Source organism: Apodemus sylvaticus, chromosome 14 (assembly GCF_947179515.1).
Source record: "Apodemus sylvaticus chromosome 14, mApoSyl1.1, whole genome shotgun sequence".
NCBI lineage: Eukaryota > Metazoa > Chordata > Mammalia > Rodentia > Muridae > Apodemus > Apodemus sylvaticus.
Window position 1 is genome coordinate 57,408,804 of NC_067485.1, and position 70,075 is coordinate 57,478,878.

At 42.4% G+C, this 70,075-nt stretch overlaps 1 protein-coding gene across 1 annotated transcript; it reads right to left on the bottom strand.

The window, feature by feature from the left end:
* Positions 1-40,403: 40,403 nt before the first annotated feature.
* Mtpap (mitochondrial poly(A) polymerase) lies at positions 40,404-60,441 on the bottom strand. The gene is made up of 9 exons (XM_052157015.1): positions 60,267-60,441; positions 56,244-56,416; positions 55,351-55,584; positions 53,569-53,793; positions 50,842-51,053; positions 50,052-50,278; positions 42,627-42,719; positions 42,466-42,539; positions 40,404-41,643 (listed from the first exon to the last, which is right to left on the bottom strand). Exons 1-9 carry the CDS (start codon positions 60,421-60,423, stop codon positions 41,287-41,289), a joined length of 1,752 nt encoding a protein of 583 aa, XP_052012975.1. The 5' UTR covers positions 60,424-60,441; the 3' UTR covers positions 40,404-41,286.
* Positions 60,442-70,075: the final 9,634 nt, after the last annotated feature.

Sequence of the window (70,075 nt, forward strand, 5' to 3'; positions counted from 1 at the left end):
TATGGAAGACCTAAAGCTCTCAGGGGAGATAAAACCTGCCTTCTCCAAGTGGCTTTTGGTTGTAGTGTTTATCACAGCAATAGAAACCTAACTAAGACACTCAGTAAGATGGACTGTTGGGGGGAGAGGGGACTGCCTAGCGTGGTTGGTTATTAGGCACAAAGTTACAAGGCAGCTCAGTGCCAAAGCTTCCATTCCATCCACATTGGGCAGACTGTGAGTACTTCCAACTCCCACACACAGGACACGCAGGTTCAGAATGAAGGCTTGCAATGGGGTGTGGGCAGCTGGGAAAGCACTATGTGGTGGGAAGGGACCTTTCAAGGCCATAGGCAAAAACAGAGTTCCTCCTTCAGCAGAGCTACCCACAAGACTCACATCCCAAATCTACCACAGTCTACCACCAAGCTGACATCTGTGGGTGGTCCCACCAGGGAGGGGGACCTTGGGAAGAGAAGAGAGGCCAGTAACAAATAATCCAGTGCTCTAGCAATATTTAACAGACCTTGAACTTCATGTCTGCACTGTATTGGGAGAAAATAATTTGTCTACTGGATTCAAACCTAAAACCCTTAGAGAAACAACGAGGGTTAGAGCACTGCCTGCTCAGCAGAGCTAGCCAGCAGCCCACGGGAGTCTGAGGCCTTCCTCCAGGACTCCAAGTGCAGGCTGGAATCTCTTTGAAGTGGCAAGCCTAGCCTTTGAAATTCATCCAGTTTTGCACTCTGCCCATTAATATTTATTTTATTATGAAAATATTGTTCTTTCTTCTGCACATTGAATCCAATGTTCCAAGAAGGCGTGACATGGAAATGCGCAGCCTAGGTTCAGCTGTCTTGGATTTGAAGACCCGGGTATTGAGCACTATTGGAGGCATTTAGACAAATGCTGACTGACTCTGAGGCTGCTGTGGAGGACAGGGATACACAACAAAGATCCCTGGGCTACAGCCAGAGACAATGCAGATGTGTGTTCATAGTTACACTAAGAAAAACAACTCTATCTGGGTCATACTGGTGTCTCTTGGCTGATAATTCCCTCCCTGTCCCTCACACACCCTCCATTGGTTCTGGGGCTCAGCTATATTACCAAAATAACCTACATGTGCGGTGGCTTGCACTGCACAGTGAATGGATACTCAGGAAGGTGGCTGTTCTCTAGGCCCATGGTTCCTCTGCTCTCTTCAGCATGCATTCCCCTAGGCTGCACAGAAGCCTTCCTAATCAGGAGAGGAAAGGAGCTTGTCAGAGCATGTGTGTTACATTTTTATAGGCCAGGTCTGAAAGTGGGGCGTGCACAGTGCTCACATTCTGTTCATAGGCCCTCAGTGACATGGGCCTCCCAGACTGACAGAAGTCTGGGACAGGAAGTCTAGCTGTGTGCTCGGGAAAGGACACGGCAGTGCTAAGCATCAGTCTGTTTGCAATAATAACCAAGGCCAGAAAATCCCACAGAACTGTATGTGTGACTCTAAGATTAACTCACTCAGGGGAAAGCCTCTGCTTTGGGCTCTTGTGGGGTATCCTCAAGAGAAGACTATTTGGACGTAGGTTCAAGTTAATAGTCAGTCTTCATCAGCTGGCTGCAGGCTCTGCTGGGTGTTCAGGACGCCAGGGCGGTCCAAGTCCTCCTTCTCAGGATGGGGTTCTAAGCACAAACAACACATCCTGGGCGGACACACCTCAGTTGAACAGTTAGCCAGAAGTGGAATTGTAGAAGACAGAAAGCAAGGTTAGAACATTTGCATTTGATAGACTCACTCTTTGTTCTCATTTTGCCAGGTGGTGCTGCCTGCCTGCTGGCCTAGATGGTATGTCTGTAATGTTGTCAGTCATACTAAGGTCTGGGAACCTGTCCCGGCCACCAGCCTGTTCCTAGGGGGTAGGGATGCTCAGTCCTTGACAAGAGTCAAATTATATAATAGATTCCTACAATGGACTGTGGAAAGTTTGTTGGAACAACTCCTGAGCAACCCTCTCTTACGTTTCCAGACCTTGTGCACTAGACTTAATAAAAAAAAAGTATGTGCCCGTCTTTGGAGTTTACAAAATAGAATGAATAAGTGGTCTAGAGGTCTCCATTTTCTCCCCAAAACTTTATTTTAACAACTGTCTTCACTCCAACTTTTTACGATGAAGTGCTTGTATCTCCTAGTAGAGTGGAAACAGTCTGCTGTGTTGTTTAGATTTGAGCTAGCTCATGCTGTGTGTCTGGATTTGAGCTAGCTCATGCTGTGTGTCTTTTGCTGGTCTGGACTGGACTGAAGAAAACATCAACATGGAATAGCAAGAAGAAAATTAGATAAAGACCATTTATCTAACAGTTAGTACTTCTCTGGAACAGAGGGTGTGTGAAATCACTGCTTCAAAGTAATCAACAGTGCAACAGTCTTTAGCCTGTGAGCTTTCTCCTGCAGTTCAGCTTCCTATCTTCGTGTAAAGATGAGTTAGTACTTTTGTGAGTCTGAAGAATCGCCTTTTGCCATCTAGAATGCTGTATTCTTATGACTGGTCTTCTAAACCAAGACATTTTCTGCTCAGACACAAAGCCAGGATTATTGCCTTAGTTTGGTTCTGTCACTGTGATAAACACCAGGACCAAGACAACACAGAGAAGAAGGATTTGCTTGGGATTACAGTTCTAGAGGGATGACAGCCCATCTTTGGGAGTGGAGTTGGGGGAGGACAAGCCTGGTAGCAGGTGCAGGAAGCTGAGAGATCACATAGGTAACTTCAAACACAAAGCAGATCGAGGAAACTAAAGTCGGGCAAGGCTCTAAGACTCCACCAGCATATCTTCCTCCAGCAAGGCCACACCCCCTAGAAAGAGTGCCTCCTCAAATAGTGCCACCCGCTGGGAAGCAAATGTCCAAGTACTGAAGCCAATGGGGGAAATTTGTCATTCAAACCATGACAGATACTAGAACCATTTTCCTGGTAGCTTCTCACCGGCCGCTAAAAGACCCATTGGCATCTTTCAGCAAGTATCAACAGACAAGTGGGTCACAGAGTGGCTAACTGCCCTTCTGAAGGCTACAATCCACCAGGGATGCATTTCTGTCTGCAGCAGAGTAAGACTTACAAAGCATGGAGTCAGCTGAGTCTGCCTGACATAGCTTTTTCCTTCCTTTACCCAACTTGTCAGTACCATGTGGAGTCCATGTGTGTTTTTCTTTCAGAGTTCCCCTTTTCGCCTTCACCTAAGGCCACTGTGCTATGCAACCCTCACTGTGCTAGGAGAAGGCCCTCCAACCACTAGTAGAACTAAGGAAACTAAGCAATCATTATCTAGTTATATTCAATAATTTCCAGGGGCAACTGAAAAAACTGAGTTCCCATTTGTGTGTGTGTGTGTGTGTGTGTGTGTGTGTGTGTGTGTGTGTGTGTGTGTGTGTGGTGTGTGTAAAGGTTTGGGAACACAACCACTATAAACATATGGCAAAGGCAGATGATATCAGTCTGGTTTCAGATGCAACTTGCCGGAAAGTAAAGAGAATCCCACAGTCCAAGGCAAAGAGAGAGCTGGAAAAGAAGCAAGAGAATAGGTGGGCTGCTGCTGACCCAGTCATGGTACAGTTCTCCATGGCACTGGGGGCTGCATCGAAGGGGTCTTAGCATACACTGAGCATGCAGTTCTGTATGCCTGAACTACACCCCCAGGCTAAGCCCAGTTTTTTTTTTTATTTTAATTTTACTTATTTTACCTTCTAGTTGTAGTTTCTCTTTCCTCCTCACCTCCCAAATAAAGGGCCAGCTTCAACAAACATCAACCAGCCCTAGTATGTCAAGTTGCAGTAAGATTAGGCACCTCCCCTCCTATTAAGGCTAGAGGAGGCAGACCAGTAGGAGAAAAGGGTCCCAAAGCAGGCAAGAGAGTCAGATTCCACTCCTGTTCCCATTGTTAGCAGCCCCACAAGAAGATCAAGCTACATAACAGTGACCTGTGTGCGGAGGGTCAGTCCCATACAGGCTCCCTGGTTGGTGTGTCAGTCTCCATGAGTCCCTGTGAGCCCAGGTTGACTGAATCTGTGGGTTTTCTTGTAGTATCCTTGACCCCTCTGGCTTCTACAATCCTTCCTCCCCATCTTCCTAGGGATTTGCCAAGCTTTGCCTAATGCTTGGCTGTGGGTCTCCTCATGTGTTTCCATCAGCTGCTGTGTGAAGCTTCTCTGATGACAAATGGACCAGATGCCAAGCTATGAGTATAGCAGAATATCATTAGGAATCATTTCATTGACTTTTCGTTTTGTTTGCTTTGTTTTCTGCCATTCCTCTTTGGCTCTATTGTGGGTTGTCTAGCCTCTGGCTCTTGGCTCTCCAGGCCGTGTCAGGGTGGACCCCCTCTCACGTATGCGTCTCAAGTTGGAACGGTATTGTTGGCCATTCCCTCCATTTCTGCCCTACCTTTACTTTAGCACATCTTGTAGTCAGAGCAAAGTCTAAATCAAATGTTTTCTAGTTTGGCTTGTGTCCCAGTCCTTCCGTGGGAAGTCTTGCTTGGTTACAGGATATAGGCAGTTCAGATTCTGTGTCTCCCATTGCTAGGGTCACCCCCATGGGTTTCTGGGAGTTTTCATTGCCCTAGGTTTCTAGAGCATCCCAGAGATGACCCTGATTCCAGTTGTCTCTCCCAGTACTCTCTCCCTCTACTCTCTCCACACTTGATCTCTCCTGTTCTTATCCCCACACCCACCCCAGTCTAGTCCTCTCACTCCATCTGTCATGATGTCTATTCTTTTCCCCTTCTCTGTGAGGTTCACATGTGCCCCCCCACCCCGCCTTGGGTCTTCTTTATTACTTAGATTCTCCGGGTCTGTGGATTGTAGCATGGTTATCCTGTCCTTTACAGCTCATATCCACTTATAAGTAAGTACATATCATACTTGTCTTTCTGGGTTTAGGTTATCTCACTCAGGATAATCTTTTCTAGTTCCATACATTTACCAAATTTCACGTCGTCATTGTGCTGACGGGCTGCCGAGGTCAAAGACTCACCTTACCGGAAAGTCCTGGGCTATGTGTAAAATGGCAGATTCCCTTTGTCAGTGAGGGCTCCTCTTCTCAACCTGAGAGGTCCCAGACCCCACACCCTATTCCCGTAGAATGCCATGTAGCCTTAGTTAAGCTTACAGGTTCAGCTTCCTTTCTCCTGATAAGAACTAGTTCTGCTAGCTCCTGAGATTCCGGAAATGCCTCCCCATGCTAATGAGGCAGTCCTACCTTAGCTTTCTGCAAAAGACCTGGGCCTACCCTGGATATTCTCACTCCCCTTCCCCAAAATTATGTAATTCTTGATTCACCCCAAGTAAAGCTAATCTGTCTCGCTGAGGCTGGTCCCAGTACGTCATTATTACCATCTGTACTCATGGGCCTTCTGAAACCCTGTTTGTCAACTCTGCTACCTTTGCTCTTGTGGCCAGTGGCCAATGACCCCATGGAGAAGGAAGGCCCTACATCATTGATTTTAATGCTGAGTAAGCGTACATTATTCTGTTGAGCAACATCTAGGATGTTTTTAGTTTCTGGCTATTACAAATAAAGCTCCTATGAACACACTTGAGCAAGTGACATTGTGGTATGATGGAGTGTGCTTTGGGTATATGCCCAGGAGTAGGTGGGTCTTGAGGTAGATGGATTCCTGATTTTCTGAGAAATCACTATATTGCTTTCCAAAGTAGTTACGTAAGTTTGCACTCCCACCAGCAATGGAGGAGTTAGTCCCCTCCACATCACTGCCAGCATGAGCTGTCACTTGTATCTTTGATCTTAGCCACTTTGACAGGCGTAAGATGGAATCTGAGTCATTTTGATTTGCATTTCCCTGATAGCTATAAATGTTGAACATTTCTTTAAGTGCATCTCAGCTATTAGAGATTCCTCTGTCAAGAATTTGCTGTTTAGATTTGTTCTCCATTTTTAATTGGGTCATTTGGCTTATTGATGTCTGATTTCTTGAGTTCTTTATATATTTTGGATATCAGCCTTCTGTCAGATGTATGGTTGGTGAAGATCTTTTCCCATTCTATAGGCTACCATTTTGTTCTTTGGATGATATCCTTTGCCTTACAGAAGCTTTTCAGTTTCATGAGGTCCAGTTTATTAAATATTTTTATCTTAATGCTTGCTTGATTTGTATTCAGTTCAGGAAGTTGTCTTCTGTACCAGTATGTTCAAGACTATTCCCCTCTTTCTCTTCTATTAGATTTAGTGTTTCTGATTTTACATTGAGATTTTTGATTCACTTGGGCTTGAGTTTTGTTTAAGGTGATAGACGTGAATCTATTTGCATTCTTCTACATGCAGACATTCAATTTGACCAGCACCATTTATTGAACATGCTTTTTTCCCCATTGTATATTTCTGGCTTCTTTATCAAATTCAAGTGTCCATATGGAAACCTGTCAATGAGGCAGGAAGATCAATGGAATAGAATTGAAGACCCAGAAAAGAACCCACACACGTACAGTCACTTGATATTTGACAAAGGAGCTAAAAACATCCAGTGGAAAAAAGACAGCATTTTTAACAAATGGTGCTGGATCAACTGGTGGTCTGCATGCAGAAAAATGCAAACAACCTATTCTTATCTCCTTGTACAAAGCTCAAGTCCAAGTAAATCACAGATCTACACATAAAATCAGACACACTGAAGCTTATAGAGGAAAAAGTGGGGACAAACCTTGAACACATGGGCACAGGGGAAAGTTTCTGAACAGAACACCAATGGCTTGTGCTCTAAGAACAAGAATCGACAAATGGGACCTCATAAAACTGCAAAGCTTCTGTAAAGAAAAGGACATAGTCAACAGAACAAAATGGCAACCAACAAATTGGGAAAAGATCTTTACCAACCCTACATCTGATAGAGGGCTAATATCCAACATATAGAAAGAACTCAAGAAGTTAGTCTCCAGAGAATCAAATAGCCCTATTAAAAAATGGGGTAGAGAGCTAAACAGGGAATTCTCAACTGAGGAAACTCAAATGGCTCCAAAGCACCTAAAGAAATGTTCAGCATCCTTAGTCATCAGGGAAATGTAAATCAAAACAACACTGAGATTCCACCTTATACCAGTCAGAATGGCTAAGATGAAAAACTCAGGGGACAGCAGATGCTGGAGAGGATGTGGGGAAAGAGGACTACTTCTCCATTGTTGGTGGGATTACAAACTGGTAAAACCACCCTGGAAATCAGTTTGGTGATTCCTCAAAAAATTAGACATAGTACTACCTATGGACCCAGCTATACCACTCCTGGGCATATGCCCAGAAGGTGCTCCTACATGTAATAAGGACACATGCTCCACTATGTTCATAGCTGCCTTATTTATAATAGCCAGAAGCTGGAAAGAACCCAGATGTCCCTCAACAGAGGAATGGATATAGAAACTGTGGTATATATACACAATGGAGTACTCTTCAGCTATTAAAAACAATGAATTCATAAAATTCTTAGGCAAATGGATGGAACTAGAAAGTGTCATCCTGAGCGAGGTAACCCAGTCACAAAAGAACGTACATGGTATGCACTCACTAATAAGCAGATGCTAGTCCAAAAGCTCAAAATAAACAATTTACAATTCACCCAGCACAGGAAGCCCAAGAAGAAGGAGGACTTAAGTGAGGGTGCTTTGGTTCCTCTGAGAAAGGGAACATAATACTTACAGAAGCAATAAGGGAGGCAATGTGTGGAGCAGAGTCTGAAGTAAAGGCCACCCAGGGACTGCCCTACCTGGGGATTCATTCTATAAACAGTCACCAAACCCCGACACTATGACAAGAAGCATGTACCAAAAGGAGCATGCCATGGCTGTCTCCAGAGGGGCCCTGCCAGAGCCTTACAAATACAGAGGCAGAAACTAGAAACCAACTATTGGACTGGGCTTGGGATCCCCAACGGAGGATCTGGAGGGTGGTCCCAAGGAACTGAAGGGGTTTATAGCCCCATGGGAATAACAATGACTTCGGACGCCCAGATACTCCAAGACTCCCAGGGACTGAAATGGTTCCAGCCAAAAATGTGGCAGAGGAATGTCTTGTTGGGCATCAGTGGGAGGAGTGGTCTTTGGTCAGGTAAAGGCTCAATAGAGGCCCCCAAAAAGGGAAATGGATAGGGGTGGGGGTGGAGGGAAGGTGGGAGTATGTCGGGTAGAGGGGCATATACATGGAGGCAGGGGGTGGGAGGAGAGGTAGGGAATCTTTGGGGAGAGGGGCTTTTGGGAGGGGGGAAATTGGGAAAGGTTTTACCATTGGCAATGTAAATGAAGAAGATATTCAATAAAAAAAAAAAGAAAAAGAAAGAAAAAAAACTGTCAATGTAATCCACCATATAAACCACATGATCATCTCATTAAATGCTGAAAAAGCTTTTGACAAAATTCAACACCCTTTCATGATAGAAGTCTTGGAGAGATCAGGGATACAAGGTACATATAAACACACAATAAAGGCAATGTACATCAAGGTGATAGCCAACATAAAATTAAATGAAGGGAAAATTAAAGCAATTCTCCTAAAATCACGGACAAGGGAAGACTGTCCACTCTCTCTGCATCTATTCAATATAATACTTGAAGTCTTAGCTAGAGTAAAGACAACTAAAGGAGATCAAGGGGATACAAAACAGAAAGGAAGAATCTAAATTTGCAAATGATTCAATAGTATAAAAAGCAACCCCAAAAATTCTACCAGAGAATTCTACAGCTGATAAGCACCTTCAGTGAAATAGCTGAATAAAAAATTAAAAACCACCACCACAACAACAAAAATAGAAGCCCTCCTATATAAAAACAATAAACGGCCTGAGAAAGAAATCAGGGTAACAACATCCTTCACAATGGCCACAAATAATATAAAATATCTTGGTATAACTCTAACCAAGCAAGTGAAAGACCTGTATGGCAAATGTATCTTCAGATACATGTTGAAGTCTCTGAAGAAAGAAATTGAAGATGATATCAGAAGATGGAAAGATCTCCTAAGCTCATGAATCGGTAGGATAAACACAGTGAAAATGGACATCTTACTAATAGCAACCTACAGATTCAATGCAATCCTCATCAAAATTGCAACACAATTATTTACAGACCTTGAAAGAATAATACTCAATTTCATATGGAAAAGCAAAAAGCCCAAGATAGCGAAAATAACCCAGCCCAAAAAGAACTTCTGGAGGAATCACCCTCCATAATTTCAAGCTGTACTACAGAGTAATAGTAATAAAAACCATATGGAACTGGTATAAAAACAGACAGGTTGATCAGTGGAATCCAACCAAAGGCCTAGAAGTAAATACAACCTCATTAATTCTGAGGATTAGGTTTAATAATCCTGCTAAAGCAGAGGCAGAATTGGAGTCTTGCAAAAGAAAGGAAGTGTAGACCTTCTAGCAAATAGTAATCCTTCAATGACAAAGATTAAACTAGAATAGATGAGCGCTCACTCTCCCCCAGACACATGACAGGAAAGCACATGCGAACTCGCTGTGGTGCATGTCTGTTGTCCTACCACTGGGGAAGTAGGGTCAAGGGATCAGGAGTTCAAGGTCTCCTTTGGCTATGTAGTGAGTTTGAGAGGCCAGCCTAGGATACATGATGCTTGACTCCCTCCCTCAAAAGCAAAAGGAGATAAAGCATCTATTATTCTTTTTACTGTACTAAAACTCAGGGAAAAGTTTTTCTGGGAATTTATAGTTGCATCTCATCACAATTTCTACTTCAAATGCCGACTTTCATCATGGTACGGGAAAACATACCTCAAGAAAAGAATAATGGCCAGTGAGATAGCCCAAAGGGTAAAGGTGCTTCCCACCAAGCTTGACAACCTGCGTGTGATCTGTCCTCAGAACCCTTGGAGTGGAAATTGTCTTCTGACTTCCAAATGTGTATCATACCATTCATGTGTTCATGTAAGTATGCATGCATATCATGCAATCATGCACAGGTACCACACGGGCATGAACACACACACATGCTCATGCTCACATGCACACACACACACACACACACACAGAGAGAACCAACAGATAAAAAAAATCAATGGCACTGTAAGTCAATGTAATGCCAAGAATGGCATTGTAACCCAGAAAACTAATTAGTTTTATAGATAATAAAATAAGAATATTTGACGTGACTAATGCCAGAAAGGGAAATATCCAACCAACAAACAATGTAACATTATAAAAATAAAATCAGAAAAAAAATCCAAAATTTTTTTAGAAAAACTACTATGTGATTGAAATTAAAAACGTACTGAAGAACACTTAGGTGGGAGTCTTCTGGGTTCTGTCTGCTGCTAGGGACCAGCCTCAGCCACGGGGCTGCATATCCAGGTGGCATGGGAAGATAGCTATCCTCCCAGGAGAGTGTACAGGACTGAGAGTGCAGGTAGGGCCTCCCCACCCCCCCCCCACTGCTCAGAGGAACTGGCCCAAAACTCTCAGGACACAAGAACCCAGGGGGAGCTGGGGACAAGAGTCTTCTGCTTTCCATCTGCACCCAGAGCTGATCCTGGGCCACAGAGCTACATACATATATCGCCATGAAGGGACTGGTCTCCCAAGAATACCTACAAACCTGCATACACAGAGAAAACTGATCTCTAAGGAGTACTTATACACAGGATGAAGAAGACACAGTTAGAGACAGCAAGACCAGCTAACACTAGAGATAACCAGATGGTGAAAGGCAAACCTAAGAACATTACCAAGAGAAACCAAGGTGACACAGCAGCATCTGAACCCAATTCTCCCACAACAGCAAATCTTAGATACCTCAACACACCAGAAAAGCAAGATTTGGATTTAAAAATCACAGCTCATGAAGCTGATAGAGGGCTTCAAGAAGGACATAAATAACTCCCTTAAAGAAATACAGAAGAATGCAGGTAAACAGGGAGAAGTCCTTAGATAATTACAGGAAAGCACAACAAAATAGGTGAAGGAATTGAACAAAACCATCTAGGATCTAAAAGCAGAAATAGAAATGATAAAGAAATTACAAAGGAAAACAACTCTAGACATAGAAAACCTAGAAAAAAAAGTCAGGAGACATAGATGCAAGCATCAACAACACAATACAAGAGTTAGAAGAGCCAGGTCCGGAGAAGCATCTTAAAAAATGCTCAACTTCATTAGTCATTAGGGAAATGCAAATCAAAACAACCCTGAGATTTCATCTTTCACCAGTCAGAATGGCTAAGATTAAAAATTCAGGAGACAGCAGGTGTTGGAGAGGGTGTGGAGAAAGAGGAACACTCCTCCACTGCTGGTGGGGTTGCAAATTGGTACAACCACTCTGGAAATCAGTCTGGCGGTTCCTCCAAAAACAGGGCACCTCACTTCCAGAAGATCCTGCTATGCCACTCCAGGGCATATACTCAGAGGATTCCCCACCATGTAATAAGGATACATGCTCTACTATGTTCATAGCAGCCCTATTTATAATTGCCAGATGCTGGAAAGAACCCAGGTATCCCTCAACAGAAGAGTGGATACAAAAAAATGTGGTATATCTACACAATGGAGTACTATTCAGCCATTAGAAACAATGAATTCATGAAATTCTTAGGCAAATGGATGGAGCTAGAGAACATCATACTAAGTGAGGTAACCCAGACTCAAAAGGTGAATCATGGTATGCACTCACTAATAAGTGGATATTAACCTAGAAAACTGGAATACTCAAAACATAATCCACACATCAAATGAGGTACAAGAAGAAAGGAGGAGTGGCCCCTTGTTCTGGAAAGACAGTGAAGCAGTATTCGGCAAAACCAGAACGGGGAAGTGGGAAGGGGTGGGTGGGAGGACAGGGAAAGAGAAGGGGGCTTACGGGACTTCCGGGGAGTGGGGGGCTAGAAAAGGGGAAATCATTTGAAATGTAAATAAATTATATCAAATAAAAAAAATTAAAAAAAAAAAGAAGAGCCAGGTCTACACAGAGAAACCCTGTGTCGAGAAAAAATAAGAAACAAGCAAACAAACAAACAAAACCCAAAAAAACAAAAACAAAAAAAAGTGAATGTCTTCAGGCTGGAGAGGTGGCTCAGCAGTTAAGAGCACCAACTGCTCTTCCTCAGGTCCTGAGTACAAATCCCAGAAACCACATGGTTCACAACCATCCATAAAGAGATCTGATGCCCTCTTCTGGAGTGTCTGAAGACAGCGACAGTGTATTTATATATAATAAATACATCTTTAAAAAAAATAGCCGGGCAGTGGTGGCACATGCCTTTTGTCCCAGCACTTGGGCGGCAGAGGGAGGGGATTTCTGAGTTTGAGGCCAGCCTGGTTTACAGAGTGAGTTCCAGGACAGCCAGGGCTGCACAGAGAAACCCTGTCTCAAAAAACCAGAGAGAGAGAGAGAGAGAGAGTTAGAAGAGAAAATCTCGGGTGGTGTAGAAGATTCCATATAAAACATTTCTCCTAACCTAAAACATCCAGAAAATCCAAGGCAAAATGAGAAGACGAAACCTAAGGATTGTAGGTATAGAAGAGACTAGAGATTTCCAGCTTAAAGGGCTAGTAAATGTCTTCAACAAAATTATAGAAGACAGACCCTACCCTAATCTAAAGAAAGAGATGCCCCTGGACATACAAAAAGCCTACAGAACTCCAAATAGATTGGACCAGAAAAGAAATTCCTCCTGTCACATAATAATTAAAACACCAAATGCAGACAAAACAATTAGACAACAAAAGGAGGTCAAAGGGATACAAATTGGAAAGGAAGAAGTCAAAGTATCACTATTTGCAGATGATAGTATACTTAAGTGACTCCAAAAATTCCACCAGAGAACTCCTAATCCTGATAAACAACTTCAGCAAAGTGGTTGGAAATAAAACTAACTCAAACAAATCAATAGCCTTCCTATACTCAAAGGTTAAAGAGGCTGAGAAAGAAATTATGGAAGCACACCCTTTACAATAGTCACAAATAATATAAAATACCTTGGTCTGACTCCAACCAAGCAAGTGAAAGATCTGTATGACAAGAACTTCAAGCCTCTGAAGAAAGAAACTGAAGATCTCAGAAGATGGAAAGATGTCCCATGCTCATGGATTGACAGTGTTAACATAGTAAAAATGGCCATCTAGCCAAAAGCAATATGCAGATTCAATGCAATCCCCATCAAAATTCCAACTCAATTCTTCACAGAGTTAGATAGAGCAAGTTTCAATTTATATGGAATAACAAAAAACCCAGGATAGCAAAAACTATTTTCAACAATGAAAGAACCTCTGGCAGAATCACCATCCCTAACATCAAAGTATACTACTGAGCAACAGTGATAAAAAACTGCATGGTATTGGTACAATGACAGGCAGGTAGATCAACGGAATAGAATTGAAGACCCAGAAATGAACCCACACACTTATGGTCACTTGATCTTTGACAAAGGAGCTAAAACCATTCAGTGGAAAAAAAGATAGCCTCTTCAACAAACAGTGCTAGTTCAACTGGCAGTCAGCATGCAAAAGAATGCAAATCAATCCATTCTTATCTCCTTGTACAAAGCTCAACCTCAAGTGAATCAAGGACCTCCAGATAAAACCAGACACACTGAAACTAATAAAAAAAAATGGGGAAGAGCTTCGAGCACATAGGCACAGGGAAAAAAATTCCTGAACAGACAGAACACCAATAGCTTACGCTCTAAGATCAAGCATTGACAAATGGGACCTCATAAAACTACAAAGTTTCTATAAGGCAAAGGGCACGTCAATAGGGCAAAATGGTAACCAACAAATTGGGAAAAGATCTTTACCAATCCTACATCACATAGAGTGCTAATATCCAATATATACAAAGAACTCAAGAAGTTAGACTCCAGAGAATCAAATAACCCTATTAAAAATGGGGTACAGAGCTAAACAAAGAATTCTCAACTGAGGAATACCAGATGGCTGAGAAGCATCTAAATAAATGTTCAACATCCTTAGTCATCAGGTAAATGCAAATCAAAACAACCCTGAGATTCCACCTCATACCAGTCAGAATGGCTAAGATAAAAAACTCAGGCAATAGCAGGTGCTGGTGAGGATGTAGAGAAAGAAGAACATTCCTCCACTGTTGGTGGGATTGCAAGCTGGTACAATCACTTTGGCAGTTCCTCAGAAAATTGGACATTGTACAACTGGAGGATCCAGTTATACCTCTTCTGGGCATATACCCAGAAGATTCTCCAACATGCAATAAGGACACATGCTCCACTATGTTCATAGCAGCCTTATTTATAATAGCCAAAAGCTGGAAAGAACCCAGATGTCCCTCATCAGAGTAATGGATACAGAAAATGTGGTATATTTACACAATGGAATACTACTCAGCTATTAAAAACAATGAATTCATGAAATTCTTAGGCAAATGGATGGAGCTAGAAAATATCATCCTGAGTGAGGTAAACCAATCACAAAAGAAAACACATGGTATGCACTCACTGATAAGTGGATATTAACTCAGAAGCTTGGAATACCCAGGATGTAATTCAAAGATCAATGAAGCTCAAGCAGAGAATGACTTTGTTGGTCATGAAAGGGAGGAGAGGCCCTTGGATCTGAAAAGGCTGGATTCCACAGTATAAGGGAATGCCCAGACAGGGTAGAGGGAGTGGATGGGTTGGTGAGTTGGAGGAGGGGAGAACGGGATATGGTATTTTGGGAGGGGAAACCAGGAAAGGGGATAACATTTGAAATGTAAACAATGAAAATATCTAATAAAAACAGAAAAATAAACTTAGTGGATAGGTTTTAATAACTAATTATTCATAGATGATCAGAAAAGCAATGATCTGAAAGCAGAGATGAGGAAATTCTCTAGGAAGCATCACAAAGTTCAAAGAGAACATACCAAAGAGAAGTTGCAGATGCACAGGTATTTAGATCAAATGAGAACATCCAGATAGAGCTAGTCACAAAGAAAGGAAAAGAAGAGTGGAAAGAATGAGGAAATCAATAGTCAAAGAGAGGGAGAAATTATAGATACTATTAATTATAATAATTATTAAATATTGTTAATAATTATAGATGTTGTCAATAGTCATAGAAAAGGCTTTCTAGAACTTCTCAAAGGCATGTGTCTGTAGACTCAGTATGTATAGCACACCTTTTAAAGGCCCACAGGAAACATATCATGCATGACTGGAAAACCAAGGCAAGAAGAAGACCATAGAGGCAGACAAGAGCATAGAGAGCACACTCTGCAATATAGCAGCAGACTACCTCTATCCGTCACAAGACGATCAAAGAGTGGCTGAGACACTGGCCTGCTAGTATCCTCAGGCACCTATGCCCGTTTACTCTTGAAGACCACCGAGGAACAAATTAAATGTTTTCAGACAAATCAAGGCCAAGGACATTTCACCCACTGACTTTCTTGGGAGTGGCAGGGATGAGGGTGGGTGAGGGGTGGGGTTATCTATCTATCTATCTATCTATCTATCTATCTATCTAATCTATCTATCTATCTATTTTTGTTGTTGTTTTTACTATCAAAAATACCTGCAATTGCTGGGAGGAAATCCTGAGGTCTGCTTATGTCTGTGATGGTGAGAAAGGCGTGGCAGAGTTCATCGTGGCAGACCGAGGCATTGAAGTTCCTTACCTTGTAATAGACCAGAAACAGATGACCTGGGGAAGAGGAATGGCCTGGAGCTCTCAGGTCCCAAGCCTGGTAGTTACATCACCCCCTAGCCAGGCTCTAGGCCCAGGGATTCTACACTCCACCCCCCACTTCCCCCACCCCAGTCAGTACCACCATGTAGGGGCCACGTCCAAATCCAGGAGCCTGCGGAACACTTCCCAGTCAAACACAGCAGGACACATAAAAGGAGGTTTTAAGTGGAGAGAGGGATAGAAAGTAAAGCACTGGTGGGTCTGTGTACTGTGTAAGAGGGCAGGAAGGATGCCCAAGGAGAAACTTCCCTAACTCAGAAGGTAGCCTCTGAAAGAATAGAAGGAGAATATGAAACCTCCCAGGCAGTAGCCACAGAAGAGCCAAATCACCCCAGCAGAGAGCTGAAGATAACAGATGAGGAAGGTTGTATTGAATAGGTAGATGTATTTATGATGAGTATATAGGTATAAATACAATGCAGATAAATCTCTGCAGTCAAACGCTCTACCACCGAGCTATACCACCGCACAGCAGACATATCTCATAAGGACAAGCTACAATGGTAAGAATAATATTTTAAATCATATGAATAGAGAATATATAAAATGTATTAAACATAAATGGTTACATCTACTTTAGATTTAATGTCATTCCAGAAAAAGGACAGGACACGCACAAGATTGGATACAAGTAAATATAAACTTGAGAGATTTCTTGTCTCCCCTTCTAGTATAAGACGGTGAGGACTGAGCTGTGGCAGAGGCTGAGCAGCATGGGAGGGGCCTGGATTCATCCCCAGAGCTACAAACAAATCAAAAGATAATAAGAAAATATTAATGATTTCCCACTGAGACCTTTAAATGGCGAGCCTTGGTGCTGAAGAGAGTGGAATGAACAGGCATTCCTTTCAAATGTTGATTTAAAAGCTAATTTGTATACATTTTCTGGGGTACAGTTTGGAAAAGAGATCACAAGGACTGGAAGGGTCAGCAGGTAAAAACACTTGCCGGCACACCTGGAGACTGGGACAATGGATGGAGAGAGCTGATTCCTCTGACCTTCACATGCACAGAGCACATGTGCACACATGCCCACACACAAAGTAAATAAATACATGGTTGGAAATGAAAATAAAATGGATAATAAATATTTAAAATATGTATAGGAAACAAATACAATCTGAGAAAATAACAAAAGACATACACAAAAATGTATCTATATGATTATGTATTAAATGTATTAAATTATAGTAGAAAGAAACTTGATATCTAAGTGTCTAATTATTATTAGTACTTTTACTAATATTTACAACAATAATAAAACATGTCAATCAAATCTATTATGTGCTGACACTGTCCCAGAGATTTTACAAACTAGCATACTTTCCTTTAGTAGTGTAGAAGGTTATAGTAGCCTCTTGGTTTGAGTGCACAGAATTTATTAACTTGCCTAAAGCTCTACAGAGCACAGAGGGCAGACAACAGTAAGATCTACAACAGAGAAATGCAAAACCCTCTCAAGGATGAGGGTGGGCTATGTGGCCAGAGGGACCGTGAGGGAGAATCCACAGTGGGAGCACACACACTTGGGCAGGCTTTGTGCTACTTCTTGTTCTCTAGAACAGACTGCTTTCCTGAGTGGTGCTCTCCTGAGTGGCGCTTTCCTGAGTGGTGCTTTCCTGCCCTGGCACCTGGCAAGCTCCTGGTCTCCTGGTCACTTCAGAATTCACGGTTTCCTCAGGCTCAGATCCTGTTCTTTTTTTCTCTTTCTTTGTTTCTTTGTTTGCTTCTTTCTGTCTTTCTTTCTTTCTTTCTTTCTTTCTTTCTTTCTTTCTTTCTTTCTTTCTTTCTTTCTTCCTTCCTTCCTTCCTTCCTTCCTTCCTTCCTCCCTCCCTCTCTCTCTCTCTCTCTCTCTCTCTCTCTCTCTTTCTTTCTTTCTTTCTTTCTTTCTTTCTTTCTTTCTTTCTTTCTTTCTTTAACCAACAACCAAATCCTGGAGTTTCAGCATTTTTACAGGTCCATTTCTTCTTGATAAAATGTTTGCTGCTTAGTTAGGCAAGGTCTCTCTTGCATATCAACAGCTAGGTGGAAAGAACTCAATAGATAAAATCCAAAAACCCATTTTAAGAGTGGCATTTTAACTCAAGGTGCACAGCCATGTAAGTATGTTCTGGATACCTGCTATCCTACATGCTGTTTTAGTGAGAGGTGTTGAGGAGCCCTGGAATATCTCAAGGTAGAAAGAAGGAGATCACTCTGAAGAAACCCCTCAGATGCGCATGCAAACAGGCCCAGGTATTTTCTGAAGGTGCTTCAAAGGACACAGATCCTCTACCCTGCCCACCAACCCAGAACTGAAGTTTCTGAGCTAGACAATTAGAAAAAAGTCATCTCAGCAGGACACACAGAGAACTTACTCAAGACATGTCCTGTCAGTGAAGAGTCCACCTACTGAGACAAGAGGATTGCTCTAAGTTCAAGGCTAGCCTGGGCTACATAGTGAGTTCTTAACTATAAAAAGTTAAAAAAAAATAAATATGAGTTGAGGCATTCAATGAAGGCCCCAGTTAAGTTGCAGTGAAGAAATTCCTTTGAATCAGTGCTTGTAGCTAGATGGTGAACTTGCATACGCAGGGTGTTTATGATCTAATTAGAAGATGGGGTGATGACTTTTGGTCTATGTCAAGGCAGCTATAACATTAACATCTTTATAAACAAATGAAAACACTAGGGAGGTATAAGGAAGAGGTGGTGAACTGTCTGAGTTAATATCCTTGAATTAAAGATTGCTTGACCTAACTGTGCAGCCTATCTGTCGTGCGGTAGTCACTCGGTAAACATTTGCTGAATCCATTTAGGAAAAAGCATTGTCTTTCCCTGTGGACAGCACACCTGGCCTCATTTCCTCGGATGACATAGTGGAAACACCTATAAAAATACTCCGTAAATAGTTTCACATCTTCTGGGACTGAACAGAGAGAACAACTTGTATGCAGACTCCCTCACCCCCACCCCAACCCAGTGGCTTCCAAAGCAGCTGAAGGGACTCAGTTGAGAGAAAGACCTGGGCAGGCTTCCATTCTGGAGAAATGTGGCTCCCTGCTGTGCTGCCCACCATCACCCTTTTCACTTCTTTTAAAAATTAATCCCTTAGAGTTATTGAGCTTTAATTAACAATGTATGTATACTTAAGATGTATATGGTAGTATTTAGAGAGATACATTGTGACATGATTAAATGGAACTATGGTTGATTTAGGAGTGTGTGTGTGTGTGTGTGTGTGGTCACCATGCTATGGAGTTCTCCTTCTGTATCTCACAGAGACTGTGTGTGCTCTGAAGACATCTCCATATACCCTTCCATCTTCTCTCCCACCTTGACTCTCAACTCCCCTTACCCAGACTCCCTCCCTCCCTCCCTTCCTTTTTCTTTTTGACAATGCTGGGGATTGAACCTGTGGCATCACACATGTGAAACAAACATGTTCAGATCTCCATTCCTTACTTTTGAAGTCACCTGTTCTTTGACATTGAATTGGGAACATCCCCATATGTATTCCTGGGTAGAAACAGGAAGACACAGCCAGCAGAAGTGCTGTCCTTGATGGTGTTTCTGTTAACAGCCGTGCATCATCATGTCTCAAGCACTGACTTTCACAGCAGTCTTCCCACCCTTACATTCTTCCTGCCCTTTTTTCCAGGGTGTTTCTTGAGCCCGGCAGAGCCTCCTCCTGTCCAGGGCTGAGTTCTCTACTTACTTCCTTGCCCTGGCTTCACATTTAATTTTAAAACTTTATTTGCGTATTTCTACTTAGTTATCTTGCTTTTATTTAATTTAGAAATAATGTAGGTTGTCCTTAGGACCCATACTCCTGTCTAAAGTAAATTAACTAAATTCTGGGTCAGACTACTTACCAGACCTCTATATTCATTAATGATTTATATCAAATAGTTTCAATTTTTAAAAGAATTAATAAAAAATTAATATTTTTCTTATACAAAAATGAGTGAGAAAAATAAAAGTCCCATATAGTACTTAACTGGATCAAATCATTAAAGGGCAGGACACAAGTTTGCAGAATACTAGAGAGAGAACCTGGGTTTTCATCTTTAACTGGGCCACACTCCCAACCCTCAGGGTTTAGAGACACTTTCTATGTATCAGCTATCCTGTGATGGAATGTAGCTTTGGGTTCTTCCACATTAGCCAAAAGTCCACCAGACCCGGAGGGGGGGGGGGGTGGGGGGAACCTAAAAAACAAAAAACAAAAGGCAAAAAAAAAAAGCAAAACCTAAAAGCCACTGAGCTTCCTCCCGTTTGTCACCTTTCCAGTCTTATCCTTCTTGAAGACTTCCAAGACTTTAATTAAAGCCACAATTATTTAAAAATAAAATGAAATATACCATGGCAAACGAGGGAAAAAAATCCACCCTGGTGTATGTTCTATGAGAGCAGAGCACAATGCAGAATTTTGAACAACTATGTAAAACAGACATGGTCCTTGTGATTTCAGCTTCCTCTAGAGAGTCAGCAGAAGAGGGGAGCAAAATACTACTATAGATTAGAAAGGAAAGCTCTGGGGGCTGGGAATGGAGATAGAGGCAGAATATGTGCTTGTGTACAGCGCCCTGGGTTCATTCCCCAACACTGAAAAAGAGCCAGGCAAGGGTTGTTTCCGCTTCCAGTGTAGAAAGCCTTCCTCCTGTTCTTCAGGTTTTTCAAAAGGAACCTCATGAATTCTTGGGAAGCAGTAAAAAAATTTTAGAAGTGTTGATATAAGGAATAGTTCCCTGACTAACAAGATCAAATGAACCTAAGACTTTAAAAGGTACTGAGTTCCACTCTGGCAAAGAGCAAAGCAGAACTAGGACACTATTTAAAGTTTATATTAGCAAAGAAAAAGAAGGAAAACGCCCTCTTGGTGAGAGTCTAAGATTACAGATAACATGCTACCCTGAGGGGAGTCTGGATGAACTCCCAACCTTTCAAAGGACTGAGGAAGTCTACTTCTGGGAATTATCCTACAGATACATTAACACAGAGACAGATGATAATGCTATAAAGACATGGGTTACAACATTTTCTACAATTGTAAAAGACTACAGGCAACAGCTGTAATGGGAAGTTAGTTAAACAAGTGATAGTTGATTCTCTCAAAGGAGATGTGTGGTTCAAGAAAAAATGAGGAAAAGCTTGTCTGACTGTCTTTGCTTCTTTCCCTGTAGCTGTGATAAAATACTCTGACAAAAGCAATTTAAGGGAGAAAGAATTTATTCTGGCTCGTGTTTCAAAGGTACAGTCCATCATGGTGGGGAAGTCAAGACTGCAGGAACTAGAATGCATGCGGGTGATCAGATCCTTTTTCCACTCACACAATTCATGATCTCAGGCAAGGAATGTGGTAGCCATCTACCGTGAGAGAACCTGCTCACCTCAATTAGTAGAACCAAGATAATTCTCACAGCCGTGCCTAGAAGCCTATCTCCCATATGACTCTAGACTGTCAAGTTGATAACACCAACCACCACAATCCTACCTTTTCTCATCCTGACACACAAATACATCATCTTTAAGATACAAATTCCACCCCTTGTCCCCAAAGGCTCATGATAGTGTTATAATATAAAATGCATTCTATTCCAAACCAAAGGTTCCTATAATGGTCCCAAAACTTTACAGATCAATTGTATCTTAACTGTAGGCCCCTATAAAATCAAAACCAAGTTATATACTTCCAACATATAATGGCCAGAGTAAATGTTCTCATTCTAAAATGGAAGAACTGGGGTGCCGGAAGGAACAATCACACCAAAGCAAAACCAAAGCCAAGCAGGAAAAACACCATATACTACATCATGTAGTCAACTGGTCTCCAAAAGGCTTGGGTAATCTCCTGGCTTCTGGCATTACTGACTGCAGGACTCATACATTCTATCGTGGGTAGGGTGTGTTCCATGGCTGCAACATTCCTTAGTAGAATTCCTTGGTCTCATTTGCTTTCTGAAACTGTGGAGCAATACTCCATGACCCATTAAACCTTACATTTTTCATGCCTGTGAAATAGGCAGTAGTATATAGGCAAGTAGTACATAGACAATTGTCCTGACCCGCAGGACAGTCAACAGGGTCCCTGGAACCACCTAGGGAAAGGTGAAAGACAAGAGACACGAGAAAACAGACAGCAAGTCTGTATTCTGATCAAGCTGTCAATCTTTATTTTTTACACAAGGCAATATAAAGGCAAGCAAGCAGGTGTGGGGAGGGGTGAAGGGGGGGAAAGTCATTGTATTCTGGGAACAATCTCAGGGCTAGCATCATTCCTCAGGAACAGTTTCTCAGAATTGTCTCTCAGAATCTCAGGGAAGATTTGGCAGGTGCAGTAGGAACTTGGCATCATATTTCGATCATGAGGAGGTGAGGTGGAAAAGAGTTGCTATGGTAACCTAACCACAGGTGAGCTTCGTTTGTTTGAGCCCACTTGGGTGAGCTCTGTATGTACTGACCATCTAGCTTACTTGGCTAATCTTTAAACTAGTACTTCTAAAAGCAGCCTAGAGAAAGCAGTCTAGAAATGGCTGAGAGGAGGGGGTTTTGAGCTCTCTGTGAGAATGACTCCTGGCAGATTATGCTCTAAGTTCTGCTGTCATGCCTCCTTGACCTACAGATGGATCAGCTACTGTGAGCTGACTTTGGAAAATACTTTCTTATGGAGATGCCTTCAGGAAGCAGAAAATCTCTTCATTTATGTACTTCTGTCAATTTTAGATTTAATCTGTGTAATGCCTCTAAAGAGTTCAATTTTATTACAAGGGTATACATATACCAGCAAACTGATTCAGGAGAGGGGTTAGCAGTGATTACGTGATACACAGATTACACACCGGAAGCGGTCTACAGTGAGTTATTGCTCAGTGAGTGAGCACCGCCCTCCGGAAGGAGGATCCTGTGTCTTGTGGCAGCACCATGGCTCAGCATCACTCAGACACTCACCTGGCCTGGCCCCATCACTCTGCTTCTAATATATTTAAATCTTCCATAAAACACAACTTGGACTCAAGGATTTTATTTGGAAAGAAACCATTGAAAATCTGTTTTCATAACGTTTTACCATCCCCCGCCCCCATGAGAAGAGAGACACCAAGTGGCCTTAAAGCACAGAAAACAATGATTAGATTAACTCAGACTCTGAGGGATGCTAGGGAATGTGTCGATAGAATCTGCACTTTTGACAAATAATGGGCTGCAGTGTCCTTATTTCCAGGTCGAGGCTCCCTCCACCCACAACCTGCCTTGGAAGTCTAATCCTTGAAGCAGAAGTTTACTAGTTCAACTCAGATTAAGGTAGGAATCAGCAAGTCTGACTAGTAGTCAGCTGAGCCCCACCACAGTCTAGTTCCTGTGGAGGAGACCCAAAAGCAAGGTAAGTAAATAAATGTAAAGGAACAGTGTAGAATGTTGTTGTTGTTGTTGTTGTAAAATTAAGCTTTCATTTTGCATTTCATTTTAAAATTTACTTCCTACTTAAAATATTTCTAGAGTTACATCAACTAAGACATCTATAGTGAGTTCAGTAGATTAACACTTTGCAGGCTGCAGAAAGGGCTTAATTTCTTCTTCTTTTTTTTCATTTTTAGTATTTTTTTTTTATTTCATGCTATAGATGTGTCCACCCAAAGCAAACTAAAAACTTAAAAACCAAAATCAAACATACTGTTCTTCTCCAGAGATAACTTTGGTGTACTGTTTTGTTTTGTCTTATTTGTGATGGTAGTGATGATGGTTTTCTGAGACTGGGTTATGTTATATGACACATGTAATATATGTCATCTCATGACATATATGACATCTCAGACTGGCTTCATATTCACTATGCATCTCCAGTTGTCATGGACTCCATAATTCTCCTGCTTCAGACTTTCAGATGCTAATACATGTGCTGCACTGCCATGGTCACCTGAGATGTCTGATGTCTGGATTTTGTTTTGTGTGTCAGGTTTTGTTTTGTTTTGTTTTGCTTGTTTAGTTTTAGTTTTATTTATGTATTTGCTGAATGCATGCATGTGAATGCACGTGTGTGCTTAGTGCTTGTAGAGGTCAACAGACGGCATCAGATCCCCTGGAACTAGAGGTATAGATGCTTGAACCACCATATAGCTGCTGGGAATAGAACCCAAGTCCTCTGCAAAGCAGTACATGCCCTTAACCATTAAACTGTCTCACCAGCCCCCCGAGAAGCCTGGTTCTGATTCCTATTTTCATATCTTCAGAAACACTGTACCCAAGACTGCAGCCACTCACCACAGGTGCTATGGAACACCTGAAATGAAACCAGCCTGTACTGTGAAGTTAAATAAAAGTGAAACACATACCAGATTTCAACAACTATTAAAAAAAAACTATGTGCAAATCACTGATTTTTTTTTATAGTAACCATGTGTTTGAATATTTGATATATGATTTGGTTAGCCTTAGTCACTATTCTATTGCTGTGAAGAAACACCATGACCAAGGCCGTTTATAAAAGAAAGCATCCACTGGGGGACTTACTTTCAGTGTCAGAGGGTTAGTTTGGAATCATCATGACAGACAGGTGTGGTGGCAGGCAGGCGGGCATGGTGCTGGAGTAGCAGCTAAAAGCTTGCATGCTGATTCATAGCCAAGGAGGAGGAGGGAGAGATAGGGAGGCTAGCATGAGCTTTAGAAACCTCTGTGACACACTTCCTCTGACAAGGCAACACCTCCCTAATCCTTCTGAAACAGGTTCACAACTGGATACCAAGCATTCAAACATCCCTTGTCCGGGAAAGCGTCTATGAACCGTGAAGAGAATTGCTCTTTCCTACAGCTGAGTTTTTAGAGTTTCTACACAGGCATGCATAGTGTATATGCTATTTTTAAAAACAAGTTTATTTATTATTTGACAATTACACACAAATATATGTATTCTTGTCCTGTTTGTCCCCCATTGCTCTCTCATTCTTTCCACTCCCTCTGAACATCCTATTCTTTCTAATATGTTTCCCTCTTATTTTTGAGTTTTTCTTTTTAGTATCAACAAGATAATTTTTAAAACATTTTGCATATGATTACATATTGTGCCATTGTATATATATATGCATGTTTTCATGTATATGGGATATATGCATGATAGGGTACACTCACACATGTGAGTACATGCATGTAGAGAATGGAACTTGATATCAGGTGTCTTCTCGCCTGTTCACCTTACATATTGAGGCTGAGTCCATCTCTTGAACTTAGAGCTTTATGGTTCAGTTGGTCTAACTAGCTAGCTTGCCCCAGGGACCCCTGACTCTGTCTACCCCTGTCTCTGTGGGCCACAATAGTTGTTTGGCATTTACTTGGCTTTTAATGGGCTCTGCATATCTAAACTCCCAATAGTCATTCTTGCACAACAAGTTATTTACTCACTGTGCCATCTACTCAGGCCCCCACCTAAGTTTAGTAAGGAGTAATTATGTAAGCATGGGTATGACATATTAGTAATTTACCAATGGCCACACTACTGAAGAAAACAGTACCCCCAACACCCCAGTAACCATTCGATGCCAATAGCTCCTTGGGACAAGACACAGCCATCCGTAATGGCATGTTGATGGGCCCCATCTTGCAGAGGTCTTGGACATGTATCCATAACATCTGTACATTCATGAGTATAACAGCCACATCATGTCTTAAACACTGAATTTCATAGCAGTCTTCCCACCCTCTGGCTCTTAAATTCTTCCTGTTCTTTTTTCCAGGGTGTTTCTTGAGCCTGGAGGAAATGTCTCCTATTCAGGGCTGAGCAATCTACACTCACTTATTCTCAGCACTTTGGCCAGTTGTGAGTCCCTACATTCACTACTGCCTGCTGCAGAAGGCAGCTTCTCCAGCCAAGGCTCCAAGCATCGGCTATCTCTGGGCTCACACACACCGCAACAATTTCCTTCTTGCTTCTACATGCCCCCACCTCAGGAGCTGTTCATCTAGCAAAACTTAACTAAAATTATTCTTCTTGAGTTTGCAAATCTCTTCCATATTTAATGTTTAAAGCACTGTTTTCTTAGTTCTCTGCAGTGATTCCAAGCTTTTCTTTTCTTGCCCAATTTCCTTGGCTAGGACTTCAGGGGTCACAGTCTATAGAAGAGCTAAGAGCAGACATCCTGGTCTTAGTCTAGTTTAAGGAAGACATTCAGTATTTCTGTGCCAAATGCTAGCTGTGCTTGGGGCTCATCACACACGGCATCTATCAGATTATATTCCCGCTCGTCAGCTGACTGAGAGTTTTCATAATGAGTAGGTGGATGGATGCATAATTCATCTCTCTGTTTTACTCTGACTTCAAAATGTAAAATGTCATATTTCTAGAATAAATGCCATTTATGTACAATGTGATAACAGCATAGACTTTATCAGTTAAATATCCATAATTATCAAGTTTGAAATATAAAGTGCTCTAAATCTGAAACTTTTAGAAAGACATGAAGTATTTTAAAGGCTTGTTTTGAGTTTGGGAGCCATCGAGATGGCTCAGCAGATAAAGGCTTGTCCCGAGCTTGATCACTCAGATTCAATGTCTGAAACCCACGTGGTAGAACAAGTTCCTATGCTTTCCACAGGCACGCCATTTATACATGCATGTATTCTCTCTCTCTCTCTTTCTCTCTCTCTCTCTCTCAATGTTAAAAAAATAAGTGTTATATTTTATGGTATCAGATACATGAATATTATTGCACCATATCCAAGAAGAGATTAAGCTGAGGAATATGTGCTCTAATACTTAAAACTTGATAAGCATATTTTCATGTGATCAAGATTAATATTCCCAGAGATCTAGGAAAAGAAGGGGCAACATCTTAACCTGAAACGTTAACCTGAATGTAAAAGGCACAAAGGGCATAGCCCTCTCCATAGAGCAAGCCTCGCCCCCACCCCATCCCTGAGACTACAGATGAGAGTAGATGCAGGCCTACCCCATGCTTTCTGTGGACAACTAGAGAGCTGCAGGCCTAGAGAGTGAACTGGGTATCAACACTGCCTTGGAAGAAACCAAACTGCTTCTGTGCTGTACCTGGGAAGCATCATTATGTAGCCAAGTCAAGCGAATCTCCAAGTAACAGAATTTCAAAAGGTCACCAAAACCAAATTCCAACTTAAAATTCACTCGAAAATGTAGTTTCATATACAAGGACTTCACAAATGCAATGAAATTTAACATACCTATAAATAAACCTTTTTAAAGTCCCGAATGAAGAAAATTGTTTTGCTTTTCTTTCTGTGTTAAAGAATAAACAAAGTTAAGCTAGATAATAAATAAGCTATCCTTGGGTAGAAAGACTCAATATCCTAGAGATATCAGATTCCCCCAATCCAGAACAGCCTGAGATAACTGCAGACATAACTAAGGCCATGTTAATCTTAACCTAACCCCCACAGGTACCCACTGGACTCCATCCCACAGTCATGGCACCACAGGCATCTGTGGAAAGGAGAAAAAGGAGACCACCAACCCCCACTGGCAACTCTGTGAGTCCGGATACAGAGGCCTGGAGTTATTCTGCACCACCAGCTGTTACAGACAAGAATGTACCCTGCAGTGGACCTGTGTGGCCTGTCGTGGCCAGTCCTGTCAGCCTGGGCTGAAGCAGAAGATCCAGTCCATACTGCAATCAAGATAAAGGTCTAAGGTACAGGTCTGGCACCTTTAATTCCCCTGCCAGCTCCTCCCTGAAGCTGTGTGTCATGACATGCTTTAGCATGTATTGTTTTTAATGTCTCTTGATAATAACATAATATATTACTAAAAGTATTACAAGAGGCCAGAAAGATGGCTCAGCAGGTAAAGGTATCTGCCACCAAGCCTAACAACCTGTTTGACTTTCCAGCCCCACATACTGGAAGAAGAAAACCAGCTCCCCTAAGTTGTCCTCTGACTTCCACACACATAAGAACATGTCTAAAAACGGCTCGCTATAGACCTTAACATGCTGATCTTTAAAACTGTATGGAAGGACAAAAGGGGCAAAATTAGTCAGGATCTCGTGACAGACAAGATTGTGCAGTGAGAGGGTTAGTTTAGACTGTAAGTTTGATGGGTTTTAGAATGGCCGTGGGAATAGACTTCTGAGTGCCTCTGTTGGGGGAGCTCATGGAAGTAAAGAAACCTTCCCTAACTGTGGGCAGCTCCACTTCATAAGCTGGAATCCTGAGCTGAATGAAAAGGAGCAAGGAAACGGAGTATCAGCACCCACCTCCTGGCTTCCTGACTGCGGATGCAATGTGACCCGCTCGCTAGCTCAAGCTCCTGCCCTCCGTGATGTCTCTGCCGTGAGGAGGCTGAGAACTGAAGTAACCCTCCCTCCCTTAAGTGGCTTTTATTATATATCTTACCATGATAAGAACAGCAACTGAAACGAAATCAATACGAAACCTGACTCCATTTTAAAAATCGGACAGCTGAGAGCTTTTAAAGCCTCACCTCTTCCTCTTGTACGCTACGTTTGTGGCGCTGGTGGACTCTACATTCTTCTCAGTGCATGTTAGTTTTCCATCACTGGGACAAAACCTGAAGATAATGTAAGGGGGAGACTGTTGTGACTCACAGCTGTGGCAGGCTCAGCCATTGCTCCCTTGGCTTTGCAGTCTGGTGTGCAGCACAGCACAGCACAGCACAGCACAGCACAGCACAGCACAGCACAGCACAGAATGGCAGAAGCATGTGGTGAAGGACCTACCCACTGCACAGGGGAAGTAAGACAGTAAGGCAACAGGGGAGCCAGGTACTAACACCACCTAGTATATCTTCAATGAGCTAACCTCCTTCCCCTGGGCCCCACCTATTGTTTCCACAGTCTCTTAGTATGGTTAAGGATGGGACTGAGCCTTCAGCATCCTGGCTTTGGGGGATACTCAAGACCCAAATTATAACAGCCTGCTAGTCCCACCTCTTGGCCACAGTAAAGACCCAGCCAGTGTCCTGCCTGGAAGGCCTGGCCTGCCATTTCCAATGGCCTCAGTTATGTAATAGACTCTTGTATGCCTTCTTGATGTCTGTGTCTGTGTGTGTGTGTGTGTGTGTGTGTGTGTGTGTGTGTGTGTGTCACAGCCATCCTGACAAAGAACCATTCTTCTTTGGAGAAATAGTTTATTAAACAGGAGACCCATAACAGGCACCTTCCTATTCATCAGAACTCTCAAGTTGGAATTGATGATAGCCTCTGACGTCAATGTTTTTATTGTACTGATGGGAACTATGGCCCCTAGAGTTGTGATACAGAACAAGACTAGATAAAGTGGACCTCTGTATGCTAATCAGGAGTTTGGATTCATCTCAGAATAATAATGGGGGTGGGCTTAAACAGGGAATAAGCTTGACCCAATGGTAGCATTTCAAAGATCCTCTGTTATGAACGTAACTGTGATTTTCCTGTCTCCAATTTACATACTCAAGGTCTAACCCAGGATGACTGTTAAGGAGGTAAAGTTAAATGAAGTCATATGGTAGAGTACTAATTCAGTTAGACTGATGTCCTCTGAAAAGAAAAGTCATCAGAGAACTTCGTTATCTTCTTGCCCACATGTGGTGAGTGGAATGAAAATGGCCCCCACAGGCTCATAGGGAGGGACACTATTAGGAGCTGCGGCCTTGTTGGATGGGTGTGGCCTTGCTGGAGTGGGTGTGGCCTTGTTGGAGTGGGTATGGCCTTGTTGGAGTGGGTGTGGGCTTCTTGAAGAAAGTATGCCACAGGAGGTGGGTTTCAAGGTTTTAGAGCTCAAGCCAGGCTCAGTGACTCTCTCTCTTCCTGCTGCCCGCTGCTCCAGATGTAGATTTCAACAGCACCATGTCTGTCTGCATGCCAACACGCTTCCAGCCATGATGATAATGAACTAAACCTCTGAACTGTAAGCTAGTCCCAGTTAAATGTGTTCCTTTATAAGAGTTTCTGTGGTCGCGGTGTCTCTTCACAGAAATAGAAACTCAAACTGAGACAGATACTAAGTTAGTCTTGGAAGAAAAAAGTGAGACTGCCCATGATCAGGTCTGATTGTTTGGAATCCAGCTTTGATCTCCAGCATCCACACTTTGTGTAAGCTCCAGTCTTTACATTAAGTTATGACATTGAGCAGATTCTGACTACTGCATGTTAAAGCAAAGGGAGTTTCGAGTATCTGTAAGGAGAGAAACTAAAACCCAGGGGCTGGAAGGCAGGGAGGTGATATATCCAGTAACGCTGTGCAAGCAAGCCTGACAATTTGAGTCAATCCCTGAAACCAACATAAAAAAGTCAGATGTGGTAGCTTGCACCTCTCTCTAATCCCAGTGCCCCCACTACAAGGAGGGAGTCAGGGCAGGAGGACTGTCTTGCAGCTTGTTGGCCAGACAGTGTGGGATATGAAACATGGAAGCACAATCAGGAGATACCTGACCCAATCAACTCCTGAAAGGTGTCCTCTGACAGCGCATGCATGGGCACATAGACACACAGATACAAGCAAGCAAACAGAATAAAAACAAATAAATAAAAAGGGAAAGGGCATGTCTGCTCCTATATACGGTGGAGTAGAAAGTTTATTATAAATATATGGGAGAGCATAGCCAGAGACAGGCACACCTGGAAGAGTCCAGTATGGTCACGATCCTGAGCTATGTGTGGAAGGGAGAGGGAAAGAGAGGAGAGCCAGATGCAGCGGCTAGGAAGCCAGAGGTACAAAACGGGTGAGTGGGTGAGTGGGTGAGTGGGTTACTAAAATGTCTGGATTATATAGGGACGACCCTCTGGGGAAAGGACAGCCAGTTCCTTGGCTGGAACGTTTAGCATAGGGGGCAAGGTGTGCCAGCCATACCCAGTAACAGAGAGTGAGGGATGCCGGGAGTGCTGGGAGAACGTGGTAGCCGTTTGTCCTGGGGTTGAAACAACGCAAACAAATAAATGAGTTTTAAAAGAGGCTGGATGGGGCAATGGTAGAGATAGGTTGGTGTCTCAAAACAAACAAACAAACAAACCACCCCAGCTAAGTAAGGGTCTAGACAAAGTGAACTATACGCTTGACTGACAAGTTATGCTGGGGAGGTGCGAACGCTCCATACACTTGGCTTAGATTCTAACTCAGGTGGTGCTGTCTCTCTTCCCCATTGGCTAACGTCTAACCTCAGTCTTATTCAGTTGGCTAGTCTGAGAAGTACTGACACACAGGAAATGAAGGGGAAAAGGTTACTCTTCCAAGGGGAAAATGGTCACTGCTCCAGGCCATCAAATTCCCAAAATGTATGTCAAATGTTTAAGCAAAAAGAAAATAAAAACTCTTACAAGGTGGGGAATATCTAAAGATTTCAGTTCTTAGATACAAGGTTTTGAGTATTTGATAGAAAAGACTCACATTTGATAATTCTTACAAGCTTTTAACCTCTTATGGGCCCATCCAAAAACCAGTCAGCGAGACCCTACCATCTGTAGCATCCACAACCTTTTAAGACAGCGCCACCTGCTGGACTCATCGAACAGGGCTTCTTACATTGGGACCATATAACAGTCAATAATTGCTCAAAAATCACTGGACACACATGAGAAAAATATTAGTTGAACAAGCATCTTGAAAGCTCCGTGGAGCTATCTGAGAGCCAAATCTCAGTTGTACCTCTGCCTTGTTTTCAGAGAGCATCAACCCTCTCTCGGATTCCGGCAGATTTCCGAAAGAGCAGCCTAGCACAGAAAATAGGGGTAACTGCTTTTTAGAGATTAAATATCCCCAATACAGCTTTGTCTTGGGCATATTGGATAGTTTTATAACAGGGATACCATATACCAAACCCTTCAGCTGCCTTCTCAGCTGGCCAGCTTTCTCTGCCCAGAAACAAGTCCCCCTCACGAGGGCTGCAGCAGACACAGACCACTGGGAGACCGGGAGAAGTCTCCTAAATTAGGAACCCCAGCCCTTTGATACGTGTCTGGTATGACTCTAGTTTCATCCACTCAACTCTAGCATGCTTTTATGATTCACATAATCGCAGAACTTGCGTTTCTGTTAGTATGACAGGCATTATGATTCTTTTTTTTTTTTCTGAATTTTGGTTAGTATACAAATAATGAGCTTCAATGTGACATTTTCATGTATATGAAAATGTGTCATGCATCGGTTTAGTTTGCCCTATTGTTCTTTCACGTCTGACTTCCTACCTGCCGAATAGTCCCTCCTGCCCTCGGGGCACGTGTTCCATTGTGCTAACCTGTTCACTCCATGGTAAAGTGTCCTCCCTTCCAGCCGCCTTTATACTTTCCCAGGCCCTCTCGGTTGCTCACTCTTTCTTGCTCTCAGTCTTGCTCCTACACACACACACACACACACACACACACGTGCACATGCGCGCACACGCGCACACACACACACACACACACATACACACAAACCTTAACTCTAGACACGCCATGAGAGAAAACACGTATTTTATCTTGCACGTCCGACTTGTTCTCCAGCCCCACACAGGTCCCCCAGATATCATAACTTCATTCCTCTAAGCTGAATAATAGAAGCACCAAACTGGGCCGCTCCGTGGGCAGATTGCCTCTCGTGTAGTATAGCCACTTAGGAACCTTTCTGCTATTATTTAAGTGGATGGATTCGTATGCCTTTAGTTACTATCTTAGAGCCTTCTTCTGTCTTTGGATTCTGAGGGTTGGTAGGAAGCTTAGTCGCTTCTAGAGTTGTTTAATGCGCCTGCTTACTTATTTTACTGGCGTAGGAATGTGGTATTCTTTCAACTTTGTCTTCAGTGTTTTTTCACTGAGATACTTTTTCATCTCTTGGCTTTTCTTTTAGTTGTTTTGTTTTTGGTTCATTAAAAATTTCATTTCCAACATTTTCACCCCAAATCTCAATTTCCTCACAAAAAAATCTCTACTGTAATGCTGGCATTTTCTCCCACATGGACTTTTCCCACCCATTTTTCTGACTCTCTGTGTTCCTGACTTCTCTTTCCAGGGGATTCATCACTGATAATTTTCACTGATGAACTTTGGAAATCTTCGCAAGGCATTACAAGGGTTGCAACCAGACAAGACTTAGAGTGGACTGTGAGAGAAGTCTAGGGCATGTCTGTAGAGGGAGGGCTTTTCTAGATCCAGTTAACTGCGGTGGGACGAAGCACCCTAAGCATGCGCAGGACCATTCCCTGGGCTGGGGTCCGACCCAAAGTAGAAAGATGAGCACCAGTGGATCTGTCTTTCCACCTGACTGCGGGCATAATAAACCCACAAATGGAAAGCACCATGGACATTTTAACACCTTAGTATTTTAAAACCAACCAGGTAACACAACCGTTAGATGCAGAATCTACAGCCCTAAACTCACCAGCTATTCTATGTCAGGATTCTGCAGAGGCCACCATTGATTCTAGTTGCCCCCAGCCCTTACATGGTGCCCACCCATGCTCCTCTCCCCAACGCCTGGCCGAACTCCCCCCTCTCGTCCCCTCCTCTTCCTCCTGGGACATGGAAATCCCACCTTTTTGCTTTCACCCAGTGACGGGCTTCTGCCATCTTTATTTACACAATCAAGAGCCAATTAAGGAAATGTCACCTCCACCTCCACATCCTCAATATCTTCTGGTGCTCTCTGAACTTTTCATTTTTAAAGCAAAACAGATTTCAGCTGCACAGGGTTTAAACAGACTGTAGATATTGTAACTGCATTTAAGGCCCAAAGTATTTCCTCTTGAATCCACATATTTTATTAATTTATGAATAAAATTTATTCCGGGATGATGCTGCACATACTTAATCATAGTCAAATCTTCCTTCATCTAGAAGATTAAATACAGCTAATATGGATTAGAAATGGGAACCACAAAAGACTTTAAACAATGAAATTTTTACACTCAGTATCACCTAACACAACTTCCATCCCACAGCCACAAGGCCTCTGGAGCACTGCCTTTTCCAGAGCTATGAATATAAAAACAAAATAACTCCAGCTTTCACATGGTTTTATTAAACATGTAGACTCGCTTTGTCTCTGGCAGTCCAATGGTGCTAAAATATATGTAACACATTATAATTATATACGGAAAACTAAAATAAAGACACCATTTTTTATTGTTGTCACAGCAAATGTAGGCTGCTTATATAACTGAAAATATGAAGCATGCATTAGTGATATATTATAGAACTGGCTCATAAAATATACATATATCTCAAGAATTTCACCCGTGTGCAAGTGCATTTAAATCTTCATTGTAGGATACTGTAATAGACGAAGATGGCTCAGTATGCAAGGACGCCTGCTGTGCAGGTGAATGGCCTGACTCTGCATCCTCGGCATCCAGGTAAAAGCTGCCAGGGCTGTTTCCCCTTGCAGCCTCATTGTGTGGAGCAGACAGGTGAACTCTAGACGTCAAAACAGCAAGCTTCACATGCAGTGAGCAATCCTGTCTCAAAGGTAAGGTAGTGGGAGACGCCCAGTGTCCTCCTGTGGCCTCCATATGCCACATGAAGCACATCTCCTCCCCCAGTAAAACAAATCATAAAAGCATATCTCAAGAACTTGTGCTGAAATTTGAAGACATTTTCTAACGTCTCTTTTTACAGATTTCTTTCTTTTTAATTTTATGTGTATTTGCCTGCATGTATGTAAGTGCACGACATGCATGTCCAGTGCCCTTAGAAGCCAGAAGAGGCCATTGGATGTGGAGTACAGATGACTGCGAGTGGCCATGTGGGTGATGGGAACTAAATCCACAGAGCAGAAAGGATTCTTAACGGCCGTCTCTCCAGCCGCTAACTTCTCTCTTGTAAATCAGAATATTTTTAAAAGAAGAATTTGGGCCTAAAATGCTTAATTCCTTATCTTTGCCAAGACAAGCATTTTGAAAACTTGGAAGAAAACATCCACTTCTTGGTTGTTTTAAGTGTCTCAATGTACACAGTCATTTGTACCATTCATCATGCATGGTATACATACATGGCACATATACATGTCATTTGTACACATTCATACATGGCACACATTCAACCTTGAATCCCCATGGGCAGAACCCTCTGAGGAAAACCACAGGCTGGAAGTCAAAGCTTGGCTATGCTGGCTTTCTAAAGGAGGGCGTGTTCTCTGCTTTCCAGATAGATGGGCATGGCTCCAGCTGGTTGGGTGCACAGAAATCCATTCGAACAAGCTGGTAGTGAGAGAGCACTGGAGTCCCCTTACAATGAGTCAAAGTCCCTAAGCAATACATACTCCGGTACAGGGGCCAGGGGCTGGGGTCAGCAGAGCAAAGAGGTAGGAGCCACTGCTACAAATGAGAACAAAGTAGGGGGGGGGAGGCCAGCAGCTTGAATACAAGGGGTGAACACTATAGGTCTGATCAGAAGTAAACTGCAGGAAGCCCAATCTTTTGGGGGAGACAGGTGTTGGAGAGATGTACTGAAGCTCACAACCGAGAAGGTCAGAAAGCGATGTGGATGTATGCTGAGCCTACCTGCCTGGGACGGGATCTCTCCTGCCAGTGCTGCAACTCACAGTAAACACAAACGAAACTCTACACTGAATGTATCCATTGTCAGCCCCTCCCCAACCCTCAAAGTACGTCTGTGCTCTGCTCAGCAGGAATCAGTACCACGAGACCGAGTCACCAAGGTCTGCAGCTCAGGCCTCAAGCTGCTGTATACAGGAAGAGAAGACCTGGTACTTGAGTTGAGAATTCCAGCCAAACTGGAAGGCTTTTGGCAAAAGTGTAGAAATGAAAAAGAAAACAAGAAACAAACAAACAAAAAAAACCCTCAATTAAAATATACTTTAATAGATTTTAAGTCATATGTAAAAAATGAATACATTATAATATAGGTCAGAAGTAAATGGAGAGATAAAAGGAGAGCGTCAGAAGGGAAGCAAACAACAAGGTTTAACAGATGTGGCTGGATGCTGAGAATAACGGCAAATGGAGCCAGGGCAATATTTGGAAGTAAAGTCCATAAGGAAATGAGTCCTGCCCAAGCAAAGGCACCTGGGAGCCACTGTGCTCCTCGGAAGACCGGTATTAGTCAGCGTTCCTTAGGGGTGATTAATGGTTAAGAAGGTCGCACTGGCATGCTACTGAAATAATAAGAGAACGAATGGAACCTGTTTAGACTGAAACAGAGTTGGCAAGCCAGTCAGCTATAGACTCGAAACCCTTTGCCATGAGTCCAAACTCATAAAGGACCTCGGCAGGCTCATTATACTTTCCAGTCTACTTTCAATATCTTTATAATTATCTACATACAGTTTAATGTGATCACTGCTGAGCCTGCTTCCCCGCGAGGCATCGGCCAGCTCTGAGGCCTACTTTTATGGTCAGTTTTAAGAGAGCAGACTAGAAGGAACATGCCTTTATGCTCAGCCCAGCAGAATAAACACATCCAAGTTTGATGAGATCCGAAGATGCATTCCTCTGAGCCCAGATCCAGCAACTGTCTCCGGAGAAGGTTCCTGATCAGATCTTACCAAGTGACACAGGGAAAGTGTTGGCGGCAGAGGACACAATGCTCATCACATCGCTTCGTAGGAGGAAACAGCAGGCACCACGCTAAGTCCTCAGTGCTGCACACTGCAAACTAAAGCCAGAGCAAACAACAACCTAGAGCTTCATTGATTTGGACTTGACAAACTCCGGGTATGGCACAGGGTGAGCATCACTAATCCAAAACTCTGGCAGCAGAGCGCTTCGGGTTTCAGGTACTTGATGGGGATGACTACAGAGATCTTACCCACTGAGCACCCCTAATCCAAAAATCAAAACTACAAGTGCTCTGCAGTGAAAAGCTTTCAGAGCACTGCTAAGATGTTCAACCTGTTGACAATACACATCCGTCCCTGTACATACGGAACATCAAGTTACAAGTGATACTTTTGCTGTTTTGTTTTTGAAACTGGGTCTCAGTGGGACTGTAGGATTAGGTATCACTCCCAACTCTCAAGTATGCATTTTAATTTCTTTTAGAGGTACGTGTGTGGGTATGTCTGTGCCTGAGCGTGTGGGTGCACAACCCTGTGTGCAGGCCTGGTCAATGTCACTGTCTTCTTCTCCCACTCTCCCTAGTCCCTTCAGATCAGAGGTCACTGGACCTGGAGCTCTTAAGCTAGACCGGCTGGCTGGCAGCCAGACTCCAGAATCTGCCTGTCTTTGCTCCTCCAAGGCTGTGGCACCTTTGTGGACTGGGGATTCTCAAACAAGAAATAGCAACTACAAAAGGCTTTAAGACAACGAGAAACAATGAGACATTTACATTCAATATCGCTTACACAACTTCCATCCTACAACCACGAGGCCTCTAAAGCACTGCCTTTTTCCAGAGCTATCAAAGATTAAAGTTTCTGTTGTAGAAGGAAAATGTTTTAACGTACATTCTCATATAATAAACATTTAAAAAAAAATCACCTTTAGAGCCAGTGAGTAAGTAAAGGTGGGTGGATATACCATAGAGCAGTAACATCACATTTAAAAGGCAAAGTGTAATAACTGGGGGATTTTATGTCTCTTGAGTCAGATACTGCAGATCAAGGATGTTCTTTGCAGCAGACACTTTCGAGGAGCTATTCCATGGGAATCCCTAAGGTCACTATCATGTTTGTGTCTTCTGCAATCTATCTGCAAATAACTGGATTCAGATGGAGACCAAAATAAGCCTCCTAAACATTTCCAAATAAACAGCACAATGCCATACCAAGGTGAAAATGATTTCTGGTTGTTTTATCCTCTTCCGAGTACGTATTACTAAGAAGCCCTTGTTAACAGGAGTTCACATGAAATCCAATGGTCCCCATACTTCCTGCTGAGGGTCGTCTCTTCAACAAAACATGAAGGAAAACGAGTCATGCAAAACCGAAGGCCAAACTCCATCTAAGTGAGTGATGGGGCCTATGCCATTCAGTTTGCTAAGACTAGTTGCTTGGAGCTAATAACCAACTGCAAACACTAACCATGCCTTGGCACAAAGTTGTTACCATGGAAAATACCACCTTGCAGTTAGCAGTCTTTCAAGACTGTCTTAGTTATGTCTATTGCTCTGCTAAACACCACGACCAAAGTCAACATTGGGAGGAAAGGTTTATTCATTTTTTACAACAGGTGAGGAAGTCAGGGCAGGAACTTGTGCAGGAACCTGAAGGCGGGACAGAAGCCAAGCGACTGCTGCTTACTGGCATGCGTGTGTCTTGTTAAACTTGCTTTCTTATACATCCAGGACAACTGGCCCAGGGTGGCACTGCCCAGCACACTGGGCCATTCCACATCAACAGTTAAGAAAATGTCCAACAGACCTGTCTATAGGCCAATCTTATAGAGGTATTTTCTCAATGAAAATTCCCTCTTCCCAGATATGTCTAGGTTCTAATCAACTTGGAAAACAAAAACAAAACAACAAAAAAAAGGAAACAAACAAGCAAAAACCAAACAAGCCAGCACAACAGCCTTGCTCAGCCTTGAGCAGCAATGCAGATCTCCTGGTCTCTAACAGTCTCCTGCTCTCCTGACTCCTCTCCTTTCCTGGAGGAATCCCCACTCCCTCTCTAGCCACCCTAGTGAGACAATCATGTCAGACAGAACTGCTATCTAAAACATTCTGAGCGATCTCTTACCAGTTAGCAGAGGATGGACAGTAACAGCTACTCACCACCCCATGCCAAGCTCTGGGAAACAGAGAGCTCATAGTGGGGCTGCTGTACCTTCCGGTGGCCTTGGTGCAGATGTCTCTGCTCTTCTTCTTCAGACATGCAAATACAGCCTTCCTCTATTGCCACTCGGGCAGGCTAGGAGTTCTTTAAGGCTATGAGGTCTTAGGAACATAGGATGACTAGAGAAATCTAGTCCTGCCCTCTTCTGCCTATAGTGTAGTGAAAGGAAAGGTGCGCTGTAACCGAGGGCAGGACTCTTAGTTATCCCAGCTGTCCTTACCTCCCCTTCTCCCACGCAGCTGAGACCTCCGGCTGTGAAGGACAGGTGCACTGGTTTCCCAGAATGCCTGAAGCCACTTCTCAATTCCAAGACTGGCTAATGATCAAACTTCCTAAGGGCAGGCAATAATCTCAGGATTTATTCTACTGGGCTATATATAGAACCTTGGAAGTGCAGAGCTCAAATGAATTTGATCTGTACCAACATTATCTTCAAATACTCATTAAAGCTATGACAGGTGAAAACTATACAAGGAGAGCCTAGTGACTCCTAGGGAAAGGCCTGAGTGTCCTTATCCGTGTAGTTTTAATTCAGTAAGACCATTGCCAAGTTACTCATACATTCTTATAGTTAAAAAAAAAAATGGCGGTGGGCTCTGGGGACTGCTCTGTCAGCTGAGGAGGAACTTGGACCTGAGTCTGATCCCAGCACTCCCACAGAAGCCAGAGATGGCAACGTACACCTGTAATCCCAGTACTGAGGAGACCCATTGGCCTTGCTGTTCCAGTCTAACAAATCAAATGGGTGTACCAAGTTAAATGGTGACCTCTACACCTACACACACACACACACACACACACACACACACAGCTGTGATACACTAGTCTAATTCAGTTAAATACCATTTAAGACTATTTACTATGGGGCTGGGCTGTAACTCAATGGTAGAATGGCAGTCTAAATGGAATGTATAGGGTCCTGGGCATCAATTAATCCTGGTATCAAAAAGAAAACACACAAACAGTAACAGCAGCAACACCCCCGCCCCCAAGAACAAAACACCTACTTTGCTATAACAGGAATGCTATAGCAAAAAAGAAGTTAATTAAACCTTTAAAATTGCATATTAAAAAAATTTATCCAGGTATGGTGACTCATACCTGTAATTCTAGCACTTGGGGGACTGGGGCAGGGAATCAGGAGTTCCAACTCTTTTTGCTCCATAGTGAGTCCATGGCCACCCAGAGCGACACTGACTATCTCAGAAACAGAATTTCATACATTTAGATTCATCACATACCCACATCTCAATGACAAATTATCAGTGTTAAGGTAAGAGACAATAGGCTGTAAGTTTTAAAAAAATATATTAACATATTCAGGCACCTTATGTGCTTAAGTTACTCTAACTTTAAAAAACACAGAAGTAAATTTCTGATCAAACACCTGTGACTAGGGAAAAAGAATCATTTCAACTAGAAACTCAAAATAGTTGCTTTTAAAATTAACATCAAGCTCTATATCAACTAAATGAGCTTCAAGGAACAAATGAAAGCAGCCTTTGCTGGACACCAGTAGAAGAAAACCGCCACTGGCCTGCCTTCAGACGTGAGATCACAGCCCTGCGGGCAGACTCCCTTTGGAAACACTGGAAGACTTTCCTGAAATATTCCAATTCATTAGCATTCTGTCCAAAAACTTCAAAAAGTTTGCCACTGCAAGCTCTAAGGTTAAAATTTGAATAGCAGGAAAAATAGTAAAGACTATGAACTCTAATGCGTAGCAGGAGCTAGGACTTCTCTTGTGACAAGTACTTGCCCAGGACACACAAGACCTGGGGTTCTGCCCATAATGTCCCCAGTCAAATTCAAGAGCAGGAGCATTGCTGAGAACAGGCTGAGCATCCTATGACAGGCTTTGACCAACACCTTCCTTGTAGCTCAGCGAGCAGTAATACAGCTTACAGCTTAAGGCACTATTACCATACTCATTCTGCAGCCAGGGACAGCAACCCACCACGGAGTCAGTTTCTAAACTCTGTACCATCCTTCACAGAATACAATGTAAAATATATTTCTCTGTGTATATATTGTTTCTTACAAAGAGATCTCAAAAGCAGAAATTAATATTAGAAATACTGTTATCACAATTCAGTAGAAAAAAGGTTTTATTCTTGAAAACAAAAATAAAATTTGACTTGAAAATACAATATATCCACAATTCTACATATCTGATTGGAACACAGAATGCAGTGACTGAAGTGTCGGCATTTTTATGTGTTAGAGACAGAGTTTGGGAAATCAAACACAACCTGTTTAACTAGGAATGGGGGAATTCTGCTTGAAGTACCACAGATCCAGGACAAAGCTGTGCCTTTCCTCTCCTGTGTGAGCTTTGGGTTCACTTTTGATATCATGTGTGAAGCAGTATGAGGTACAGATCATGAAACTCTGGGACCTTTGTGGGGAAGACTATACAGGGAAGGGAACCGACAGAGTAGCAGAACAGTCGCTCAGACACGAAGCAAAGGCAACTGAGGGCTAGTAGGGGAAGAAAAGTGGGAGGAGGAGGTGTGGAAGGGGCAGGAAAATCAACAAAGACAAAATCTGCATAAGGAGCCCGATGAGATACAAGCTCATTGCTTTATAACTAACCAGAAGACAAAACACCTAATAGGAGAACTTTGATTGAAAAATAGAAAATAGATACTAACGAGTTCTATCAAATTTGGAGCTTTATTGCATTCATCACCTATATATAAAGGTAACTGAAAGGGTTTTGAAGTGATTTTCAACTAGAGACTGACAGAAGTATCAACCAGGATGCTGATAAAATTCATTTTATCATTCACTCTGCAGAGCTCAAATGTGTTTTGCAAATTTTTGTCACTGATATTTTAATTAACTCCACCTGATCAGAAGGAAATATCCAGAACTTCAGACCAAGTAAAAGGGTGATGACACCAGATATGTAAATGTTAAGGCCTGTCAACATTTGGTGGCAGTTCTTCCTGGAAGTCCAAAATGTTGCCATCACGCCTGCGTACTGATCACTCGCTTTCCACTGGCATCTGTGGGACTGACAGGGCTGTTGCTTTTTATGGATGCTAGCAAGCCTTTGACTTTTTCACTCATCGGCTTTTTCTTCTTCTTCCGGGATAGAGAAGCGTGGCCTGCCCCAGGTGGCAGCAGGAGGGCAGCCAGTCCCCAGGGCTGCCTACTCGAAGGCTGATCCTTGTCTTCCTGTTCCAAAATCCAGGCACTGTCTCTTGCCAGTTCCACAAATTTTTGTAGCTGATTCTGACTCACATTTTTGCTTATGTTGAGAGATGTTTCAAAAGGATTCTGGATGTACAGAGGAGAGGAATCGGGCTTGTTTTGTTCCCTTCCCTACAGACAACAGAGAAGACACAAGTATGTAAGGACTTAGCTGCCAGGAACACACAAGACCAACTTAAGTCACAGAGTAAAGAACTGCTTTCCCAAGGGTCTTGGGAACATATGCATTTATATGAGTGCAGATATGACCAAGCTGTTCTTTTTCCCTCACAGTTTACAAGTAGTCTCTGAAAACAATTACTTAGATTTATGATCTATGAATGATGACGTCAGTGCTTAGGTGGAAGGTATCTGGACTAGATCATCAATAAAATACCCTCTTTACATAACACAACTTCTACTTAAGAGAAGGGTCTGAATCAAGAGATGGAAGGGGGAGGGGGAGAGAGAATATAAATGAAGTCAATCTTTATAAAGTGGCATGTACTAAATTAAGCCCCAACCGCTGAAACTGAGGGAAGCAGTCAGATCTAGCCATCCTCGGGACTTGGAGTCAGGGTAGTAGCACATGCCTGAAATCCCAGCACTGGGATATGGAGGCAAAAGCATCCCAAGCCCAGGACCAATCTGGGTATACATGACAACACTTGTCTCAAAAATAAGACAAATTCTGCACCGAGCACATCTTCAGTTTAAACAACTATACGTAAACTCCAGCGCTATTATTCCACATCAGACCATGTACCGTGACAACATCAGATGCCAGAGCTGTCTCCTATTCTCGCAGCTCCATGGATGCTGAGCTCAGTCAAGTGTCACAGCCATCTCAGTTCCATCTCATGACTAAGCATTCATTAAAGTGCTTTAAAATGAATCAACTGAGAACACTAGTACAGCAGCAGTCAGTTTATAACAAATGCTGACAGTCTTTACCTGTCGAATGTTTATGGAATTTTTATTAAAAGTGAAATTGCCAAAATACTCAAAAAATTCCTTTAGTAGTAATTCTGCAAGAAAAGAAGATAAAGAGAATTAGAAGAAAATCTGTCAGAACCCAAAAAGGAACAAGAAAAAAAAAAAAGAGAAAGACTTACCTAATGTTTCTGTGTTTCCAGAAGGTTGAATTTTATTCATATCCCGGATGAATGTACAATTGTTCCCCTCTAGAATACATCTATCTTCAGCATCTTAAATACATAGAAATAGAGTTTCATCCTATAAAGTATTTCTTCCTTCAGAACTATGAATTAGCCAAGTAAAATTCCAATGTCTTATCATTAGTCATGTTATATGTAATTAGTTCATAGATTTTACAACTCCACTTACAAAGCATTTGAAATGATCACACAACAGTGGACACAATGCTGCATTTCCTTCACTGTACTGAAGTTAGCATATAGCAACTCCAAGATTTTAACCCATCTTTTGAAGTACTGAGCTTCCTAGTTATGAATGGAAACAGGCAGTTTCTACCTTCCACTGGACAAACTCCAGGTGGGACATCCTTACTCAGAAACTGATTTCCGTTTACATTCTTAACAGTTTTATGCTTTGGTCCAATGATTCAAACTAGTTGTTCTAAAAGGGTTTAAAAAATGTTAATTTATCAAATGAAGAACTCCAGAGTGATCAGAATTTAGTAATTCAGGAAACAAACTAATTAAGACTACATTAAACCAGGCACTCACTTTCCTACTAGCATTTATCTTGAGATGGAATCATTTTCCTTATTTTTGCTAAATCCACAAGTACCATGAAATCTACTAGGTACCCTAGACAGAGTCCCAATATACAACGTACACAATGTTTCTCAGAAACAAACTCCAGTCTCACAAGGCTGATCAGCAGCCACCTGCTGTCTGAATATTTCCTAGGACAAGCCATCCTCTACTGAAACTTACCTGACTGCATTCTGACTATTGGCATGATGTCACCAGACTGCCCTAGTCTAGGAATAAAAAGACTACTCTCCTGTATCTATCCCTCTCCTAGTTTGACCCACAACCATATCTATTCTATAGCAGATACTTTATAATCTGAATTATTGTGGATGTCTATAATTCCCAAGAGAAAACTCTTTTCTTATGCTTTTTACATTTTTTTTTTTTTTACAAAATAAGATCCACATTACTGAGATTTCCCTTGCAATGTTATATGTTCTACTGCTCCAGTTTCAATATGGAGTGTCCCCCAAAGGCCATGTGTTAGAGACTTATTCTCAGCCTGGTTCTTGGGAAGTGGTAAACACATATCGAGGACATACATGTCCTTGAAGGGAAGAAACAGAGGGACCCACCTCTTCCTCTTCTGCTCACGCCTAGGTCCTATAAAATTCCATTAAGTTGTGGAATTTTATACCCTCCACAACTGTGTGCAACCTTATCACATGCCCAAAACTATACACAAAACCAACACATTACTACCCAGCTATAGAAACACTTTTACTTTTTTGAAATTTATATATACATATATATATATATATATATATATGTATACATATGCTTTACTATGTCAAGTAACAACAGATTATACACACACACACACTATATATATATATATATATATATATATATATAGTGTGTGTGTGTGTGTGTGTGTGTGTGTGTGTGTATCCCCCTACTCTGAGACAGGGTTTCTCTGTGTAGCTCTAGTCCTGCAATTTACTCTGTAAACCAGGCTGGCCTCAAATTCAGAGATCTACTTGCCTCTGCCTCTCAAGTGCTGGGATGAATGGAATGTGCCACCTCGCCCAGCTCATATTATTATTATTTTGTGTGCGTATGTGACACAGCATAAGTCAAATATATATCACCGTTTTTAGCAGCTGTCCCCCTCACCCAAGAAATGTGTCTCTGATTTATAACATTACTAACGAAGTGGCCCCATGGAAATCCCTAAACAACCCAGGCTACTGCCAAGGCTATTCGGTTGCTCTCTACAGATAGTAAGGCCTACTCCTGAAGATATCATCTACAGAGCTTCATCGAGTCCCTCCGTCAGGGCTCAGGGAAATCCTCCAAAGAGGAGGCAGAGAGATCTTAAGAGACAGAGAGATGAAGACAGCAAGGAGCCAGAGCCTTACAGACACAAGAGAACTGAGTCGCACAAGGACTCAGAGACCTTAGCAGCACGCACAGGGCCTGCACAGGTCTAAGCTGGATGGGCACCTAGGGCTGAGGGAAACGAGACACAAGTCTCCATTCCTAATCCACCAGAAGCTATCTCCAACTGATGACCAATCAGAAAGGAAAGGTTTTTCCAATGCAGTACACAAACCACACCCAGCAGTAGATGGCTAACATACAACAATCTCAATGTTATCTTTGGAGGTTTTTTGTCTCACAATGTCTGGACATTTTTTCCCCTTACAGATCTTTTGCTTATGTATTATGCTTTCCAATTTTGTCTGCATGTGTTTTCTGTATGTGCAAATATGTGTGTTGGCATTTGTGTCTGTTTCTTATGCTTTCCTTCAGCGGCTTTTTCTATCTGTCTGTATGTTTTTACTTTATCTTACTTTTTTAAGCTGCCTGCTTGTATTCTGGGACAAAACAAAAAACCAAGCTGTGGACAAGGGCAAGGGTCAGTGGGGAAGTGGGGATCTTCTGGGAGGGGTTGGGGAGGGGGAGCCATAATCACAACATATTGTATGAAAAAAACCGGGTTCTGATTTAAAAAATTACTAACACAGAAAAATAAGCCACACTAAAAATATTTCTATAAACATACTCAAAAACCCAGAGACTTTCTCTACAGATGTATTTATCTTAGGGTTTCTATGACTGAGATCAAACACCATGACCAAATACCAGCTTACACTTCCACACTGGTGTTCATCACCAAAGGAGTCCGAACAGAAGATCCTGGAGCAGGAGCCATGCAGAGGCCATGGAGGGTGCTGCTTCCTGGCCTGCTCAGCCTGCTTTCATGTACAGAACGCAGGACTGCCAGCTCAGAGACAGAACTACAACGAGCTGGCCCCCCCATTAACCACTAATTTAAAAATGCCTTATCTTATGGAGGCATGTTCACAAGTAAGGCCCCCCTCCTTTCAGATAACTCTAGTTTGTGTGTTAAGTTGACACAAGACTGGCCATCACAGTGTTCTTTTTCACTAAAAAGATTTCATAGAAAATATTGAAACTCAAAGGCAATTTGATTTAAGGTAAGGCCATCTTTGTTTTTTCCACATCTTAGCATTCAAGCTTGATAAATGGTTTGGTTTTCTAGTCTTTTCCTCTTTTCTTTCCCTGTTCTTTCCCTACTTAAGTATCACCCAAACATGGACACTGTCTGTCCCATAGGATAGACACAGTTACCTTTGACTACTAAAATGAAAGTGGGGTGAAGATCTGGTGGGAGAAAGGGAGAGGATTAGTGGAGGATGGGGGGAGACACATGTGACCAGAAGGTAGTATGTATGTGTCAAACTGTCAACTAAATTAATGAAAAGCACAAATAACTGGACTAAACCTAGTAAGACATCAACTCTTCTGAGTACCTAGCAGAGCTCTTTGTAGGCAGACAGAGGCAGGCTTGAACGGAATGAACTTGTAGCAGTCACATTACGCCACACTCAGCACTGCAGTGCTACTGCCATCCAAGCACTGCGTATTGCTCAAAGGGAAGACAGACAGCGCCTGAAGACACATGCCAGTCCCGAAGTAGGTACACACAGATAGGGATAATTTATTGTCATTGATTTTGGTGAGGGTACAAAAAGTGTACCATTTTAAAAGCAAACAGTGCTAAGAATAACCAGACATTCATATGCCAAAAAGAACTAACTTGAAATGGGTAACAGGAAAAAGTATAAAACAAAACTTACCAAAGAAACCTTAAGAACATCTTTATCACCTAAGGTTAAGCAAAGTTTACAAAGTTTCAAAAGTACAATCTACAAAAGAAAAAGCTGATTTATTCAGACTCACTGAAATTAAAGGGCAAACCACAGAAGAATCAAATGCTACGGATCAGTGGAATTTTCAGAAAGTGGAGTCAGCAGGCCCAGTGTTTGCAGAGACGGGCCTGAGTCCCTGACACAGGCTGCTGACCATAGTCTGGGAGGACTTCAGAATGTGGCTTTTAGGTAGTTCTACATTTTGGTACACAGCTGATTCATGACTAGGCTAAGGAACAACTGTCGCAAACAAGACAAGCACATGGAATAGCCCAGAAAATCCTGGAGAGCACACGCCCTCTGAGACTGAAGGGACGGTGTGGAGATGCGAACTGGAGATGCCACATTTACTTTCCCTAGTAAAGAAGAGGAGACTGTACATTTTTCCTTCGGAGAAATAAAGGAAGCAGGGGTCAGCAGAATGCAGCATGACTGTGCTAGAGGAATGGAGGTGTATATCCCCTCCCCACGGCGTCTTAACATGTTCTAAGGGGATTTGGACAGAGTGAGGGCTTGCACCTTTATATAATAAAGTAAGAGGATAATGAATAACTCTCAGTATTATCTCTATTCTCCCACCTTTAGTTCACTTAAACTACTATGCGACAGTCAATACTATTCAAACTGGCTCCGTGCACAGACCTCTCGATTGCTTCCTCCCCATCTTCACATTTATCCTTTCGGTAATGATGTCCTTCAGCTGCTGCCGCATTTCTCCAAATTACCCACGCAAGAGAACCCTACGGTTTTGTTTGTATTTTCTCAACTTCCTCACTACATATTTCTTCTCATCTTACCCTATGCCACCCTCGCTCCTCAATGGAATGAGTAATTCATAAATATAATATTATGAATGTGGCTCCCAAAGATAATGCTGAAAAAATCAGATCCAAGAGAATATATACTGTAATGATGTCTTTTACATAAGAAATAAATAGGGAAAATCAAGCTATGCCTTAGAGCTGGCAGGGTAGTACATGCAGAGAATGCAGCTGTGACCCTGCAGTACGTTACACACCTACAACAGTGCACTGCTGAAGTAGACAAGCACCCAGCCCACGGAGGCACAGAGTACCTCTTCCTGCAGGGCAGGAAGCAAGGCTAGGTAAGCCTGGCAAATGAGAGGCACTCAGTACTGGGTCTGTCTTTTTGCTGTAGGGACTCATCCTGTGGCAGTTCTCCATGGACAGCGGTATGACAGAGCACAGAGGCACGGGTAGGGAGGGGTGAAAGAGCAGGTACAGAGGGCGCGGCCACTTGAGACCGAGAGAAGAGGCCCCAGGAGAAGGAGAAGAGGTGCCGACCAAGAGGGAGGTCATGAAAGGCATGTATGTGGCAATGCTGAGAATGTAGGCTTTCACCTCAGCCTAGGCACTGAACACTGGTTTGCAAAGTTCTAGAGGTTCTGAAGGGTACTCCAGGAATTAACCAAAGAAGCAAGAAAACAAAATTAGTTTAAAGGGAATATACTGGTAAGACTATCCTGTGTTCTAAATGAGAGGCTCAGAAGAAATCAAATATGAAAGACATTCAGCCAGTTAAACACAGAGTTCCCACGCTGTCTTGTATTTTTTGGGTTTAACATTGTTTTTTCTCTTAGCCATAGACTTCTCAATCAACATTAATACTAGCCTTATGGAAATCAGCAAGTACTAATGCCATAACTTTAAACACATAAACAGGAAAAATTATTCTGGTAAGTTCACCTCAAAGTGATTTCTACCACATTAACAGACATTCACTTAAGAAATGTTCTTTCATGGCAATTCTAAAACTGAAAATTAAAAAGTAAGCAAAAAGTAAATTCTGCTTTGAACTGATGACAACTATACCTACAATGTGTTATAGAGAACTAACTGCTAATCAGTCTGTGAAAATCAATGGTTGGATGTCTTTTGGTAGAAAACTAAGGAATTCCTAAAATAACCTCTTATGGCATTTTGAAATGATTTAGAATGAAAACAGCATACTGTGAGGGAGGGAGGCTATGGGGGAGATGAACTCCGAGCCTTCTATTTGCCAGGCAAGAAATGGACTACTAAGCTACAGTCCCATCTCTTAACATATATATTTTAGTTTGTTTATAAACCATACTCTTGTATTAAAATTACTGGCAGATACCAGGAAGATATTGAAGAATTCCAAGGAAGAGAACGAGACCATCAGATACTGTTTATGAAAGCCTCTGTGAACACTCAGGAGCTGGAGGGCAGGGAAGAACACTGTGGGAGCAATGCCAGGGCAGTCTTCGAGGCCAGGAGGAGGGGTCAGGGCAGGCCAGAGGCCTGACTAGGGCTGAGGACTCTGAGACTGGAACAGAGTAATGATATACTCCATTTTGGTGTTGTTATTGTTGTTTCCAGATCCCAAGTGCTCCATGATAGGATGACGTCTCAATGGCAAAGCATCAGTGTGCCCAGCAGGAGCATTATAAGGAGGGCTGTTACAAGTTGTTCATTGATGAGAGTTGGAAACTGTCTACCTGACACATGTACTCACTAAATACTTCATGAATGAAGGACACCAGGGAGGAGGGGTCGCAGGCATGGCTGCTGCCTTCTGTTTCAGGCTCAGACCTGAGTCCAAGTCCCGCCCCACCGTGCTTACCCTCTGGCAACCAACCACTTCAGCCTTTTCTCAGCTCTGTTGTTAACTATACTAACATCTGCTGCATTTCCAGGAACTTCTGATTTGAATTAAGGGAAGGTAGCAGGGAGAAGAGAAAGCACAGTCCAAGCAAAAATTTAATTATGACTAAAGGAGTAGATTAAAAAAAAACATTATGAGAACAATCATAGTGTGGGTGGGTGGGTATGGAAACACACAGGGAAGAATGGCAGAGGATACTGTAGCTTAGAAAGCAGATGGTTTAAAACAATAACACATAGTTCATAACTCATTACATAGGAATAAAATTCCTTTCTGGGTAAACAGAGAAGACCCACACACACTTAAGAATTACCTTAGAGTAACATGCACAATGGGACAACTATAACGGTATATACACACTTTCTATATATATCCCCCTGAATTATCTTCCTTTTACAGATTAGAATATTTTTCCATCTCTTCTAGCAAGCTATCAAAATCTCAATTTACTCATAACATAAATAGCATGCTGAATTTAAAACACTATATATCTAGGACTAATTTTAAACTCAAATTTAAGTACACTGAGAATCTTTACAACATCAGGAAGCAGTTTCAGACACCACAGAGCAGTCTGGAAAGGATAGAATCTGGAAAGCCTGGGAACTGCGATCAGATTCAGAGCTGGACCTAAGTTCGTTTTCAACTTCATCTCAGACTAGGCCAACTGAGAGGTTCCAGCTCTTGGAAGGCTATGATAAACAAGTTGTCAATGGACACAAATAAGAAACAACTCTCAATTCCAAAGGCCTAGCTTGAAAACACCAGTTCTTATGACTGATGGTGAACACACAGACACACACACACACAGCACTTAAAATTTGGAATCACAATTAAAATTTATATCCGTATATCTTTAGATTTAAAAATAAAGACATAAACGGCATGACTTACAAATATATGTGCTTTGACTCTACAGGGTAAATGTCTACCCAGTGTCAAAAAGAGAGAAGGTTACTTCTAGTCTTACCTGCTATGGACTTTAGGGAATCCAGAGTTGGAAGAATGGGAGGTGATCTTCTCTGAAGGAAAAAGATGACCATCATTGTTAAGGAGAAGTTTGTAATCCAAGCACCAGGAATACTGCTTGTTAAGGAATGTGCCCGGGCCCAGCATCGCACACTGAACACCAAAGCTCTTACTCTCGAATCCAGGGAGCCATATATATAAAGGAGTTCGGAAGTTTTCAAAGCAATACTTCAAAACAGAAAAGTTAAAAATAAAAACTTCAAACCCCAAGTTAAGACACAAGGGTCAAATAAAAGACACATCTGGGAACAGATCTAAGTATCTCACTGTTTCTGCCTACATTTTGAATACCATGATTAAACTATGCTGACAGGCATGGTGGCAAACACCTGCAAATCAGGCTACACTGCAGTCAGGGCATGGGGACGAGGAGCTGAAGAACAGCCCCAGCTATAAGCAAGCTGGAGTCCATCCTGAGTTATACCACCCTGCCTCAACACCAAACCGGCTATGCATTGCCAATATTCAATTCAATGTAAATGCTCAAATATCAAACACACTCACTGCCAATGCAACAATCTAAAAAACAGTGACACCTACAATCCTCCTGAATTACTCCACAGAATGGGGAGTACAGGTATGGGCCTTTATACCCCATTAAAGCAAAGACACCATTCATTATTGACGTATGTGTGAAAGAGCTCTGAGCTACTGTTTGTAAACAACAAGAGTTGAGCTAACACCTCACTCAGCACAGTCGCATCTAAATGAATTCGTTTAGCAGGCCATACCTATTGTTAGCAGTCAGATCACACTGGAATCCGGAGCCCTGATGGGAGAATCTCACCAGTGGACATCGAGCATTGAGTATCTTCTGAACACCCACACATCCAGGGCCAAAATTGTCAAGGCACTCTCCTATTACAGATAGGATCTTCTGGGTTGCAATTCTTTCTGAAGGAACATTTTTCATTTGAAATTCCATAGAAAAATTCCCTGTATTCTGAATATGAAAACATTGATAATTATGAAGGGATTTTTGGGGAAGAGAATTTTTTTAAAAAAACTTTAGAGAAAGGATGATTTTAAATCTAAATAACTTCCAGCCAAACAAAGCAATACCGAAACACATGCAATCACAGCAAAATAGACTTAAAGATATTTAGTAGCCTTTGAGTTTTGTGAAATACAAGCACTAACCTGCAAAACCACTGACTTAAGATTAACACATGTACTGTAGTAGAGTATATACATAAAGAACTAATACCCACAGACTCACTTATTACACACATTCCCTCAACACACACCTGCCCTTTCTCCTTAGCCAGCAAACACCCCAACGGACCTGTTAACTCACAACGGTGGGGAGGATACAGGCAGAAGAATGACAGATCAACAAGAGAAAACAAGACACAGAGGTGTCCTTAGATAAAGATCAACAGAAAAGTGAACAAGGAAAAACATCATCCATTTAAAACAAATATATTTGAAATTAACTCATCCCAAGATGGTTTTTAAAGAAAGCCACTAACATGCAGAGCAGATAGTAGAGCAGTGAGTGAGGCTAGACTCGCTCTCTCACAAGCAAAGGATACAAAATATACAGAAGTGCAGGTAATGCCGCAAAAAGAAAAAAAAAAAATCCAGTACTGAGCAGTGGGCTCAGAGGCTGAGGACAGCCAGTGAAGCTGCCCCATGCATGTGTGCACGGTGCTGAGCTACCCTGCATCCATGTGCGTGCGCTTTGTGTGTAAGCAGAGGCTTCTGAGGGAGGATCAGAACAAGCCATGGAGGGCCACACCTCAGCTCTCTATGTTCTTGTCCGCATGCTCACTGGTAGGAAGGACACAGGCGGAGACGAATGAATCAGCCTGGCTGCTAGAGAGAGAGGGGCGACCAGAAAGCTGATGCTAGGCTGCTCTGGATTCAGCCTCAGCAAGAGACAGTGAGCTCATGTGTAAGGCCACCGAGATCTGGGACACTGACTGCCGCCAAAGCATAATCAAGCTTAGAATGGATGATATGAAAAGCAGGAGACCATGTAGGCTAATCAGACCAATAGACTCTTCACCGAAATAAAACAATGTTACTATGGATGATAGAGAATACATGGATATTTTCCCACCAAATAAACAAAACTTTGACAAAATAGGGCTAGGAAATAGCTCCATTGGTAAGTGTCTGCATATAACCAGTGCTACTGGACAGCTTGTCTAGCCAATCAGAGTACTGAATTCAGTAGCGATGATGTCTCAAAGGTAGGGAAGAAGACATCCCATGTTGAACCCTGACCGCTACAGATTATTACATACATGTGTGTGCATACCTAGATGACCACCCATGTTGAACCATGACCTCTATCAAGCACACACATGTGCGTGCACACACACCCCATGTGCACACATACATTATATACACAGAAAAATTGAAGAAATGGCTAACTCCATGAGTGGTTCTCATATTTGCTGTTCCTATAGCACTACATGTGGAAAACTTTTAATGAGAAAAAAAAAACAAAACACATAAACTAAGTACACAGCCCAGACCAGTCATTCAGACAACAGGAAACACTATTTGGGACATAGTTACTAATTTTTACTTCTATTGCCTAAATCCTGAAACATGTAAGACTTTCTCTCAAAACAGCAAAACTATAGAAAACCAATTTCCAACACACATTAATCTTACTAAATCTGACATGTTTAGCTCTGAGGTCATTCTACCCCTTGCTAATTTCATCTACATGAACATACAGAGGTTTGCTGGCTCCAAGATTAGAACTGTGATAGAGGTAAATCAGACACATACCTGCCCTGCTCATCTTAGGACACAGGGGAAGTCTGTCAGATCAATCACTCATAGACATGACAGGAAGACCCAAAAGACAAAAGTGTCCAAAAGGTACAAAAAAGATGGTGGGGTGATTAATTTTAAGCAGGGGGGAGGGAAAGACAGCTTCAAGAAGGCTGAGGCAGAGCAGGCCTTAACTCTAAGAGACAAATATTTTCAAGGCTGTGCTAACAAGAACCATTCTAGAACAGAAAAAGTAATTCTAAGACTTCAAGAAAACCAGACTGCACTCTAAGATAACTTCCAGACAGGCTGAAAGCTGGAACACCAAGTTTTATCTTAAAAAAGTAGAAAACAGAATGGTTCAAAGCCTGTTTGAAAATATATAAGCCAAGTAATTACCAAGTAATTACCAAGTAATTAAAACAAAAGAAGATGGCAGGGAAAATCGAAGCCTACTGATGTCTGAAGCACACCTATGCATGTAGACACGAACGCCAGTGCCCAAACCCAGAGGAAGCCAACTTTCTACACATGTAGAAGAAGCTCAGTAAGTGACCTCACACCAGACCAACACAAAGACTTTAAAACTTCAAATAATCACTAGCAGATAAATTGCATTCTTTAATCATGTTTACTAAAATTAAAAATCAACAGCTATAATTGTATTAGGTCCAAAGACTTCTCTCTTCTAACTTTTTATAGCTGTGCAAAGAGACATTTATTACCTTGTGAACATCAAGTTTTCCAGTTTCATCTAGATCTAAAAACATGTCCAAATCACATCCTAATTTGCCAAATGTGTTCACGGAGGAGCCAAAGGGCCGGATGACACAGCTGGGAAAATACGCAGTGGCAATGTCCTCAATCAGCGAGCAGGTGAGATGGCGGAGCCTGACGTTCTCCTCTGTGAGCTGGAAGGCCTTCAGGAGAGAGTTCACCTGGTCGTCTATCTAGCTGGCCAAAGAAAGGGACAGAATACACAGATGTTTAGGTTCTGGAAAGTAATGTCATTTTCATGCTAACAAGATTTACCTTAAAGATTTTTCTTCTAGGTCTTCACATTTACACAGCAAGCAGTTTTTCCACCGAATCTCTATAGACCAGGCTGGCAGCCTCAAGCTCAAAGATTCCCCTGCTTTTGCCTCCCAAGTACTGAGAATAAAGGCAAATACCACCATCAACTGGCAAAAGTTGATTCTTAGCACTCCTACTAAAAGTGCTTGCAAAATAAAATTTAGAATTAAAACAACTTTTCTTTGTAAGCAGTAAGTAGGTAGGAAGTATTGTTTTAGCAAAAAGAAAGGAAGGAAGCATCTGACAAGAGGTCAGAACAAGCACAAAGATCAGAGCAGGAAGGCAGCCCAGAGGCAAGGGGCAAGAAACACAGAATTCAAGCAGTAAAGGCCCCATGACGCCTTAGAAGACTGACATTAAAGACTCCAAAAGTGCACTAGAGTTGAATATTTAAACTACAAGTCACAGCTTCCAATGCCTTTATTTGAAATCAGCCCAAGCACTAACTAAAAAAATAAATCAATGGCAGTGAAGGAAATATGTAGGCGAGAAGCAAAATATTAGAACTCAAAAAATGAAACCAAAAACAGTAAATAAATAAGCTGGTTTTTGTAAAGATCACTAATCTACCTAAAAGTAAATCAAGATTACAAAACAATACTAGGATAAAAATTCAAAACTAGAAAAATTCAAAACTAGAAATAATACATCACAGACACTTAATTATTGCATTAGAAGGAGAAAAAGGGTCGAAATTGTTCAAAAGGACTCCAAACTGCAGTAACATGTGGCTTAGCCATAAGGTGAGGTACATCACGACCTGGGGAGCCCCTAACTGGAGAAGGGAGACTTATTTTTCATTCAGTCGATTCTGTAGTGTAGGTTTCTTTTAAGTACACGTCTGGGTGTACAGACATTAGAGTAAACTGCCCCAGGAGAGGGGTCGGATGTCCTGGAGTTAAAGTCTCAGTGGCTGTCAGCATCTGACATGGGTGCTGAGAACCCAATTTGTCCTCTGGAAAAGCAGCCAAGTGCTCAGGACCACTAAGCAATCTTTCCAGCCCCCAAGTAGAAAGAATTTCTTAAACCAGTTCCATTCACTAATAAAATTTTGAGTTGTAAAAAAATAAATCAAGCAAATACATATTTAAAAAGTACACCTTTGATGAAACAGATGGATTCTATGAATATAAGAATGTCTTGCTGTGAGGATATTTATGACTGCAATTCACTGCTCTAAAAGAAATTAGGAGGAAAACCATACAGTAATATTGAGATCATATACCAATTATCAAGATAATCTCACATACTAATCGCAACATCTACCCAAGAGACTACATCTATCAGTTCTTAGCAGAAACTGCTATACGTCCACCTCTAACTCTTCTCATCTTATAAAAGCTGTACCTACTAAACAATAATGGATCAGAGTACAGAACGTTTATAATGCACAAACATACACTTAAGAATCTGAAATACACATGTAAACTTACACTTTCGGCACAGCTCAGTAATTCAAAGAGCTTCTTGCTTGAAGGAGGCGACTGGTTGTTTGTCTGTACAGATGTCTGTCCAGATATTTGACTAGATGGATTCTTCAGCCTTATGTTCAAGAAACGTGACTTAAATGGAATTGCAGCCTCTGTGCTCTGGGTTGGAGTATGTGTTCCATTCTGCAAGGAGTTTATACTGTCTTTTTGGCAAAATTCTACAACAGCATAGAGACCCTGTATGAAAAGTATAAGAAAAGAAAACACATGCTTCATAATGACATTTCAACACATTAACATGGCGTCCTCAAAATAACAATAATGTTACAAGTACTGCGTTTTGAATTTATAAACGATGCCATTCTAACACAACTCATTACAAGTAGATTAGGAAGAGACCTCTGCAGTGCCTGAGGAGATCGGTGCCACAGGACAGCACGGAGCAGCACACGCAGACCTCTCTCTGCCACTATCGATAGCACTAGACCAAGTCAGTCTCAACGTGCCCACTGCCATGCGGACCCCAACCATAAAAATATTTTTGTTGCTACTCCATAACTGTAATTTTGCTACTGTTATGAATCATAATGTAAATATTTTTGGAGACAGAGGTTTGCCAATGGAGTTGAAACCCACAGGTTGAGAACCAGTGTTCTAAGCTCTTCAGATTAGGGTCACTCCATTATAAGGTCCTGACAACTCCTTTTCTTTCTGCAATGCTGGGGACTGAACGAAGAGTCTTTGGTGTACTAGATAATGACTGGGCTAGACCCCAACTATCATCCCAAAACACTGCAATAAAGGCAGAAAAGCCTCATTAAAGAATTCACACTACAAAAGCAACAAATTACTTTCACAGCAGCATTACCAGGTGAGATAAGAGCTGGGATACATACAAAGCTCTCGTAGAAGAAATGATTACTGATTGGTCCATGCTGGGATAAATACTTAAGAAATTTTTTCTCATTGATATTATCCGGACAGTGTATCAAAACAGTCCGCTGAGCCTGTTCTCTTCTCTCTTTCTGCACCTCAGAGAATTTCTTTTGGAGGGTCTTGTCTTCAGTGCCTACAAATGAGACAAAAACATTTCTAAACACATATACAATTTAAAACATTATGTTGATAAAGTTTATGAAGATTAAACATGTCATTAAAATGATTTTATCCTAATCAAACATGTTTAAAGGTTTTTTTATTTATTGTGTGCCCACATGCAGCTGTGCATTGGCACCTATATGGAGGCCAGAGAACAACTTTCGGGAGTCAGTTCTGTTCTGTTCTTCCACTGTGACTTCTAGGGACCCAAGTCAGGTGATCCAGCTTGGCCATAAACACCTCTCTAGCCTGTCTGCACAATCTGCCCTCTTAACACACACACACACACACACACACACACACTTTCCGTTCCTTTTTGTTTTTTATCTTGACAAAGTCTGACTCTGTAGCCCTGGTTGGCTTGAAACTCACTATGTAGACAAGGCTAGCCTTAAACTCAAGAGATCTTCCTGCCTCTGCCTCCCAAATGCTGGAACTAAAGGTGTATGCCACCACACTTGGCTTACTATACAATTCTCTGTGACTATAATTAAAATTGTGATTTGAAATACCTGAGACCAATGCTAGAAACAGTCTGCAAAATTCAGAAAGTAAAACCACTCACTCAACACTTCGGCAACATACACACAAAACCTGTACAATCTGTAATACTGAAAAGCCTAAAGGAAATTAATACAAGTATAATCAAACAGTGGTCTTAAGACTTTTAACATGCTGTTGTAAATTATTGTAAAGATTTTCTCCATCTAAACTCTTGATCTGGCTAAACAACTGATACCCACTTGCCAAAGATTAGGTATTCTATCACAGGGCAATAAAATTAAAATCTAAGGCTAGAGATAGTACTTGTCCAGCATACACAAAGCCGAGTTCAGTCCTCAGTACAACATAAGACTGGGCGTGAAAAGTCGATGTCCCGTAATCCCAACGAGAAGAGAGACAGGAGGGCCCCATGCTCAAGGTCACCTTCTGCCACACAGTGAAGTTCAAGACCACCTAGAGCTACAAAACAAAGTCTGAACCTTTCTAGAGACAAGGAGTTTTACAAAGAGAGGGATGAGGACAGGTGCAGTCAAGGTTTGGTTTTGCCTTGACAAAGTCTGACTCTGTAGCCCTGGTTGGCTTGAAATTTACTATGTAGACAAGGTTAGCCACATTCATTGACCGCAAAAGGACTTACTTAACTTTCAATGGAGAGTTAAAAGTGCCTACTTTAAGTATAAAAGGATAGACTCTATAAATTAAGAAGCACTAAGTTTGATACCAGCACACCCAACAAAATTCCAGACTGAAAAGAATGGGAGCTGTAACTGACATATGAAAATCAAAAGCTTTGAGCCCAACCAATAAAGCCCTCTAAATACCTTATCTTGATTTTAGCAAACTCTAAGACAATAGAAAAAAGAGGGAGATTTTATGGGAAATCTCCCATATTGGAAAGAGGGAGATTTGGGATTGTGACAGTGCACACTGCTGAACCTCAAACTGTCCTCATCAATTCAAAGTTCTTAGGGCACAGCAGAGAATTCTAGGCTTGCCCCTCAGCACTGTAACGAGTGAGCAAAGAAGCAGAAACACCAATCTTCTCCTCCGGCCCTGGATGCTGAAGATTTTTATGTGTGCCCTCCTATCCACTCCACAACAACCGTCATCATCCATCTCAGGCCTGGGCCATCGCAGCAGCCCAACTCCAAGTTTGGACTCAGGCACACCTGCTTTGTCCCCCTCAATCAATGGTCCACACTCCTGCCACCGTGCCCCTTCTACCTGTACACCGAGGTCTAAATGCCACGGCCTAAGTTGCTGGCACCACCTGTCTCCTTTTGTCATTTGCTTCTGCCCTCTCACCTGCCACACATGACACTGTACACACAACACATTATACACCAGCCACATACAGCACTGTACACACATTATACACTAGCCACATACTGCACTGTACACACAACACATTACACACCAGCCACAAACAGCACTGTACACACATTACATACCTGTCACATACAGCACTGTACACACAACACATTACTTGCTAACAACTTTCTTGCCTCTATCCCCAACTTCTGGCCAACTTCCATTCATCCTTCAAATTCTGCTTAAGTGTATGAAGACTTCAGTGCTCTGTATTACCTCACTTTGGTATGAAGGAGTACAAGCCACAGAACTGTTATGTTTATTTAACAGTATGGAAAACTCTCTTGTTCATGTTAGGGACAGAGACTACTCCCTGTCAGTCTGATCTCAGTCTTTGGACTGTTCTTCCTCTGCTCCTCATTTTCGTCTCTTTTTATGCAAAGGCTCTGCCTGGCCCACCTCACCACAGATCTTAATGATACAAATGTGGAACATAATCTCTAGCTGGAAAAGACCAAAGGCCTCACAGGCAGGAGAGTTTGACTGTTGTTTCTGCCACTGTACAGAAGGCAAAGCTTGAGCCTGAAAGGCAGACGTACTTTTTTCTTCTCATCTATAAACTGGAGTTGCAGGACTGAGGGGATGGCACACTGGTTAGAGGGATTGCCACAGAAGTTTGAAGACCAGAATTCAGATCCGTAGAGCCCAGGTAAAGGCCAGGTAGGCAGGGGTGCTCACCTGCAAACGCTAGAGGGTTCCCAGAGCAACAGATGACACTAGTCACCTCCTCAGGCTCTGGGTTTGATTGAGATCCTGCCTTGATGACCACACACCTTGATGCCCACTTGCACTTACACATCGCCTGTACATATACAACTGTACACACACACACACACACAACACTCACATGTGCACACAAAAAAATAGGAGAAATTTAAAACTTAATGTTGCAGTAATGCCTTCTGTTCTACTCCACAGGTATTCCTTTAAGTCCCAAAGCGCTTATGAAAATGCTCTCAAACTTAAGCCACCACACAGATGCTGAATTTCAATAGAGTCTCTAGCAGAATCCTCATTTGGATATGCAGGGTTGTTTAAAGAATTTTCAACAGAAGCTGCTTCTACTAAATCCAATTCAGTCATTTCAACATACATCAAATGTCTTGCAAGGCTGTGGTAGAATTCTGAAAACTATCCACAGGTTACTGGGATACAAAAAAGGCTCAGTGAGGGCATAATCTCAACAGACAGTTTGAAGGTCCCTGTTGAAACAACGGATGCAAGTCTGTTACCAAAAGGGTTGTGCTTAAAACTCCAAAATAATAAAACAGATATTTCATAGGCAGAGGGATCTGAGAACCAGGAAAATTAGCTGTTCATTTGGCTGTAGTGTATTCAGCCTTTGGCGACATCTTATGGATATTTTGCACTGGCTAGTTTTATAGAGTCATCTGAAACAAGGAAACCTCGACTGAGAAACGGCTCTATCAAGACTGTGTTGCAGGCAAGTCTGTAAAGCACTTTCTTTATGAGTGATTGGTAATCGAAGGGACCAGGCCATTTAGGTGGTACTATCTTGGGCTGGTGGTCCTGGAGTATAAAAAAGCAGGTTAAGCAAGTCACGAGGAGCAAGCTGGTAAAAAAGCATGCTTCCATGGCTTCTGCATCTTCTTCTGCCCCAGACTTCTCCTTGGCTTCCCCCAGTGAACAGTGGGTCGAGATATGTAACTCAAACTCTTTCCTTCCCTGGTTGCTTTTGGTCATGGTCTTTCATCACAACGCTAATAACCCTAACCAAGACAGATTATCAACGGCAGATACGCTGCGGTCAGGGATGGGGCATTACTGTTCATCTGTGATGAACTATAAAGCACTCGCCAACTGTGTTCCTGCCCCAAGCAATTTCATAGATGTACATGGCAGTCGTCCTCCACGATGACAGGAGGGAGACCGGACCCGGGGCCGGTAGCCGCTCGCCCTCCGCCCGCCTCTGCCAGCCCAGTCACCTGTTTCCGCAACCCCCGAAATCTGTTCTTCGCTCCCGACGCTCGCGGCTATAGTTCCTGGACAACTGAGGTGCCTGGAAACAGAGCGCGGGACTCGGTTCCTTCTCTGGGAACACAGGGGCAAACGGGTCAAGAGCCCCACGCCGCGAGCAGCCATTGTCAGGGCAGCAGGAAGTAAACGCCAAAGGTCAGGGCTTCTGAGCATGCGCGCCGAGAGACTGCGACAACGGGAAGCCCATTAGGTCAAACTAGGAAGGCACTATCGCGTAGAAAGCAAAATACGGAGGTCAGACTGGAAATCGCTGAGGTTTGCATATACTTACGTGATCTGAATTTAACTTTCTGTACGCCTCACTGAACTCTGGCGAGGTGTTGCTACTCCATTATACAGCGTTTAACTTGTTACGCTTTATTCATATCTTGTTGAAGAGGAAGAGGAATGAGCCTCAGAAGTCAGACTCAAGTCAGACTTTTAAAGCTATTGTTTTGTCCCAAAATAGGCACTTTAAAAATACCTAAATGGGTATCTTTTTTTTTTAAGTGCTAAGTGCTACTAACTTTACTGGGTTTGTATGACTATTGAGTTGTTCCTTTGACTAACTCAAAACTTAATTATATTCCCCCCTTTCTCCATTTGTTTCTAAACAGATTTTAGTAACTGAACTCTATTCCCGAATTCCACCTCACAACAGAGGAAAGTTTTCATTTTTCTTTATTTGTAAATTATGTGTATAGGTGCTGGTATGTAGTTTTGTACATGTGAGTGCAATGCCCAAAAGTGCCACAAGAGGGTATGAGCTCTCGGGGGCTGCAGATACCAGGACTGTGAGCCGCCTCACGCAGTGCTGGGAAACAAACTCTGATCCTCTGCAAAAGTAGTATGTCTGCTAACTCCTGAGCTGTCTTTCAGACCCTTGATAGTATTGTGCTTTATCAGTTTTGAGACCTCAGTAGGCTGTTTCTACCCTGTTACTGTTATAATTAGAGGAGCTAAGAACATTCATGTGTGATTTTTGTGTGCGAGTGAGTACATTTAGAGGTCAGAGATCAACATCAGATGTGATTTGTGGTATTAATGTCTCTTCTGTTGCTGTGATAAAACATCATGACCTAGGTAACTTATAGAAGAGTTATTTGGGCTTACAGCTTCAGATAGAGCCCATAACCGCAGAGCAGAGTGGATAGGCACAGCGCCTGGAGCAGGATGCTGAGAATCTTTCCTGACCTCAAAGCCCACCTCCAGGAACGTGTTTCCTCCAGCAAGGCCACGCCCCCTACGCATTCCAAAGCAACTCCACCAAAGGGACCAAATGTTCAAACATCTAAACCTATGAGCGGCATTCTCAATCAAACAACTACATTTTGTTTTTATTGTGGTTTGTTTTGTTTGTTTGTGATTTTGTTTTGTCTTGATATCACCCATCCTAGTGCCTGTGAGACAGTGTCTCCGGTTTTTGATTTGCATTCCCCTGATGGAGGCTGAGCATCTTTTAATGCTTAATTATCAGCCTTTGTGTATTCTCTCTGGGGAAAGGCCAATTTCCATACTTTACTGTAAAAATAAAATCAAAACACACAAACAAAAAACTTGCTTTATCTTTCATTATATAGCTGGAATGTTTATTTTCAGGGGTAGGGGAGGGAATAGAGTTGGCCCTTTGCATTTAAGAGTTAGAATATTTTCACATAAAGGTCAGGAATCCAAGAATTTGTACATTAGGTAAGTTCTCTACATTGAAGTGCACTTTTCCCCTGAAGAATGCTTTATATATTCCTGGACATCAGATGCTTTATATTTGGTTTGGAAATATTTAATTGCTTTCTGTGGTTGTTTACACTTAAAAAATTCATTACTCCAGTGGGGGGCACATGTGAAAGTTAGAGGACAATTTGCAGGGGTCTGTTCTTTTCTTCCAGCATGTGGGTACCAGGGATTGAACTCAGATCACCAGGTTTGGCAGCAAATGCCTTTACCCACAAAGCCCTCCTACCCAGCTCCTGTTTTTGCTTTCTTTATCATTTAATTTAATTTTTGTCTTTGTTTTGTTTTGTTTTGTTTTGTTTTTGAGACCAGGTCTTACTATGCAGCTCTGGCTGTCCTGAAACTCACCATGTAAATCAGTCTGGCCTGGAACTCACAGAGATCTACCTGCCTCTGCTTCCCAAGTGTTGGGATTAAAGATAAGTACTACTACATCTAGCTTTCATTTTTGCTTTTTTAATGACTAGACTGATGAAATTCTACAATATCACATCCCCGTACAAAAACTTGTAAGATTTCCATTCTTCCTGGGAAAAAAAGTTTACAATCAGATCCCTGAATATCAGGAAACTCCTCAAACAGCTGACTCATCACAAAGTCTCAATTATCAAGAATGATAACTTTGTGAAATCTGCACCATAGGGTTCTCCTGCTTGTTATAGACAGACAGACAGATTCATGGGTGGGTGCGCAGGTGGACAGACAGACAGATAGACAGATTCACTAGCCTGGGCTTTACCAGATGTGAAGAATCATGTATTTCTGCTAGGTAGGGTGCCAACAGACTGAAGGTCCATTTAACCCAAGTCTGTCTTAGTGACCCGGTGAGTTTGTTATTCACTCACAGAGGTGTGTGAAAAGTCACTTACAAGGAGAAAGTGAACCCAAAGCAGTCACATCACCCAGAAGCCTCAGGATAGACTAGATGATGAGTTCTCCATAGTCTCTCTTCATCCAATCTTTACACATCACATACTCAAGGACCTCCTGAGACTCAAGGCCACATGCAGCACAGGCAATATTATATATTACTGGGAGGAGGGGATAGAAAGGGGTGACTGGAATCTCAGGTGAGTGTCTAATAATGCTTAAACCCCATCCTCTATGAGAGATGGTAACAGCCCTAATTTTAGGGTCTCTTATAAGTAGTTACAGAAGACAGTGTTCTAAAACATGTGAAAACACACACACACACACACACACACACAGGTGTAAGATCCTTTAAACACCATGGATCTTCCATATAGTTTTCTCTGTACACTGCATAATGTCTACAGCACCCATGTGGAGGTCAGAGATCACCTTGGGGGACAGCCTCCTCTTCCACCTTGCTTGAGGTGGAATTTCACATCATCCACCACTGTTGTGTTTTGTAGAACAGCAGCAGTGTTGTGGGGGAAGGGAGCACCTAGCAGGGTCTGTGCCTAAGCATTCCCTCTGAGAAATCAGTCCTGTAAAAGAGTTTTTCCTGTAATAGAGAGGCTTTCTATAAAAGAGAGTTTATTGGGACATGGAGAAGAGGGGAGAGGCAGAGAGAGGGGGACAGAGAAGGACAGAAAGAGAGAGGAAAGAGGAAGAGAGAGAGAAGGGAAGAGGCCAGCTGGGGACACGTGGGGAAAAAGGAGGAAGAGTAGGAGATGGAGAGAGAGAAAATAGGGAGGGAAGGAGAGAGAAGGGGAGGAAGTGAGGGAAGGAGAGAGAAGTGGAGGGAGGGAGGGAAGGAGAGGGAGAGAGAGAGAGAGAAAGAGAGAGAGAGAGAGAGAGAGAGAGAGAGAGAGAGAAAGAGAGAGAGAGAGAGAGAGAGAGCCTGGCCCACATATTCACAGCATCCTTCTGTATTTGCCCCTCCCCCCATCTTCCCATAGGAATACAGAGATTACAGATGTGTGAGCACTTTCAGCTTTTATCTGTGTCTAGAGCTGTGAACTCATATTCTCAGGCTTGGGGTAGAGCTTAATGATAGAGCAGCACATGCTTGTCATGTGTGGTACGCTGGGTTCCATTTCACACTAAGAAAGTAAGCAGACAAATAAATAAATAAATAAATAAATAAATAAATAAAATGTTCAAATTACATGATGAAATCATGAAAGCTTTTTAATTATGTATTTGGGTTGCTTCATTATTCTAACATTGTGGTTATGGATTGTCTCCTGAATTTTTAAACCTCCGCTTGAAGTTATTAGGTTTAGATATCCATGTACAGGTTGAGCAACCAAACCCAAAAATCTGAAATCTGAAATAGTCTACTTATGAAACTTTCAGGCCTTTGCTGTTGTTTCAGGATATTTGATCACACTGTGAACCCCAAGTCTGTGTTATTGACTGAGGAAACCTGTTTCTAGTTGTCCTGTGGCTCAGCCCTTAGCACACCCTTTAATCCCTCTAGCTGGAATACAGACACACACACACCCTTAGCACACATAATTAATCCAAAACAATGAAGGTAAAGTTAATTTGTAGAGGAAGCACTCTTGTTTAAAAGTGATGTCTAATTGAGTGGCAGACAAAGTGACAAATCAGGGAAAGATTTGCCAGAATAGGATACAGCTAACTCTCACAAGTTAGAGAAAGGAAATGGAAGTTACTTCAGAGAAAACACTGCATAGAGAGGAAGGAGGCAGCTTTACTGGGAGGGTTTTACAGAGGCAGATTAAAGAGAGAACAAACTAAACATAGGTGAAGAGAGAACTAGCCAGAGAATGAGGAGTCAGAAGATTAAAATAGATTGCCAAGCCAGATTGAACTGGTCAGCTAGGAGAGGATTTTGAGCCAGGACAGTTGTATTGAAACATCTGGCCAGAGCTCAGAATGGTCTAGAAAGGGTGAGCGCATTCTGCACTAAGTCTCAGAGGCTGAAAACATTCTAGGCCTAGATTAGATTGTACAGAGGCTAGAAGCTCCCAGGCCTAGGTTAGCAGATGAAGGCAGTAAGCCTCCAAGATGGTAGTTATTCCAGGAGAATAAAAGTTGCTAAGGTATTGTTACACCACAAGTCGGGAGGCAGATGTGGAATTTTGGTGAGTTATTGGAACCCGCATAGCAAAACACAAGATGCCATTCCAGAAAGTTCTCGTGGCTTGAGCTGCTGCTGGAATCAGGAGTCCCAGGATGTCATGGTGAACTTGATGTAAGCACGCCAAGCACCGTGGACACATGAAGCAAGTGGCTTGTGAGTGGACGTGGAACAGCCGCAGAGTTCCACACCTGACCTCACGGGATGAGGTCCAGTCAGGATGCAGAGGCACTGAACATATTGTATGAAATAACTCTCAGGCTGTTTGCATGAGATATACATAAAATGAAATGAATTTTACACTTAGATTTGGGTCTCCTTAAATATTTCATATATGCAAGTTCTCCAAATATGAAAATAAATTAAAAAATACAAACAGTAATGTCTCCAAGCATGTCAAGTAACAGACACCCAAACTGTACTATTAAAAAAATTTTTAAATCATATTTTATTGTTCTTGGTGGGTTTATTAGAGAAACTGGAATTGTTTAAAATGGATGTGGTGTGCTATGAAATAAAACTTATGAACTATGTTTATTATCTGGCATAATGTATGCCAAGGATAACATCTGGCATGCACATATGCATGCAATAACGATTAATGAAAACAGAGGCCATGGATTTGAAAGGAGGGGGTGTATGAGAAGGCTTAGAGGGAGGGAAGGGAAGGGAAAATGATGCAATTATAATCTCAAAAATTAATCTTTTAAAAATCCAATCTTGAGAGAGCACTGAGTGACTAATGGGTGGGGAACAGAGCCCGGAGACGCCAGACAAACAGATGGTTTGTGTCCAGAGAGGATAATGGTGGGTGGTGCAGAATGATATGAGATTTCCAAGTAACACATGAGTTGAAATTAATGAATTCTCTGCTTCTAGAACTTTCCATTTAATATTTTCAGAGCGAGGCTGACTATGGATCACTGGAACAAAAGAAAGTGAAATTACAGGGAAGAAGGGACTATTGTGTGTCTGTGTGTCTGTCTTTCATCTGTGTGTCTGTCTGTCTGAATCTGTCTGCCTGTCTATCCATCATCTGTCTGTCTATGTGTCTGTCTGTCTGCCATGTTTATTATTTATATATGCACATCCAGATGAGACTGCCACCCTTACCATTTAGAGCCATGGCTCAGACCTCCTTATACGAGTTTGCAGTTTGCATTTTGAGAGGTCTGGGTATGTCAAATTATTTATGGATCTCAAGCAAGGCTTAGCCAAGAGAAAGGGTGAAAATCTGATCACTGTGGTAACACATACCGATTTCTGGCACGGCCACAGGGGGTCACTGTTGACACGGTGGTTTTATTTGTTCCCATCCGAAGCTGGGAGGCTTTGGCTATCCTGATAAAGATTCTTTGTTTTTCCTTTGATCTTATTATTGACAGTACTGTATCATGACTAACTGCCTGAAGATGTTATCACAGACCCCATTTTATGGAAACCAAACTTGAAAAAGATGAAGTAAAACGATCAAGGTTAAAGTGAGTGTTCTAAACCAGGGTTGACTGAGTGTGTGACAACTATGCCTTAAGAATGGTCATGATCCAGTAATTCCACCTTTAGACACCCACCCAGTTATACCACACACACTCATGGTCTTTCAGTCCTAGACATAAGAGTAGAAAACAGTCTGGCCACAAACTAGAAAACACATTACACTTAGTAAGTAACTAATTATACTGGTAGAGCATAGGTTTAAGCATGTTGTTTTATTGTTCAGTTAACAGGCCCCCAAATTGTATCACATTTCACCTATCAAGGATGTCAACATTATTTGACACCCATTTTTGTATTTTCTGAACCACTAGGGTTCAGAGAATTATTAGTGGGGCCTAATTCAGGTGGCTCAGTGGTAAAGAAATCCTGATGCTCTTGCAGAAGAGGGGCATTTGGTTCCAAGTACCCACAAAAGGTGCTTCCAACCTGAGAAAGCTTAGCTGTTGAGGTCCTGGTGCCTGCCCTTTTGTGGTCTTCAAGCGGATCTGCAAGCAGGTGGTACACACACAATAGGCTATATTAGTTACTTTTCCTTACTGTGATAAAACACTGAGCAAAAACAACTTAAGGAAGACAGTTTATCCTGACTGACAGTTGCAGGGGCTTAATCTTCACAATGGTGAATAGGCATGGGGGCAGGAACAGGAAACTGAGAGATTGCATCTCAAGCCTATACAGGAAATAGAGAGCAAATTGGAGGTGAGGTAAGGCTCTAACTTCCAGGCCTGTCCCCAGCGATGTATTTCATTCAGCAAGGCTCCCATAAGAGAAGTTCCAAAACCACCCCAAACAGTACCACCAATTGGTGATCACACATTTAAATACATCAGCCTGTGGGGGACATTTTTCTTTCAAACCATCACAAAAGCACACACAGACACACCCAAAAGTTTTAAAAGAAACTCTCTTTTGGCGGGAAGTTGTTGTTGTTGGTGGTGGTGGTGGTGGTATTGGTGTGTGTGTCTGTGTGAATTTTGATAGTAAGACATTGAGGGACATTAAAATGTGAAAAACTCATGGATAATTATTCTCTCTCTCTGCCCCCCATGTGTGTGTTTGGGGGAGGGGTTTGCACACACTGGTGAGCACCCACATGTGGAAGCCAGAGGATGACACCCTCCCCCTTATTCCTTGAAATGGGTTGGGCTCTCTCACTGACCCTGAAGGTCACTGTTTCAGTTAAGCGACTGGCCAGTGAGTTCCAGAGATCTGCCCTTCTTCATCCCTTTGCTCTGGGGTTACAGGTTCACACTGCATAGATTTTAAATGAGCATTGGGAATTCAAATTCAGATTCTTGAAATTGTAAACATCTGAAATAATAAAATAATCATATTATGGTTTATTCTCTCAATGAGAAAACAGAAGCACCTGAAGATCAAATAACTTGTCTGAAGTAAACAGCTGTGGAGTGGAGGCTTTGAACAGCTCTCAGATCCTGACCACTCTCCTCCCAGGGCCAGGGAAAAGGTCTGTTCTGAGATGGGAGCGCTCACCTGAGAGGCTGTCTCAGCTTCTCTTCCTGTGTTTCCTTCACTCTTCTGGACACTTTGCAGTGACAAACAGGGCTCTACTTTGGTGATGAGACCCAGGTATGTGTTAAGCATGCTGGCCTTCAATGGAAAGCCCACTTAAAATCGTGAGAGCTTGCACTTACACTGCCAAGTCTGTGAAAGGAACACACAGCCACTAGTAGGGAAGGACATTCTTGCCACATTGAAATTTTGTAGTGTCTTTTCTTTTTTACATTTTATTTCTTTAAGTTTGTGTGCAAAGCCATGAGTTGCATCATGGCCTTTTTCATCATACTTAGGTGATTTCCCCTTCATTTCCCTCCCCAGTGTATGCTCTCTCCCCAGTGTATGCTCTCTCCCCAGTGTGTGCTCCCTCCCCAGTGTGTGCTCCCTCCCCAGTGTGTGCTCCCTTCCCAGTGTGTGCTACCTCCCCAGTGTGTGCCACCTCCCCAATGTGTGCTCCCTTCCCAGTGTGTGCTCCCTCCCCAGTGTGCTCCCTTCTCAGTGTGTGCTCCCTCCCCAGGGTATGCTCCCTCCCCAGTGAGTACTCCCTCCCCAGTGTGTGCTCCCTCCCCAGTGTGCTCCCTCCCCAGTGTGGTCCCTTCTCAGTGTGTGCTCCCTCCCCAGTGTGTGCTCCCTCCCCAGGGTATGCTCCCTCCCCAGTGTGCTCCCTTCCCAGTGAGTGCTCCCTCCCCAGTGTGCTTCCCCCCCCACTGTGTGCTCCCCCCACTGTGTGCTCCTCCTCTGTCCCCCATCCTTTCCCCAGTTAATCCTGGGGATTAAGTTTTTTTTCTTTCTTATCACACTACCCTCCTCCCTGGAGATCTCCTTCTCCCCAGCCACATCCCCTTTCTAGTTTTCACACAGGGCAGTGCTGTAGCTGAAACTCAGGGTCCTCATGTTTGTACCACAGCACTTTACTGGCCCAGCTCACAGTTTTAGTGCAGCTATTTTAAGCATACTCATTTAAGTTCAGCTATTTCTCTTTGCTGTATGGTATCTGCTTAAGAAGTCTCATGAAAGGCTCAAGGATATTAAAGCCTTTTTTCCCTTAGCTAATCCATAGTGTGAAACAGTAATCACCCACTGGAGGTCCCTGAGACACCAAAGTGATCTTAAACCTGACCTTTTAGGATGTAGCCAGTGCCTCTACAAACAATGTCAAATGCTGTACATTTCTTAGTTGGGTATTTCCTTTAAAATGTCCTGCTGCTTATCAATCTCACATGTTTTTCCAAGAACTCAAGGGAGATTTGCAGTGGGATAATCCACTTCACATGGTAAAAATGAAACCCCACAGACCTCGTGATGCAATAAAGAGAATGTAATAAAAGAGGCTCTGAAGGAAACCGGAAGATTGGGTATCTTAAAGAGAAAAACCACACTGATACAGCTTTGACCTGCTGAATCGCTGACCCGGTTTCTCCATGTGCTACGCGCAGAGCTGGGGTTTCTGTTAGTAACTCTTGCCCTGATGTGTTGAAAGGAAAACCAACCACCATCAATCTACTGTGTTCCTGCATGGGAAGGGCCGAATGGCTTCTCGATGTGACATGTTAAAGCTATAAAATCTACATTTTAAATATTTCACATTGAAACAGCAAGCATGCCTACGAAGCGCCTAGAGCCAGAAGGAAGAAAGCATTTTTCCACAGAGCACACTTTCCCACAGCACACAGCCAGTGCAAGGCGAGCAGATATCCTATCCGCATCTCTGTGTGTAGGATTCAATCGGGAAGCTATGCTTTCCAGACTTTTCACCTGCACAGGATGGGGTGGGGATGAAGTATCTGAAAAGCTGGATGTTTGGCTAGACTCTTTCCCAGTGTTTAGTGGGAATTCCACAGAGGAGCGCCTTACTCCATCATTCTGTTACAGTGGTAATTGCTGGGATTCCTGGGTCCCAAAGGCAGGCTTATACTGTTTTCTGATTCTCTGTCTCGGTCTCTGTCTTTGTCTGTCTGTCTGTCTGTCTGTCTGTCTCTCTCTCTCTTTTCTTTCCTCCCTCCCTCTTTCTCCCTC

What these genes read in the sequence shown, in the direction of transcription:
- Mtpap (XM_052157015.1), bottom strand. Translation starts at nt 60,423, where the DNA reads ATGGCTGCTCGCGGCGTGGGGCTCTTGACCCGTTTGCCCCTGTGTTCC. An exon ending in ATTTCTTCTACGAGAGCTTT is followed by an intron (nt 55,585 to 56,243) that starts GTATGTATCCCA and finishes CTTTTCATACAG; the next exon opens with GGTCTCTATGCTGTTGTAGA. An exon ending in GAAAACTTGATGTTCACAAG is followed by an intron (nt 51,054 to 53,568) that starts GTAATAAATGTC and finishes TTTCATATTCAG; the next exon opens with AATACAGGGAATTTTTCTAT.